The 72,089-nt window shown below is 38.6% G+C and overlaps 2 protein-coding genes and 1 pseudogene across 2 annotated transcripts; 2 read left to right on the top strand and 1 right to left on the bottom strand.

Moving 5' to 3' along the window:
- Nucleotides 1-23,022: 23,022 nt before the first annotated feature.
- LOC143620632 (RNA-binding protein P-like) lies at nucleotides 23,023-23,952 on the top strand (the record flags this gene model as incomplete). Its single annotated transcript, XM_077092279.1, has 1 exon — nucleotides 23,023-23,952. A coding segment is annotated over one exon (930 nt), but the record flags the coding sequence as incomplete, so codon positions are not given.
- Nucleotides 23,953-32,247: 8,295 nt separating this feature from the next.
- On the bottom strand, nucleotides 32,248-52,996 carry LOC143620757 (uncharacterized). The gene is made up of 5 exons (XM_077092383.1): nucleotides 52,823-52,996; nucleotides 52,579-52,708; nucleotides 52,390-52,475; nucleotides 32,820-32,904; nucleotides 32,248-32,679 (listed from the first exon to the last, which is right to left on the bottom strand). Exons 2-5 carry the CDS (start codon nucleotides 52,645-52,647, stop codon nucleotides 32,581-32,583), a joined length of 339 nt encoding a protein of 112 aa, XP_076948498.1. The 5' UTR covers nucleotides 52,648-52,708; nucleotides 52,823-52,996; the 3' UTR covers nucleotides 32,248-32,580.
- Nucleotides 52,997-63,625: 10,629 nt separating this feature from the next.
- Nucleotides 63,626-66,982, top strand: LOC143620703 (uncharacterized; annotated as a pseudogene).
- The last annotated feature ends 5,107 nt before the right edge of the window (nucleotides 66,983-72,089 follow it).

The raw sequence follows: 72,089 nt of genomic DNA, 5'->3' as shown, positions 1-72,089 counted from the left end.
CTGAACCATCCCCCGCCAAGAACATTTGTGAGGAGGCGCTGGTGGGGGTTGGTATGAGCAAGAGGTGGGCGGACAGCGCGCTTGAGCCCGTTATCCAAGTCGACGGGTTGTGTAAGTTTATCTCATTGCTTTTTTTTTTTTTTTTTTTCTGCGCGAATATAATTCTTTTTGCTGATATCACTTGACTTGTTTTGTGCAGTCACCAAGGAGTATATCCACGCCGCTTATGATGATCAAGTGGAGGGTGGCTCCGTCGCGCTTGGCGCTGGGGAGGTTGGTTTCCCAGATCGCTTTGATGACATGTTCATCCCTGTTGATCTGGGATTTTTGTTTGACAGCGATGCGCCTGGTAAGCCTTTGTACTTATGCATTTTTCTTTATAATACCAAATTTGGCTAACACTTCTGTTGCATGTATTGTAGATGCGCTTGAAAATTATGAGCTGGAGCTCGCGGAAGAGGAGGAGGAAGAGGAGCCGCCCCAACTAAAGCGTAAAGCTAAGGGGAAAACTGGCGCAGGGGCCAGTAAGAAGCAGAAGAAGGATGATGCCCCTGTTGTTCAGGATCCTCCTACCCAGGCGGGGGGATTTGGGAAAACCCAGGGGTTTACCACTAAGGTTTCCCTGTCTTCCCTGCCTCAAAAAGTGGGCAGACCTCCTGTCCACTTGAGGTATGGTGGAGCTACCTCCTCCCTTCGCGCTACGGAAAAGGGAAGTGGCATTGCGCCCTCGACAGGTATACTTTGCTTATCCTTTGCTTATCTTTTATGGTTCTATGAGCGCGATTCTTATAGAATTACTAATGAATCTTGTCTTGCTCAAATGTTTGTAGAGCCGGCGACAGCGCAACAAGATGCCGAGGCTGCGCCGGAGGTCGCTTCGGAGTCCCCTGTTTTACCCTCAAAGAAGGGTAGAATGGACTTCATGGCGATGTTTGCTTCGCGAACGGAGTTGCGCCAAGGTACGTATTGCGCTCTTATTTTCTGACTTTCTTTTAGATCAAGTCAGTAACCATTTGTTGTTGATTTTTTAATAGAAGCCGTAGCTGGTGTACAAGCTTCTGGCAGCACTCCTGGCGCCAGCGCCAGCGCCGTTGGCTCTGCTCCTGCTCCTGCAAGCGATGAATCTCCCTCACCTCCTCCTGCGCACAGCCCTCCTCGCGAGACCGATTTTGATTCTAGGTCGCAGGAGAAGAGGCCTATTTCAGAGGAGGATGAGGAGGTTCATGCTGAAGACTCCGAAGGCGCCCGCGCCAGCCCTGCAGCGCCACGAGGTTTCGCGGCGGAGCCTTCTCGTGGGGATGGCGCTGACTTTTCTGCTTCATCCCCGCAGGTATAGGTTTTTTTTTGCTCCGCTGCGCGGACTTCCATCTTAATGTTTTGATGACTTAGACAATTTCTTTGTTTTTGCAGGAAGCCGATCACACTTATCGCCCGAGATGGAATATAATTGAAGACAGCACCTTTCAATCCATGGGTGTGTGTGCGGAATTCTGGGCTCATGCTGTGCCTCCATCTGAAAGGAGGTTCCAGGAGGACCGCGTTCGCGACGACCTGCTCAATGATCATATGTTTGCTGGGTCGGCCTTCATTGCTGCCTCCCAAGAGCTTCGCTCTGATTACGTTAAAGTACGTGATGCTCTTGCGGAAGCCAAGCAAGAGGCTAAGGTGTCTGCTTGGCATCTTTCTGATGCTCGCGAGAGAGCTGAAAAGCTCCAAGCCGAGCTCAGTGAGAACAGAGCCAGTGCCAACAGCGCCTTCGTGAAGCGCGGGCATGAGCTTCAGGCGGCGCGGGAGAAGCTGCAGGCGGCGGAGGCGGACGCGGCCAAGTTCGCGCGCAGGGCGCGCGACTTGGAGTTAGAGGCGGAGGCGCGTGACCAAGCTCTTGTCCAGTCTATCACTGAAAAATCATCACTGGAGAGTGAGGTTGCGCGCCTGAAGAGGGAGCTGGCGGCCGCGCAGGCCGATAAAGATGAAGCCCAGGCGACGGCAGCGTCTAGCCAGGAAGCACTTGATGCTGCGCGGGCGGAGAAAGAAGAAATCTTGGCGGCAGCAGCGTCTGACAAAGAGGAGCTGAAAAAGACTAAGGAAACTGTTGAGTTATTAAACTCTCAGGTTCCTTCCCTCGAGACGTCTGTTGCTGGCCTCGCGCAGGATCGCCACTGGCTCATCTAACAGGGCATGACTCGTTGCGCTTTCGCGATGAAATATTCAGACGAGTTTCAGGCCCTTGTGATGGACTGCAACGCTGCCGCGCGCTTGGTGGGGCGAGCTGAAGGGTTTACGGATGGCTATGAATATGGCATGCTGAAGAAGAACCATCCGAGTACCCTTATCAGAGCTCCGTTGCCTGCGCGGACATGGCCGCGATGGGGGAGAAGTACATGAATACTCCCATTCCCATCCTTGCGCAGGTATTTTAACTTTAATGAGATTACCCTGACTTATTTTCTAAGTCTTTTTGTACTCATATTTTTGCTTATTATTTGCAGATATCCGCGCTTGCTGACCAGCCCGATCTCGTCGCGCTAAAGAAATTACTTGACGAGTGCGAGGGGGCTGGCGGCGGCGATGATGGCGCGGCGAATGCTGGCGCTGCTAGCGGCTCTGGCGTGGCCAAAGGATCCGCTCCTGACACTGTCGTGGTAGAAGACTCCATTCAAGATGAAGAACTTGACTATGGTCAGTTTGGAGACGACGAGGAGCAGGCTGCGCCAGATGCCGAGGGCGATGATGAGGATGATGAAGAGGCTGATGTCAACGTGGAGACTTGAGAAGCCCTTCATGTTTTTTTTTATTTGTAGTTCGTATCTCAGCTTGTAAACTTGTAAATTTCAATGGAATGAAATTTTGTTTTTCCCTTCTTCGCATCTTGCGCATTCCCATTCATCTCTTTATATCGCATGTTTGCTTGTTGAATATAAGATATGCTTGCGCGTTGGAATAAGAACAAGGTTGTAAGGAATTTATTATACTTATTCCTTGTCATATTGTAAGTGATTTTGCCATATCTTGATTATGTTGACACGTGTCTTGGCGCTTTCATTACTCCTCTTTTGCGCGACGTTATCGCGCGTTTATGGAATTATGATTTTTTTTAGCCTTACGCGTCAATGTGTTACTCAGATATCCATTACAATTTTATTCGCGACCTCGACCTGAGACCTTAACAACTATGTTTTGGCATTTGCTTTGCCTTAGTTGTGTTTAGATATTTTATGGTCAGGCTGCGCAGCATGTAGGATGGATGTTGTGAGTTGTTTGAGCTAAGGCTCACATTATTGGGCTAAGGCCCTGACGTTTTAGAGTTAAGACTCTTTAACGCGTTTGCGCATGTATGTTTTACTTCGTTTTATTTTGTTTTGATGTCAATATAGTGTTGTCATATTGCTCAAAATTAATAAAGGGAAGTGTGAAACATGTATGCAAAAGGTAGTAGAATTGGGCTAAGGCCCTGACGCTTTAGAGTTAAGACTCGTTAACGCGTTTGAGCTTGAAGCTCGCGCATGTATGTTTTACTTCGTTTTTATTTCGTTTTGATGTCAATACAATGTTGTCATATTGCTCAAAACTAATAAAGGGAAGTGTGAAACATGTATGCAAAAGGTAATAGAATCCACATTAAGAAAAGATAGCGCGTATCATTATTCATTCTGGCTTAAAAAGCCTTGATTACAAACTTGACATTTTTACATGAAACATTTTCTAAGCTGTGACGCGTTCCATGCGCGCGGGATCTTCTTTCCATTCAAATCTTTTAAAGCATATGCGCCTTTCCCCAATTCTTCTGAGATTTGATACGGTCCCTCCCAATTGGGTGACATTTTTCCCGGGGGTATCGCGCGGCTAGCTTCATTGTTTCGAAGGACAAAATCATTTTTCTTGAAGTGGCATTCTTTCACGCGCTGGTTGTAATATTTTTCCAGCTTTCTCTTGTACTTGGCTTCACTGATGATAGCCGCCTCTCTGCGCCCTTCAAGTAAGTTGAGATCCAACCTCCTTTCGCGCTCGTTATCAATTTTGTTCATCATGAGCACTCTATGGGATGGGCATCCAATTTCTGCTGGAATCATTGCCTCTGTTCCATAGGTTAGGCTGAACGGGGATTCGCCATTGCTGGTTTTGCTTAATGTCCTGTGTGCCCACAGGACATTAGGTAGCTCTTCGACCCAAGAATGGGATTCTCCCTCCAACCTTTTCTTCAGCCCGTTTAACAAACTTTGGTTCGCGCGTTCCACTTGTCCATTCCCCTGAGGGTGATAAACTGAAGTGAAAATTTGGTTGATGCGCAATTCCTTGAGCCAGCTGGATATCTTCTTGTCAGTGAATTGCTTGCCATTATCGCTCACAATTTCCATGGGCAAACCAAAACGGCATATGATGTGGCTCTAGATAAACTGCTTCATCACTTCGGCTGTGATTTTTGCTAGTGGCTTGGCTTCAACCCATTTTGTGAAATAGTCTATTGCCACTACAAAAAATTTTACTCGCCCAGGCGCTTGCGGTAGGGGACCCACAATGTCGATTGCCCATTTGTGGAAAGGCCATGCTGAGGTTACTGGAATCAAGTTGTTCTTTGGCCGCATGGTGTTTGGCGCATAGCTCTGACATGCTTTGCATTTTTGGATCTCCTTTAGAGCGTCCAAGTACATGCCTGGCCAATAATAGCCTGCGCTCATTGCCTTGGCAACCACCATGCGCGGGCCAGCATGAATTCCACAGATTCCTTCGTGTATCTCTCTGATCACATAGCTTGCTTCCTCAGCATCTAGGCATTTCATGAGCGGCCCAAGATAAGAGCGTCGATACAATGTACCGTCAAGCAGTTCATAGTTCTGCGCCTTGTGTCTTATCTTCCTTTCTTGTGCGCGATCATCTGGTACCTTTCCCTCCTTCAAGAATTCCATTATTGGAGTTATCCATGATGAAAGGGTTGTATGGGTTACCAGGACAGACTTCGCTACCACCGACGGGTTGCTCATTACTTCTACCCTGACATCTTTGCCAAAGTGATCAAAACTGGTTGATGCCATCTTACTCAGCACGTCTGCAGATTTGTTTTTACTGCGCGGAATATGAATGATTCTGAAGCTGTCGAATTGCTCGATGAGCTTTTTCGCCTGCTCTAGGTATAGAGGCATGGTGTTCTCCTTGGCATCATAAAGGCCATTGACCTGTGCTGCTACCAAGTAAGAATCAACATGGGCCTCTAGCTTTTTAACTCCGAATTTTTGCGCGATGCGCAGGCCAGCCAGCAGGGCTTCATACTCAGCCTCATTGTTGGTGCTCTTGAAGTCCAACCTGATGGCGTAAGTATATTCATGATTATCTGGATCCACCAGTTTGAGGCCTGCGCCGGACCCTTCATTGTTTGAAGCTCCGTCAGTGAACAATCTCCAAACATTTTCTTCATCATTGGCTCGTGGAGGGTCTACCTCGCGCTGAGCCTCTTCAATTCTTCCTTCGGGGACTTCTGCAATGAAATCAGCCAAGACTTGTCCCTTTATTGCTGGACGGGGCTTATAGGAGATCGTGTGCTCTCCTAATTCCAGCGCCCACTTCGTCAGCCTTCCTGAGAGCGCAGGGCGCCGCAAGACTTGCTGGATGTTGTAACCAGTCAGAACTTCAATGGGATGACCATTGAAATATCTATGAAGTTTGCGCGACGCGTGTGTTAGTGACAAAACTAACTTTTCCATGATGGAGTAGCGCGTCTCAGGATCTGTCAGCACCCGACTCATATAGTATATTGGCGTTTGGATTCCCTTGCGATCCACCAATAATACTGCGCCGATGGCGCGCTCTCCTGCTGATAGGTATAATGTCAAAGTTTCACCAGGAAGAGGAGCTGTGAGCGCGGGCAGATTTATCAAACATTCTTTAATCTCACTGAAAGCTTGCTCGGCCTCAGGAGTCCATTTGAACTGGCTTTTGTTTAAGCAGTTTCTCAATGTATTGACAAATGGGGTAGATTTGGTTGCATGGTTCGCTAGGAACCTGTTGATTGAAACCAATCTACCATTCAGCTTCTGAACTTCTTTCATGGTGGATGGCGAGGGCATGTCAAGGATGGCCTCCACCTTCTCAGGGTTCACCTTGAAACCATCCTTGGTGACCATTACACCTAGAAATTTTCCCTCTAGTACGCCGAAAGTACATTTGCTCGGATTGAGCTTCATGTTAACTTCCTTTAGGCGCCCAAGGGTTTCTTCGATGTCTTTGAGCATTTGCTTTTCCTCCCTGCTCTTGATCACCAAATCATCCACATAGACTTCTAGGTTTCTTCCGATTTGCTCGCTAAAAACGGCATCCATAAGTCTTTGATAGGTGGCGCCCGCATTCTTCAAACCAAAGGGCATTTTTGTGTAGCAAAAAACACCCTTGTCGGTTCTAAATGCGGTCTTGTCCTCATCTTGTGGTGCCATTTGAATCTGGTGATAGCCTTTGTAGGCATCCAGGAAACATTTGAGCTTGAATGGCGCCACGGAGTCCACCTTTGCGTCAATGTTTGGGAGAGGGTAACAATCTTTTGGGCACGCTTTGTTGAGGTCCTTGAAGTCAATGCACATCCTCCACGACCCGTTACTTTTCTTTACCATCACAGGATTGGCTACCCATGTCTGGTATCGTATCGGGCGGATGATGTTTGCGAGCAATAGATCCTCAACCTGCTCATTCATGGCCCTCGCTTTCTCATCCCCCATGACTCTCTTCTTTTGAGCAATTGGCTCTACAGACTTGAACGTGTTGAGGGCGTGTTGTGCCAGGTCTCGCGGAACCCCAGTCATATCAGAGTGTTGCCACGCGAAGACCGACATATTTGCTGTGAGCAATCTTTTCATTCTCACCCTTGTGTCGTCTGATATCGTAGCGCCAATTGTGATTTTTTGCTCCGGGAATTTCGGGTTGAGAATCCATTCCTCTGGCGCATTTTCTGCCATTGGAATTTTCATTCTCCCCTCCCTCGGAGTACTTGTCACTGCGCACAAATGATCTCGGTATACAAAGGTTACACCTGTTGGTGTTGGGAACCCCAACGGGCCGTGCTCTGGCGACGGTATGGCGTTAAATTGGGCAATCGTTCCCCTACCCAAGATCATATTGTGGCAAGAAGTGGTGGGCAAGACCAAGAAGTTGACAACTTCGGCTCGCTTGTGTTTCTCATCCCCCATGGTTAGTTCAAATTGTATTTGACCTAGGGGATGAATGATTTCATTGGAAACACCAGAGATTGGTGCATTCACAATTTCAAGCCTTGCTTGGTCTGCCGGATCCAGCTTCCTGAAACATTGCTCATACATTATGTCTGATTCACTGCCAGTGTCCACCAGGACTTTTGACACTTCGTAATGAGCAATGTGTGTAGTGATAACAAGAGGACTGCTGATGGAAGGGCCTCCCCTGATTTTTGGGAAGATGACTTGTTGCTCGCGCCAATCTCCTTGGATTTGCGCTCTTCTTTTTCTTGATGTTTGCCCTTGCCTTCCTCCCTCAGCTACACAGATTCTTCTGTACTTTTTGCTGGCAGAGGCTCCTTCTGGTTGTTCATTTTCTGGTCTTGAGTTTTTTACCAGGTGAGCCAGCTTGCCTGATTTCACATCCTTCTCAATTGCATCCTTCAAATGATGGCATGCATCGGTGTTGTGTCCAGTGGATTTGTGAAACTCACAGTACTTGCCACTATCTGATGGTCCCTTGTAGTGTAGTGGCTTGGGGCTTTTGAACTGGACATTCTCAGTGCTTAACACCTGTGAAGGCGTTTTAGTGAGGGGAGTCCATATTCTTGGCAGAGGTCTGCTAGGATCTCTGCCGCCCTCCCTCCTGTCACCCTCCCCGCGATTACGAACATCTTTTTGGGGCTGGGGTGAGCTTGGTTGCGCCTGTTTTTCTGCGGAAGAAAAACTGGTTGGTTGCAACCTGGACCATACAGAGTTCTGCTTGCCCCGCTTTTCTTTGCTGCGCGGTGGCTCAGCTTGATGCGCTCTTTCTCTTGCCCTATCTTGGGCAATTTGTTTTTCATTCCTCGCGAAAACTCGCGATGCTTCCATTAACTTGGCCCACGTGGTGGGCATGCCATCTCGACTTACGAGAGCTCGGCGGAGTTGATCACTGCGCGCGCCTTGTATAAAGGCCACGCGCAGGAGTTGCTCGGTTATACCTCCGATTGCCAGAGACTCCTGATTGAAACGAGTGATGTAGTCTTCAATCGTTTCATCATTCCTGCGCACGCAGTGCATGATGTCATCAGGATCGCGCGTGTGTCTGCGCTGCTGCACGAAGTGGGCTTGGAACTTTTCTAAAAGTTCCTCGAACCCATCAATTTGCCCAGTCGGCAAGCTCTCGAACCAGACCCGCGCCGCGCCCGTGAGGCAGCGAGCAAACATATGACACCATGTTGGCATCGTCCAGCTCTCTAGGTTTCCCGTGTTGTAAAAACCTTGCAAGAAATCGTCTGGATCTGTTGTGCCGTCATATTTGCCCAAACCACTTAGCATCTTGGTTTTGTGCTGGATGGGAGCCTGCGCGATGCGCGCAGTGAACTTTGAATGTTTCACCAAGATGGCTGGTCTATACGGTGTGGTTACGTCCACTTGCCCTCTAACTGGTGGGCTATACGGCATGTGCAGATCCAGATCGGCTCTGGCTCCAGGCGCCACGTTCACAGGCGCGCGGAGCTGTGAGCCTCCTGCATGAGTATCTCGCGTCTTCCTCATGCTGTGCACTTCTTCATCACTGAACTCAGTGTGTGCAGTGTGAACAGAATGTCCTTCTTCCGGCGCGCGCGGCCTTTTTTCCCATGAACAGTTTGCTTATCAAGCGCTTGCCTTTGTGTTAAGTCGGCTAGCTTTTTCTGTTTGACCATCTCATTATACTTGTCCATTAGACGCCGCTGCTCGTTTATGAGCCATTCCTTAGGATCATTTGTTTCATCTTCTGGACCCATTGGTCCTTTTTGTTTCGCGCCGGCAAGATTTTGTAACGTGAGATCGTCTGGAGGAGTTTCAGTCTGGCCGTGAGGAGTTGTGCTGAAGGGACGGTTACTGGTGGTGCGCGTAGAATCACGCGGCACCCTCAGAAACTGTTGTCCCTCATTAACATCCTCACGTTCAATATCCTCCAGAACTTGATCAACGTTATGAACGCTAGAAACCATGGTGATTTTTTGTTTTTATATATAGATCTGATGAGGTCTGATTGCCATTTGTAACAGTGGATGGCGCCAATGAAGAAGCGTGGATCGACTCACTGGCAGACGATCTACTTTCCTCGGGTGTGATTATACTATTTCACCGATGGTTTTCTTGGATCTGGATCTTTCCACCTACAAAACGAACAGCACCGTCAACTTACCCCTCAGAAAGGGACAGAGGGGTCCTTTTTGGGGTAACCCTCCGGTGTGAGAATAAGTATCTGTAGGAGAAGATAATAATGTGAGAGTAGAGAAATCTGGAGAGTATTGCTTAATAGCTGAATACTCTGTAAATTTCTGTGATTGAGAGTGTTACTGATTGTAACTGTCTGTGAGTGAATGTAATTGAACATGCTTGAATGTGAATGAATGTGTTATGATCCTGGCTGTAACTGTGTGTTGTTGGATGATCTTTCCTTGTGGAGTTGATGCTGTATTTATAGTGCTAGGGTTTCCACTGATTGGGCTCAGCCTTGTTGGCCTCCTCCAATTGCTCGGCTCCACGTGTCCTCTGGGACACCTGGTGCTTTCTCATTGGTTGCAATCACGTGGTAGCACATGTGTTATGCTGAGTTGTCCACCTTTCATTTGGCAGCTGTCAACATCAGCATATTCTTATTCCTTAAAAAAGATACCTTCTGGAAGGTTGTCTGACGTGCACAATCAAGGTTGCCCTAATCCTGATTTGGATAAGGATGAGGTTAATTATGTGCATGTGTGATGCGCGTCTATCCTGAGGATGCGCGAGGTCTTCTCTTTGTTCTCACGCGCAGATGTTTCATGCGCAGATGTGATATGCACGAGCATGTGATATGCGCCACGCGCGGATGCGCCACGCGCATATGTGATATGCGTGAGCATATGTGATGCCTGAGCATCTGTGGTGCCTGGGCATATGATGCCTGAGCATGTGTGGTGCCTGGGCATATGATGCCTGAGCATGTGCGGTGCCTGGGCATATGATGCCTGAGCATATGTGATATGCGCCATGCGCACAGGTTTTGGCTTTGTGCCTTCGTAATGTCTTTGATTTCAAGACTCTTGTCTATATCTTGTGGGTTGACCCGCCTCGCTCGCTGTTGAGGCGGGTACATACCTCTTCATAAGTTAAGCTCATAATATGGTCTGGCCGAACCCGCCGATGGCGTGTGCCTCGAGTCTGGATGGTGTCTTCAACAGCTCAGCGTCAGCCGTTTGGGTTGAGTAGTGGTTCCCAGTGGGTAAAAACACGATGGCCAGTCATGGTTTCCAACTTGTGTTGGGAGTTCAAACATAGTGGAACGGTGTTCAGCCGACATAACAACAGTACCTAACTCAACACTTTGGTACCGATTCGGAACCGACGGTACTAAATCGATACCGGTACCGGTACCGGTACCAGTACCGAATTTGCTCATCTCTAATATAACTAAGCTTTCCACTCTCGGTTTACCAATAGTTAGAAATAGATTTCAGTTATAAGGGTGAGACGATTCAATGTGTTCGGTGTAATGTGGAAGTATGTGTTTCTTTATGGTGATAAACACCTTTCTTCATACAATTATAAACATTAAATTTAACCAAAGTGGAAATCCAAAACGGAAAATATTTCTATTACACGTTTATACAATGATACTTTGACGGAATCATAGCAAATTACACGTTGATATAAAACATGTTTGTTAGAATCATTCCAAATTACATGTCAATATAAGACTTTTGGTTTGAACGGACGGACAAAATAATGTGGATAGTTGTTGCTTCACTTTCTAGCATTTACATTGTACATAACTGAGGATAAAAAGGCTAACTTGTATGCTAACTGTGATCATAAGTGTAGTTCCAAAAATGAACTCTAAAACACCCGATAATTTGCTTACCATCTTCCTTTCATATTACTTTCCTCTATTCTTGGCTTATCATACTTTTTACTATTGTCACCATATCGGCTTCCTTTGGTGGAAACGAGACCGATCACATGGCTTTACTGTCATTTAAGAAGATGATTACACAAGATCCATATGGAGCTCTAAGCTCGTGGAACGCCTCTTCCCATTTTTGTGATTGGACTGGTGCTTCATGCGGGAAGTGACACAGAAGAGTGAGTCATGTACTGCTGTTCCCACGAGGCCTGAAAGGCTCATTGTCTCCTCATGTAGGGAACCTCAGCTTCCTTCGTGAGTTTTGGCTCTTTAACAACAGCATTGAAGGAAGCATCCCTCATGAACTCGGACGTTTTTCCAGGTTACGTATCCTCAATCTTAGCTACGACAAATTCCTTGGATTTCTTCCAACTAACTTTTCAGGTTGTTCTAACCTTGAAAAACTTGAGACTCATCACAACATGTTAGTCAGAAGCATACTAATAGAGATCAGTTTCCTCTTAAAACTAACTCTACTTAGATTACATAATAAAAACTTAACAGGTGGAGGGTAAAGTTAAAATACAAAAGACAATAAAAATGAGAAGGGTGAGAAGAAATCCAGTCCATTGATCTTAGATTTGAATGACTGAGATTAATTAATAAATAAAAATTGATGAAAAGTGCATGAATGTAATAACACGCATTTGTTGACTTTCTCTCTACACATGCAAGACACATGTCAATTTCCCCATCATTTTAAAATGTCTATAACTTTTTCATACGACATTATTTTTTTTAAAAAATTCACCATAATAATAAGCGTTTTCTTATATTTAATATGAGTATCATATTGTTGTATAAAAATAAAAATAAAAATTAATGGGTTTTCTAATTGTGTTTTTTTTTTTGTTGTTCATTGTGTCTTTTAATTGAGTTTTCATATGAATTGTATTATAGATTTTGATCATTATATTTTCAATTGGTACTCATATTAAAGACAAAAATTAAAACAAAGATTACGTTATTGTGTCGTTTTGTTCGTCATTAACTTTTAGTCATTGTGTAATACGTTCATTGTCTTTTATTCGGATTGACATATGACAAATTCATTTAATTTGAGAAAAATAGTATTGTGCTCATTGTATATTACGTTCAAGTCATTGTGTAATATGTTGTTTCCATTGTGTTTTACTTTTCAAGTCATTGTGTTATATATATTTACCATTGTGTCTTACGTTTTAGGTCATTGTGTTATACGTATTCACCATTGTGATTTAGTTTTAGGTCATTGTGTTATACGTATTCAGCATTTTGTTTTACGTTTCAAGTTATTGTTTAACATGTATAAATCATTGTGTTTGATGTATTAGATAATTTGTTGTTATTTTATCATTATTTTTACATATTATTATTATACAACGGTGCTATTAGTATTTAAAAAAACATAATGATGAGTTGAAAGACACAATGACGAAAAAACACAATGACGAAAAAAGACACAATGGTGTGCGAAAAGACACAATGACGAAAAAAGACACAATGATAAGCGAAAATACACAATTGTGTGCGAAAATACACAATGATGTGCGAAAAAACACAATGACAAAAAAAGACACAATGATAAGCGAAAAGACACAATGGTGTGCGAAAAGACACAATGACGAAAAAAGACAGAATTGCGTGCGAAAAGACACAATGGTGTGCGAAAAGACACAATGACGTGATTTTTGTTTTAAATTTTATATAACAAAAATCATACTCATATTAAAGATAAAAATACGCTTGTTATTATGATGATTGTTTTTTAAAATATCATACGAAAAAGTTATAAACGTTCTAAAATGATGGGGGTATTAACATGTGTCTTGCATGTGGAGAGAGAAAATGTGTACAGTTACATCTATATCCTTTTTCTTTTGGTCCCACTTGACACATGTCAATTATTTATGGCTTCTCACACTTCTTATTTTTATTACCCTTTGTAGAATAACTTGACCCAACAGGTAGAATCCCCCTTTCCTGGGAATATTACATCAATGGAAATCTTCTCTACGAACGAAAATCCGTTGGGTGGGAGCATTCCACACGCCTTAGGAAATTGAAAAACTTTAGAAGATTTTACTCTGGTGGGTGTAACTACATGGATCCATCCCTCGTTCCATTTATAACCTCACTCCTAGCTCACTTTGGTTTAGCTGGCAATCAGCTTACCGGTAGTCTTCCGCAAGCCATTGGTGCAATGCTCCCTCATCTTCTCATCATTCAGTTAAGGAATAACCAACTGACTGGACCTCTTCCGTCCTCCATATCTAACTGTTAGGAATTACAATTTCTTGAAATGAATGATAACAAATTTAGTGGGAAGTTGACAATCAACTTTTCCAAACTAAGAGATCTTAAGATATTAACCCTCAGAAATAACAACCTTTATGGACATGGAGAAGTTGATGAAATGAAGTTTATAGATTCCCTGAATAGCTGCAGCCAATTAATGAGGTTAACTCTTTTTAATTGCAACTTTCAAGCAATGCTTCCAAAATCAATAGGTAATCTTTCTTATAACCTCAATTATTTGATATTATCAGGAAACAGTTATATGGAAATATCCCTTAAGTATAGGTAATCTAGTTGGCTTAACCGTGTTAGATCCAGGATACAACCGATTCACTGGACAAATCCCCTCAACCATTGGTATGCTTCAAAAGCTAAATATTGTGTCTTTATATGATAACCAATTTACTGGGCCATCATTGTTGAGTTATCTTGATTTCAGTTCCAACAAATTGAAAGGGCATATACCATTAAGCATGGGGAATTGTCATTACCTATCAGAGTTGTACCATAGTGACAATAAACTTAGCGGAAAACTACCTAAACAACTCCTTCAACTTCCATCTCTGTCGGTAGCATTAGACCTTTTTCGGAACATGTTGTCTGGTTCACTTCCAACATAAGTTGGAGAACTCAAGATCTTGAGTAATCTGTATTTATCATATAACAAATTATCAGGTAGCATTCCTACCAACCTTGGTGGTTGCATTAGCCTTTCAAACTTATACCTAAATGGAATCTTGTTTCAAGGCATGATACCACCATCTTAAGTTCTCTTAGAGGAGTGGCGGAAGTCGATCTTTCTTGTAATAACTTATCAGGACAAATACCACGATTCTTTGAACGTTTTTCCTTAGAATATTTGAGCCTATCTTTTAATGATTTTGATGGTGAAGTGCCAATTTTAGGAGTGGTTGCCAATGCAAGTGCGTTCTCGGTTTCAGGGAATATTAAGCTTTGTGACTTGGTTGAACTTGGGTTACCCAAATGCAAGGAGGCAAGAAAACATAAAAAGAGGTTTCATGTGTTTTCGATTTGCATCTTGCTTGCATCAACACTTTTCAACATATTATGTTTAGTGCATGTTTGGCGTAAGAAGAAAACAAGAGCCAACCGTCTCAACCATTGATGAGCGAAAATATCTTGAAAGTTTCATACAATCAACTAGCCGGGGCTACTAATGGATTCTCTTAGGCCAATTTAATTGGTCGTGGTGGCTTTAGCTCTGTTTATAAAGGAATCATTGATAATGATTTAGTATTTGTTGCAATCAAAGTTTTACATCTTCAAATTCAAGGAGCGTATAGAAGCTTTGATGCGGAGTGTGATGCATGGCGGAGTATTCGACACCAAAATTTGATGAAGATAAAAACTTCATGTTCAAGTGTTGATTTAAAGGGAATGATTTCAAAGCTTTGGTGTATGAGTACATTCCCAATGGGAGTTTAAATGATTGGTTGCATTCAATTACAGGTACACAAAGACTAGACCTTATTAAAAGAGTAAATATTCTTATCAATGTTGCATGTGCACTTGATTATCTTCATAATCTTTGTCAAACGACTATTGTTGTCACACCCTCAAAATCCACTAACGGAGTTTTACCGTCAGAGGGTGTGAACTAACAGAACGGAATAATTATTTATATCAAACACCACAATTAAATTTTTAAAAGTAACCAAGACATCAAGTCTTAAGTAAAGTTGCGGAAGCGTAACTTGTAAAGTAAATAGTCGCGCCACACAGGACGATTAAAACAACAATTATCATGAAAAAATTTAAAAGTTTTAAAAACATAAGAGTTCAGTGAATGCATTTCCTATACTGCTCGCCCGCCTCGGCTACATGAGATAAACATACTAAAAAGTGTCAACACAGGGTTGGTGAGTTCACATGTTTAAGTAAATTTAAGCGTTGCGTTTTAGCGCTACCAGATAATGTTATGCCAATATATATCAATAGGTAGCTAACCTATCACGCATGTATTACTAAGTGTTCGACACCAAAGCTGACTGTTTATACGATTGCCTTGCCACTATGTCACCCACGACCATGGTAATGTGTTAGCCAAAATTACACCCACTCGGCCTACAGTCGAGCTTAGAGTTGGGTGGGGTTTGTCAAACCCAGTAGTACTATTCAACACTGACTCGCTATTATCCAATATTAACCAGTTCGATTGTTCACAAGGACTTAGTTGGTTTGTTGCCACTTAGCCTTACAAGTGATATATAAAGAATAAACAAAATCTAAAGCGTTAGAGTATGTTATCTCACCATAATAAAAGCGTTAAAGAGTAAAAGAGGCCGTGAAACTCACTGTTTGCGAAGTTATCAAAATCCGAGAAAAGAGTGCGTTAAAGAAATCCTCACTAGTGCTCTAAAACAAAAACGATATTTCTAAGTGTTTTGAACCACGAGTGAGTCTCTAGACTCGACACATAAAAATTATGCATGAGATGTGTACGTTTTACGTTTGTGAAACAAGTGCGACTCGATAACACGTTGGTGATAAATTACGGGTGTGATTAAGTATGGTATTTAAATGTTACTACAAATACATTATCAGTAAAACATCTACACAAGGGAAATTAGGTCAAACATAATTCAAACATCGAGCAAACAATCACATTTTCACATTTCAATCAAGCATTCAACAGCTAAGTTACCGAGACAGAATTTAACACATCAAGATTACTCTATTTCACTATCCATAACATGTAGATAAAATCACCAAAATTTATCACAGAAGAACACGTGAGTTAGGTTTCTAAAATATTTTTATTATATTTTTAGCATACGCGGTTTTATCACAAGAGTCAAAACAACACAGTAGGTACACAACAATCGTTATCATGCGCAACAAAAAGTTCTTGACTAGTCCTGTTACAAGGTTAATCAAATTAATGCAAGGCCAGTTGGTTTAGATTCCACACTCAATTTATTAACATCCAATAGTGGAATAAACTCAATTGGTCTTGTCGTTTGTGAGATATGCTATTAACAAAACAGCCTATAAGAAGGCTTCCCGAATCAGACTTGCGCAACAGATTTGTAAATTAATAAAAGCTGATTTCCGCACGTCCAAAAATTACAATCTCAGATTCCTTAGAAACTAGACTAGACCTACTACATCATAGAATCAATAATCACTACAAAACATATCAATAACATCAAGTTACAGCCGTTTTAACATGCAATTATGATTCTGTCCAGCATCAGTTTTCACCAACAATTCAACAAACTACTAATCTATGCACAAATAACCATGCATATAATCCTAACTCATCAATAATCAATATATTTAACATTTATGGTTTATGATCATCATGTGTAATCATGAAAACTAATCAATGGAATAGGTTAAGAGAGTGTTTAGTTACCTAGTTAATACCTTAAACCTTCAAACAAGCTTGTAGGAGTATTGCATGTGTGTGTGTGTGTGAGTTTCGGCCGATCAGGGGGGCTGCCGTTCGCAAGAGGGAGGGAGAGGAGAGGGAGGGTTAGGGTTTATTGATTAAGTTGTTTATATATTAATCAATTATATTACAAGTTACACATCACACCCTAAACTTCTAGTTTAGTTTAATTCTAGCATAAATTAGTTAATTACATCCATAATATGATGTTATACATACAAGCGCAAATTTACACATATAAACATAACACGTAATTATACCAAGTACTATTTTATAATATTTATTGTTTTTTCACCAACTGTTTGAGTCAACTTGTGTGTGATTCGGTGAAACTCTGAAAGACTACTTGTGTAATGATTTTCTTGTGTCATTTTAACTCTAATTAAATGCAATGAGAAATGCGTAAACTTGAATGACATAGTTCGTGTGATCTTGATTTTGAATTAACGGAGAACCTTAAATTGAAGAGTGTCACATCATTCCCATGTTGAAAGAATTTTCATCCCGAAAATTTATGTCACGTCACGATGGCTGCCTGAGAAAGGTAAAAATTTTTCAGTTTGTCACATCATCCCTCTGTTGAAAGAAATTTCGTCCTGAAATTTAATTCATACCTCCGGTGTTTTCTGATGATTTGTCGGCTTTCGCGGTTTTCGGTGCTTGATCAACCCTTTGAAAAGGTGCGGATACTTCTTCATCATTTGATCCTCGCGTTCTCATGTGAACTCTGGTCCACGTCTCGAGTTCCAACGAACTTTAACGATGGGAATCTTGCTGTGTTTGAGTGTTTTGGTCTTCCAATCCATGACTTCGACTGGTTCTTCGATGAAGCGTAATTGTTCGTCAACTTGCAATTCGCCCAAAAGAACTGCGAGTGTTTCGTCAGAAAGGCATTTCTTCAAGTTCGATATATGAAAAACATTGTGTATGCCACTGAGTTCTGCTGGTAAATCTAATCAGTACGCTACTGGGCCGATATGTTCGGTTATTCGAAATGGGCCAACGTATCATGGATTGAGTTTGCTTCGCTTCCCAAAACGAACTACACCTTTCCAAGGTGAGACCTTCGGTAAAACCTTGTCATCCACTTGGAATTCCAGAGGTTTTCGACGCTTGTCGGCGTAGCTCTTTTGGCGATCCCGTGCTGCTGCCATGCGATTCCGGATTTGTACAATCTTTTCTGAGGTTTCAAGTACTAATTCGGGACCAGTGATTTGGCTATCACCCACTTCTGCCCTGCAAAGAGGCGATCGAAACCTTCGTCCGTACAACGCTTCAAACAGCGCTGCTTTAATACTGGCGTGGTAATTGTTATTATACGAAAACTCTACCAGGGGCAAATGGGGTTCTCAACTCTTTCTGAAATCCAATACGCATGCACACAACATGTCCTCCAAAGTTTGAATGGTGCGTTCACTTTGCCCATATGTTTGGGGATGGTATGCTGTGCTCATATTGAGGCGGGTGCCTAGCGCGCTCTATAGTGACTTCCAAAAGTGCGAAGTGAAACGAGGATCTCGATCGGATATGATTGAGACAGGCACTCTGTGTTTAGCCACTACTTCTTTCATGTAGATGCGAGTCAGTCTTTCCATTTTATCTGATTCGTTGATCGCTAGGAAATGCGCAGACTTAGTGAACCGGTCAACGATCACCCAGATGGTATCGATCCCGTCGGTGTTTTGGGTAAGCCTGTGATGAAGTCCATGGAAATGTGTTCCCATTTCCACGTTGGGATTTCCGGTTGCTGTAACAGACCAGATGGTTTCTGATATTCCACCTTGAATCTTGCACAGGTTAAACATTTGCTCACGTAGGTGGCAATGTCGGCTTTCATGTTCGGCCACCAGTAAAGTATCTTCAGGTCATGGTAATTTTGTCTGAGCCAGGGTGAATGGAATATCGGGATTTGTGTGCCTCATCCATCACCGGATTCTCAAGTCTCCGTAACGAGGGACCCAAATCCGGTTTTTGAAATATCGGACCCCGTCCGACTTGGTTTCAAGTTGCTTATCCATGCCCCGCATGAGTTCTGATAGGATGTTTTCGTCTTTCAAAGCTTCGAGTTGAGCATCACGAATCTGATCAGGTAAGTTGGCATGAATCGTGAGTTGTAATGCTCGCACCCGTCTAGGCTTAAGAGTTTCCTTTCTGCTAAGAGTATCAGCCACCACATTGGCCTTGCTCGGGTGGTATTTGATGGCACAATCATAATCCTTAAGTAGTTCGACCCAACAACGCTGTCGCATGTTCAACTCCTTCTGATCGTAGATATGTTGGAGACTCTTGTGGTCGGTGTAAATGGTAAACTTGGTACCGTACAAGTAATGCTTTCATATCTTAAGGGCAAACACAACAGCTCTGAGTTCCAAGTCATGGGTCGTATAGTTCTTCTCGTGTACCCGTAGTTGTCGAGAGGCATAGGCTATAACCTTATCAAGTTGCATTAACACGCAGTCGAGACCCTGTATCGAAGCATCACGATGTGCTGCAAAATTTTCTGTCCCCTCGGGTATGGCTAGGATACACGCGCTACAGAGTTTTGTTTTCAAAAGTTGGAAGGAAGACTCCTGCGCTTCACCCCAATTGTATTCAGTACCCTTGTGTGTCAGTGCGGTGAGGGGTTGATTAATCTTTGAAAATCCCTCAATGAAACGTCGGTAGTAGCCAGCCATTCCTAGGAATTGTCGCACCTCAATTGGAGTCTTAGGTGCTTCCCAGTTTTTGATGGCCTCTACCTTGCCTAGATCAACATGAATACCACTCTCATTGATCACATGTCCTAAGAAGTGAACCTCGCGAAGCCAAAATTCACATTTAGAGAGCTTGGCGTACAATTGTTCCTTCTTTAATAATTCCAGGATTAACCTTAGGTGTTCTTCATGGTCGCTTTTTTTCTTGGAGTAGACGAGGATATCGTCAATAAAAACAATAACAAATTTGTCGAGATACGCCTTGCATACTCTATTCATGAGGTCCATGAACATGGCTGGTGCATTGGTTAGCCAAAAGGCATAAACGAAAACTCATAGTGCTCGTACCAAGTTCTGAATGCGGTCTTCGAAATGTTTTCTTCGCGCACTCTTAATTGATGGTAACCAGATCTCAGATCGATATTCGAGTAGTAACTCGATCCTTGAAGCTGGTCAAAAAGATCATCAATTCGGGGTAGGGGATAACAGTTCTTGACTGTCACCTTGTTCAGCTCCCGGTAGTTGATGTACATGCGGAAAGTCCCGTCTTTATTTCGAACAAATAGGACAGGGGCCCCCCATGGTGATGAGCTGGGTCGGATGAAACCTTTATCCAACAAGTCTTGTAACTGAGTGGACAGCACCTGGGGCAAAGTCGATTTGGAACTCGACTTGTCGAATGGGTGGGAGTCCTGGCAAATCTTCTGGGAAGACTTCGGGAAAATCTCGCACAATCGGTATGTCATCGATTTGCTTCTCCTCCGCGGGTTTCTCAATAACATGAATTAAAATCGCCGGATAACCCTTTCGTAAATATTTCTGCGCCTTCATGAGGGTGATGATGCTAGTAGTCATGCCGCTCTTCTCGCCCTGTATTGAGATGATTTCGCCGGAAGGAGTAGTGATATGAACTATCTTGTCGTGGCATATAATCTCAGCTCTATTCTCGGATAGCCAGTCCATGCCGACAACAACTTCGAAACTACCAAGTGTAAAGGGTATGAGGTCGATATCGAAGGTATGACCCGACAGTTTCAACTTACATCCCGCTAGTAAATGTGTTGTCTCTATAGACTTACCGTCAGCTAATTCAACATGAAACTTAGCATCTAACGGTGTCGGGGTTAAGTCTAACAGTTTACTAAAGGATTTCAACACAAAACTCCTATCAGCTCCAGTGTCAAACAAAATAGAAGCAAAACAGTCGTTTACAGGAAACTTACCGGTAACCACGTTCGGATCGCTGCGGGCCTGGCCCGATCCAATGACAAAGGCTCTACCCTTACTACCGTTCCCGTTGCTGCTATTGCCTCCATTGCCCTCATTTTGTTTCAGTTTAGGACAGTCTTTCCTGAAATAACCCTCCTGACCACACTCAAAGCACCATTTCGTTGTTGCAGGCTGTTTAGGAGCGCCCTTTCCCGCGAGTTCTCCTCTACAGTCCTTAGCCTGATGACCCAATTTACCGCATTGCAGACATTTGATACGGTCGCATGGGCAGTATGGTGATAGTTACACTTGTTACACTTTGGGTACTTTCCAGCATAGTTACTCGAACCCTATCCGCCACCATTGTTGTTGTCGGAACTCTGATTATTGAAGTTCCGAGTGGGTTCGGGTTTACAGTGGTGTTGTTGCTGTGGATGGTTCGATGATGAGGATCTCACGTTGTCAAACTTCCTCTTTCCATTCCCAGAGTTGTTGTTGTTGTTGACGTTACCCGAGTTGTTAAGGGTTTTAGAGGTGGAACCTCTAGGGGGTAACACACCTTGGTCCACTGCTTGATCTGTCAGCTTGTGGCTAATCGAATCGCTTGCTGTATAGTGGCCGGTTTGGAAGACGTCACCATACCTTGAATCTGGGGCACCCAACCATCGATTTACATCTCAATTCTTTTACTCGGCGGATCTACCATCCGCGGGCACATCACTGCCAGTTCGTGAGAACGGGTGGTGTAGACTTCGATTTCAGACCCCACCATCTTCAAGGCCCAAAATTATGACTCTAGCATCGAGATCTCCTCTCTAGGACAATACTCTTCCTTCATCATGTTTTTGAATTCTTCCCAGTTCATGGCATTCGCCAATTCCAGTCTGAGTATCTGCACATTAGTATTCCACCAGGTGGGGATGAATCTTGCAGCGTTCCAACAGCAAACTTGACCCTGCTGGCTGGTGGACAGTATTTAAAATCAATCCTTAAAATCATAGAAAATATAAGTTGGATGGAGACAACCCCTCCATCTAGGTGTTATCATCCTGAGATGTCGTGGTCTGAGGACACATCCGATTGTGCCTCCTCCCCATTCGGCTCTTCCTCTGGGTCTTCTTCAGGTTCCTCCTCAGGATCTTCTTCAGGATCCTCCTCCGGTTCTGCTGCGTTCGGAGCAATTTGTGCCTCTAGTGTCGCGCAACAAGCTAGAGCTACCGCTGCATGACCTCTTGCATCTCTAACTTCTTCCTGCAAGTCTAAGATTTCTGATTGCATCTTGAGCACTAGCTTCATTAGATGAACATGAGCATCTTGAGTTTCCTTCATAGCTTTAGTCAGGTATGAAAGTCTCTTCCTTACCTCCGCTCCATCCCCTAGTAACCCAGTAACCTTCACTCTCATTGAGTGAATGATGTCAACCTCACAATCTAAACATGAGGCGAAAGCTGCGAAAACATGCTCTATTGGTTGGGTTAGGGTTGGTAGTGTGTTGAAGGACATAGGACAGCCCGGGAGGGGTAGTAGGGAACTTGCGCACGGTAAACAAACCGCTTGATCAAACTTGAGTACCAACTCCAGTTACCGTTGTTCTCGTACGCGAGTCCAGATGGGTAGTGCCTCTTCGATGCAGGGGCTACTAGTGCTGGGCCTGCTCGAGGTGGTGATGGGTTGGGAGGCTGCGGTTCCTTTCCTGGGGCTTGGGATACCGGGTCGGATGATGATGATGGTGTTGGCATCCCTACAGAATAGGTCGTGTATGGTTTACGCGCGCATGAGTGAATGAGGAAAAGTGATAAAGAAAACAAATAGTTAAATATTATATATATATATATGCAGTGCGTAAAATCATAGCTAATGGGTCGTTGCGGTTATAGTCTAATATGAATGCAATTCTAGTTCGCTATAACCAATAGCTCTGATTCCAATCTGTCACACCCTCAAAATTCACTAACGGAGTTTTACCGACAGAGGGTGTGAACTAACAGGATCAGAATCATTAGTTATATCAAACACCACAATTAAAGTTTTAAAAATAACCAAGACATCAAGTCTTAAGTAAAGTTGCGGAAGCGTAAACTGTAAAAGTAAATAGTCGTGCCACACATGACGATTAAAGTAACAGTTATCATGACAAAATCTAAAAGAGTTTTAAAAACATAAGAGTTCAGTGAATGCATGTACTATACCGCTCGCCCGCCTCGGCTACCTGAGATAAACATACTAAAAAGTGTCAACACAGGGTTGGTGAGTTCACAGGTTTAAGTAAATTTAAGCGTTGCGTTTTAGCATTACCAGATAATGTTATGTTAATATATATCAATAGGTAGCTAATCTATCAAAGAAGAAGAAGAAGAAGACGAACAAGAAGAGGAAGACGACGAGGAAGATGAAGACGAAGATGATGAGAGTTCTAAAAAAGAAAGTCTTAGGAAGCTTCTTGAACCCTTACCAAAAGAAAAGATCATCGAAATTCTCAAAGAAGCAGCCCTGAACGACCGTTCAATAATTGCCAGTCTCACTCAAACCGCTGAGGTGGACCCCGCTCACCGTAAGATATTCGTCTTTGGCCTCGGATGGGACGCCACATCAGACCAAGTACCTTCCGTCTTCAAACAATACGGTGAAATCGAAGACTGCAAAGTCGTTACCGATAAGGTCACTGGGAAGGCCAAAGGCTACGGATTTGTCCTCTTCAAGACCCGAAAAAGCGCACAAAAATCTCTTAAACAGACACAGAAGAAAATAGGAAGCCGCATGGCGTCATATCAGTTAGCTGCAGTAGGCAAGCTAGGTGCACCCGGTAACAACCAGACAACAGCCACACCAGATCCAGCCGGACGAAAGATCTTCGTTGCAAACGTTTTGTCTCACGTGGACCCAAACGCGCCTCGGTCTTTTTTCGCTAAGTTTGGGCAAATCGAGGAAGGCCTGTTGGGGTTAGACAATGTAACAGGAAAGTTTAAAGGGTTTGCTATTTTTATATACAAAACGGTTGACGGGTGCAAGAAGGCTTTGGAGGAACCGAATAAACCCTTTGACGGTTGTAAGTTGCAGTGCAGGCAAGCGGTAGATAATCAACGTGGAAACAACAAAGATGGTAAAAGCACGCCACTGGTCACTAATAATAACGAGACTGGGAATGCGGGTTATGGTAATTATGGCGGATTGTATGCTCCTCAGCAGGCCGGGTTCTTGGAACCGGGCCTGTGCAGCCCGTGCAAAGGCACGAGGCCAAAAAGCTCAAATGGGCCCAAAGTTTTTTTCTAACTTTTATATATACATGAGCACATGAGTGACTATATGAGGCCCAAACCCAATCATCTTAGACCTATATGTAATGAATAAACTGACAGTGAGCAGACCACGTCTTTTGCCGCCTGTTGTAGTTTGGTTAGTTTGCATTTTGAACACATAGTTTTGTTGGGTTTTTCACTTTCTTTCAAAAATAGATAAAAAGTTATATATCATAAAAGATCTTATAACTGGATTTACAATAAAACAACAAAAAATCTTATATATCATAAAAGATATTTTGTTTTATTAAAATTAAGTTCAACTAATTCTTTTAATAATTTCTGAAATGTTTTTAACGGATCAAACACGCGTCCATATCTTTATGGATATATTTTTTTGTATACTTTTTTTGTTTTCCTTTTCGTTTGCTATAGTGAGTGCACAAAAACGATCATTTTGATACACCATATTTTTTTCGTTTATTTTAGAAGGTATGGACTATAAAGACTTGATTGAGAGCTTTGCTTTACAAAAAGCCAGAAGTGCCTCAAATTCGCTTAAGTTCAATCATTTTGATACACTATATTATTTCGTTTATTATTGTGGTTTTTTGATATATAATTGACTAGTTTATACTATTATGAGGAGGCCCAAATTTTATTTCGCACGAGGCCTAAATTTTTTTTATCATTCTCGAGGACGGGCCTGCTCCTCAGATTGTCAACCCGGCAGCTGGACTTATGGTCGGGGCGAACCCGATGTTGATGTCTGCTTTGAATCAAAACAACGTGTCTTCAACAGCTCAGCCGTTTGGGTGGATACCAGACTCCACAAGTGGGACGGTCTTCAACTGACACATCAGCAGCGGCAGGTAGACAGCAATCCGGAGTTGGTTCTTTGGCACCTAATTTTCCTTCGTACCTTGGCCGCTAGTTACATATCATCGTCTTTCTAGTAATCATTCTCTCTTTAATCTATAGACATTTTGTTTTCAAGAACAATGTTTATTTTACTATGTTGTTTTCTATTTTCAATCAAAGTTGGTGACTTTTTTCTTTAAATTGCAGAAAATCACAATTATGATTAGTTATTGTTCATACTTATTTTTATTATTTGAAGTGTTCCTAATCTTTAAAACAAAAGGCTGGAAAAACATGATGGCCAGGCCAACCGAATATGGTTTGCAACTCGGGTTGCCTCGTATTGGGGTTCAAACACATTGGGACGGTCTTCAGCTGACACAACATCAGCAGTGGCGGGTAGAGAGCAATCCGGAGTTGGATTTTTGATTGTTATTGACCTTTTGTTCCCAAACAAATGTTTATATTTTCATATAAAGTCTGGCAGTTTTCTTTAAACCAAGAAAACTGTTATTTTACTTGTTTCATTAATTAGGGTAGTGCAAAGTCAGTTAACCATAATTGTAACTTATGGTTCAGTTAAACCGGCGGTTATGGTTCACTTATGGTCATTTTATTTTACTTGTTTCTGTTGTGTTTTGAGCTTATGATGCATATAACCTAAGTTTTCCACTCTCATTTATCAATAGTTATATGGGTGATTTGATTCAATGTAGTTTGGAAGTATGTGTTTCTTTATGGTGATAACACCTTTCATCAAACAGTTATAAACATGAAAATTAAATTTGACCAAAGTGGAAATCTTAAATGGAAAATATTTCTTTTATTGACCTACTTATGATCAAAGTAGAAATTTAATATGGAAAACTTCTATCAAAAATAAATATTTCTCGGTTTGGTTCGGTTAAAGTGAGTTAGTGAAGATACCTTAACCATAGCCATAATCGATCGGTTTGGTCGGTTTCGGTTAATGGTTCGGTGAGTTTTGATTAATTTTTTGGTCATTTTATTCGACTTTTGCTCACCCCTACCATTAATATAACCCGTATTGCGTTTCAACTCACCGGAAAGTAATTTTGTGATTAAACATAGAAAGCAGTTGTTGCATATTTGCTTCTTTCCGCTTAACCCAGTCTTCCCTGTTAATTTCAACAAGTAAATATAACGAAATATCATAGTTTAATTAGTTATTTTATATACTTAATAATAATGTATATTTTTATGTATTCTTTGATCTACTATTGATAATCTTTAAAACAAATTACATGTAAATATAAGACTTTTTGTTTGATCGGACGGACTAAATAAAGCATAATTAGATACAAGTGGAGCCAGGAGCTAGTGATCAATAAAGCCGAGAAGATAGCAAATCAAACTCAATAATGTGGATAGTTGTTGCTTCACTTTTTTAGCATTTACATTGTAAAGAACTGAGGATAAAAGGGCAACGTACATATTACTAACTCATGTGATCATAAGTTTAATTCCAAACATGAACTCAAGGCAACCGATAAGTTGCTTACCATCTTCCTTTCATATTACTTTCCTCGCTTCGGGGTTTATTTTACTTATTACTATCGTCACAATGATCTCGGCTTCGTTAGGTGGAAATGAGACCGATCACATGGCTTTATTGTCATTTAAGATGATGATTACCCAAGATCCATATGGAGCTCTAAGCTCATGGAACTCTTCTTTCCATTTTTGTGATTGGAGGGGTGTTTCATGTGGGAAGCGACATAGAAGGATGACTCATGTTCGGCTGATCTCACGAGGCTTGAAAGGCTCATTGTCCCCTTATGTAGGGAACCTCAGCTTCCTTCGTGAGTTTACACTCCATAACAACAGCTTTGAAGGAAGCATCCCTCATGAACTCGGACGTTTGTCCAGGCTGCGCCTCCTCCAGCTTGGTTTTAACAAACTCGTTGGATTCATTCCAACAAACCTGTCTAGTTGTTCTAACCTTAAAGTGCTTCATCTTGCTCACAACATGCTAGTTGGAAGCATACCGAAAGAGATAAGTTTCCTCTCGAAACTAACTCTACTTACACCAAGTAAGAATAACTTAACAGGTGGAATCCCACCTTCCTTCGGTAATATTACATCACTTGAAATCTTTTCTATTTCTGAAAATCCATAGGGTGGGAGCATTCCAGACACCTTTGGCAACTGGAAAAACTTAAGAAAATTTTACTCTGGTGTGTGTAACTTACATGGATTCATCCCTCATTCCATTTATAACCTCTCGCTCCTAACTAGTATTTCCATAGTTGAGAACCAGCTTAAGGGTAGTCTTCCTCAAGCCATAGGTGCAATGCTTCCTCATCTTATTAGCCTTCAGTTGAGAACTAACAATCTGACTGGACTTATTCCACCCTCAATATCTAACTGTTCGAAATTACAACTTGTTGAAATCAATGAAAACAAATTTAGTGGGAAGTTGACAATCAACTTTTCAAAACTAAGAGATCTCAATTATGTATACCTTGGTGAAAACAACCTCTATGGACAGGGAGAAGCTGATGACATGGGGTTTATTGATTCTCTTAGTAACTGCAGCCAATTAAAGACGTTGGATCTTTATAATTGCAACTTCCAAGGACTGCTCCCAAAATTAATCGGTAATCTTTCTGATAAGCTTGATTATTTAGATTTAGGTGGAAATAAGTTATTTGGAAACCTCCCTTCAAGTATAGGTAATCTAGTTGGCTTGACCACCTTAAATCTAGGAGACAACTAGTTCAACGGAAATATCCCCTCAACCATTGGTATGCTTCAAAAGCTACAGCTAGTGGGTCTAAATACAAACCAATTTACAGGGCCAATCCCAGACACCATCGGAAACTTATCCTTGGTGATTGAACTTTTTTTAGATCACAACATGTTAGAAGGGCATATACCATTAAGTCTAGGGAATTGTCATCACCTATCTCTGTTGAACCTTAAAGATAATAAACTTAGTGGAAAAATACCTAAACAACTTCTTCACCTTCCATCTCTTTCAATAGGATTAGATCTTTCCCATAACATGTTGTCTGGTTCACTTCCAACAAAGGTTGGAGAACTCAAGATGTTGAGTGCTATGGATTTATCATATAATAAATTATCAGGTAGCATTCCCACCGGTCTTAGTGGTTGCACTAGCCTTTCGTTGTTATACCTAAATGACAACTTATTTCAAGGCATGATACCACAATCTCTAAGTTTCTTGAGAGGAGAAGTCGAGCATGATACCACAATCTCTAAGTTCCTTGTGATGTGCATCTTGCTTCCATTTATACTTTTCACCATATTATGTTCAGTGTATATTTGGCGTAAGAAGAAAAACAAGAACCGAACGTCTCAATCATTGATGAACGAAAAAATCTTGAAAGTTTCATACAATCAACTAGCCAGGGCTACTAATGGATTCTCCGAAGCCAATTTAATTGGTCAAGGCGGATTTAGCTCTGTTTATAAAGGAATCCTTGATATTGGTCATGGATTTGTTGCAATCAAAGTTTTACATCTTCAAATTCAAGGAGCTTACAGAAGCTTTGATAAGGAGTGTGAAGCATGGCGGAGCATTCGACACCGAAAACTGTTGAAGATAAAAACTTCATGTTCAAGTATTGATTTTCAAGGCAATGATTTCAAAGCCTTGGTTTATGAATACATGCCCAACGGGAGTTTAACTAATTGGTTGCATTCAAGTACACGTACACATCGGTTAGACCTTATCCAAAGAATAAATATTCTTATCGATGTCGCATGTGCACTTGATTATCTTCATAATCACTGCCACACATCTATCGTCCTCCATGGAGATTTGAAGCCTAGCAATATTCTTCTTGATGAAGACATGGTGGCCCATGTTGGAGACTTTGGTTTATCCAAATTTCTAGGAACAGACACAACTCAGAGCAACTCTTTAGGATTTAGAGGAACCATCGGTTATGCACCTCCAGGTAAAACTCAAGTATTCTAGAACGCCCGCGTTTATTTACACTCACTATTACCTATCTCATATTAAAATGCTTATATTTTGCAGAGTATGGCCTCGGGAGTGAGATGACATGTAGCGGGGATGTCTACAGCTTTGGAGTTTTATTGTTGGAGGTTATGACAGGGAAAAGACCGACAGATGACATGTTTAACAACGGCCTTAGCCTTCATAAATTTGCATACATGGCCTTTCCGAACCATGTGGCGAATATTATTGACTATGACCTTATAAATTACCCTCAAGATGACGCAATACTCACGCAAACTAACACAATAAATGCACAGAAGGCAGAGGAATGTATGGCTTCAATTTTGAATATTGGAGTGTCATGCTCAGTGGATTCTGGACCACAACGGATGAATATCAAAGATGTTGCCAGCCAGTTGCAGAAAGTTATGGCTACTCTTCAAAATGCTTGAGATGTGATCGCCTTTTACTTAATTGCAAATAAAGATAGACAGGTATATATATTTTTCGGATGATTCACGATCTCTCTTGCTTGCACATCTAATTCGTTTCCCCTTCTTATTCTTTTGTAGGCACCAAGCATTGTTTTCTTCTGTTTGAGGTGTTGATCATGCATGTCATGGGTAGACCCATTTATAAACGGGTGGGATTCTACCCACCAACTTTGAATTTGAATGATTTGGTATTTATGTACTTTTATTTGTTCGGGTGGTTGGTTGTTATGTATTTGTGAAGTTAAACCTGTATTTAGCAACTTTTTGATCAACAAATAATGAGTGGCTATGTGTTGGAAACTCATTTTAAAAGAAGTTTCAGATATATAATATCGAGAGGTGGTTTACATCCTCTTGTTTTTAAATGGTCAAAATTGGCGTCTAGTTGTAATAGTGGAATGGAATGTTGTCTTTTGAGATATAAAAACGACTAAGGGTATTTAGTTGTTAAAAGAAACCAAAACTTTTAGTTGTGGGTCAATATATGAGTTTGTAAAATGACATAATGTGTTAGTTTGGGCAATTAATTTTTTATTGGGTTTAACTGGGCTGAACCATGAGGAAAATAGAGGTGTACAAAACCAACTTTTTTTACACATCGAACGGGATTTAAAACTGAACCGGTTTGGATTTTGCATGTTTAAAATTGGTTTGACCCTAACCAGTTTAAGCATAGAACTAGTCGAACTGATCCAAACCGGTTCGGTTTGGTTTGGTTCAGGTAAAACCGGTTTGATTGTAAAATACACAAACCGATATACGAACTGGCGGTTTGGGAACCGGTTTGGCATAAAGCGGTTTTAGAAATGAACCGGTCGGTTTCCGGTTAACTAGTTCCGGTATTTTTTACACCTCTAGAGGAAAAGATAACATACTAGGTCGCATACCAAAATTCTAGCGGGCGGGGTTTTGAATAGCGGACATACGGTTTGCTGTTTGCAATGTCGTCTTTGAGGATGCGGGGCACCCCAGTGCAAGGAAAAAATATTGACCCCTATATATTAAAATTATATTTGAAGAGAAACCAAAAAATGCTCGGATTAGTCTATTAGACAAAAAGACTAATACTTTTTGTTCTTTGAATTACACGAAATTGGAATTTTATAACTTTAGTTATGAACTTTTGCTTTAAAAAACTATATATTAGATATACATATAAGATAAAAGATCTTAATACAAACAAAGAAATTGGCCCAAGCAATAAAAAGAAAAGAAAATAATGTTGTAGCACATAAAATATGCAATACAAGTTCTGGAAAAATTGGCAAAAAGAGTGCAATTACCGGGATGTAAACAATGGAACATGCCATTTGAGCTACATGACATTTTTAGTTAATTTTTGTTTGTATCTAATTTATCTATTACATATCCTGGATTTTTTAATTTTAGGCCCTAAAATATTTGGGCCTTGTGTGGTTGCACGGCCCTTGGGCCAGCCATGGCTGTTTGTTCACAAATGTCTCATTAATTGTCTTTTTCTACAGTAGAACATAACACAAGTTTAGTCTTTTTTTCTTTTTTTTTTCTCTTAAGTTATTATGGATTATGGTTCTTTAATAAATCAAACATTTAGAAGTTGCAAAACACTACAATTCTATTTAATCGCAGGTTGAGGTCATGGAAAAATTAAGTTAATGTTAGACACAAGAGATTGTAGAGAGAAACTAAGGTGTGTATTGATCATAATATTCTTTACATTATACTAGCATAGAGCCCGCACGTTGTGGCGGGAACGCAACGGGAGTTTGGTCGGTAGCATGACAGTTTGTTATGGTAACGGGAATAAGCGACTGCAATTTATATTCGACATAGTTTATGGTACAAAAGATAATTTGTGAAACTTGACATGCAATTTGACTTTACTTGGTCAAAATGTATGCAAATATGCAATCTGTCGCATTAATAATTTGATGATTTGATTTGCTATACATTTATATATAATATGCAAATTCATACCAGAGACAAAGTGAACTCCGTTAACTTACAGTATTACAAGCATTACAATGTTAATTGATTTTGTAATTAACACATTAATTACATGTTACATCCTCTAAACTTCATAAAATGCCATTTAGTATCCAATGGCAGGGAAAAAAAACACAAACTTAAATCATCATTTTGCCTTCTTCACTTGAGGTGCTTCCATAAATAGATACTGCATAAGAGCATTCCCAACCCATTCCCTATATTATTGTGAGAAGAGTTTGTAAATTATAGGGTGAGGTATTGAGTGGTTGTGAGTGTAAAGTATAGGGTGGAGAAAGAAACGGTAGTGTTTTTTTGTAAATTTGGGGAAACTTTGTTTGTCCCTATTTATTTTTTAATATTTATTGAATTGGTTGTGAGTAGAGGAGATAGAAAACTGTAATGATAAAGGTATAAAGTAATATTATTTAATTGAACAGGAAAAATATGTAGTGTTTTGTAGTGTAATTATAAAGATAGAGATGAAGATCCGGATGAGAATGCTCTAAAACAACATTGATCACTCCTAAAACGATACAACTTTTGCATAAAATGAACAAAATTTAATCGCCAACATCTGAAATGATTTCTTGAAACATTTCAGAATACTCAGTTTCTTTGTCGTTTTAATTTAGGCCCATAAACTTTCAAAAGGTCATTGGGTACGAAATTTCCACGGTGTTAAAAAAACCAATCTAGTGTTTCTCACTCGAGTTGATAGTAAATATAGCGAAGTTGGAATTTGAGTGCAAGTCAATTTGATAATTTTGCACTTCTTTTTTCCAACTTAAGTACAAAATAACAAATTGGACCGACTTTGACCCACAAAAAGTCGAACCTTGACTACAAAACGGCTTCTGGTCAAAATGTGATCCAATCGGACTGGGTTCCGTCAAACGAATTTGAGAGAAAAGGAGTTCATGTGAAAATGGTCAACCTTATAAAAAAACCTGGTTCGGGTCAAAACGAGCCAGTTGAAAAATAAGTAATTCTAATTATGCAGTTTATTGTTTATTTCCAATTTAAACACGAAATAGCAATCAAGCTTTAACCAAATTTGACCACAAAAGCCCAACCTTGACGAAAAAGTCACCAGGAACCAGCTTTTTTCTTTGCTTCCAAAATTCTTATTCATCTATATTAAACGAGATGCACTTCACGATAGGGTCTGACGCAAAAAAAAATCAATGAAGAGTTTTATTTCTAACCAAAGTTGGGTGAATATTTAACATGGATGAGCACATTTTGCTAGCTTGGTCAGAATAGATAAGGTACAAACTAAATAAACAACAAATATGAAACTAAAACAATGACAGTAAAGGTTTATTAAATCTAAATGTGTTTTTGCTACTGGTGCATAAATAAGCATTTAGGAAATTATACATTCGACTCATAGACTCAAGAAAGAAACGAAGGGAGGGTGGGAGAAAGAAATGGGCAGAGGACATACAATAATGATATAATTTTCTTCCAAATCAGTCACAATAGGCTGCAAAAGAGATTGAATCACATGATTAGCTTGAATGAAAAGTTAAAAAAAAAAAAGCACAAACCTCCACTACTTCACTATTGTTATAAAAAAAGAAGCACAGACACACACATGAACAAACATATAGAGCAATAAATTACTATTGTTATAATGTTATTAACCAAATTCGCTTGATTTATTCCAGCAAAAATATCAAGAAAACTAATCGAACAAATTTGAATGGCTCTTAAACAAGCAGGAAAACATAACCGCATAATTAAGGAAGAAAATGATAAAGTTTTATTTAGAAATTTAAGGAGGCGGTAAAACACTAAGGTCATGATCGTGTCGTGTTTGTGGGTGAACACGACCCATATATTTATTCGCGTCAAAACCATCAACTCTTTTAACCCGAACGCGACCCATGTAACTTATCAAAACACCGCAAACAAGTCGATGGGTCATAATCAAGTTGTAAACAAGCTAAATGTAACTTTAAATAGCTTGACCTTAACATGACGAATGTACATACAAATGCAACCTACCCATCATCATCGTTGGATTTTTTATTTTAAGTTTTCGAGCCTTAACACTTGTTTTCTTTTTCAAATCCTCAATATGAAAAACTTAAATTATAATCAACCCTGTATATGATGAAGCAAGAAATATAGATTTGATGTTTTTAAATTGAATTCAATGGCTTTGAAACAAAAATCCAACCAAGAAATAGTTTTATAAAATGAATGTCTGTTAACAGTTTTGTTAATTTATTTAAAATGACAACTTTACCCTATTCTTAGGTAATCGGGCCCACGAAAAACAGCTCGATTGGAACACTAATGAATGTCTGCTAACAGTTCCGCACATATGAAACAACCAAACATTGTAGTAGTAGGTGCAACGCGCAGGTTCTCTGCGCGCGAACCAAGCCGATACCCTTTCAAAAGGGCCCGTTGTGACCCTAAGTAAACCGAAACCTTTTAAAAGCAGCATGTTTTGACATGAACCAAACCAAGAAAAACCGAATATTGAACTGAACCGGAATGCAAAACTGAATAACTGAAACTGACTTAAACGAAAACAAGGGGTCATGGTTGTTAGGTTAACCGAAAGTCGATTATAGTTATGATTTTGGGTAAAGACCCCTAATTTGAACCAAACAGCGCAACACTAAATAAATGAACCAAACCAACATGCATATGCGTGATATAAAATTTCAATCAATCAATCAATCAATCATACCTAGTGGAGTCCCACCAATAGCAAAACTATAAGTAGGGTCTGGGGAGGGTGGGATGTAGGCACACCGTACCTCTATCCAACGGGATAGAGAGGTGGCTTTCGGAGAGACCCTCAGCTCTTGACTACATATGTATGCGGCAATATAAAAGGAAATCAAAGTTCAACTATAGTATAATTGATAGTAGCACGTAGTAAAAATTATAATACTATATATATATACTATATATAGTAGCACGTAGTAAAAAAATATTATAATGGTGTGTGACCAAAAATAAGGTAAATAGAGGCCCCTATGGTATTCATTCACCCTAAAAATCCTTAACTTTAATTCTACTTCTCCAAGAATTCCTATCCCTAACCATGTCCTCTGAGAGATTTAGGTCTATCAAATCATGCCTAATCCTCTCATCCCACGTCATCTTAGGTCGTCCTCTACCCCTCCTCCCCTCTATAGTAATGTTTTCTACGGATCTAACCGGGTCCGTCGCCTGTCTTCTCTTCACATGTCCAAACCATCTCAATCTCCACTCTCTTATCTTGTCTGATATGTTAGCTACCCCTAATCTCTCTCGAAACACAAAGTTTCTTATTTGGTCTAACCTTGTGTGCCCACACATCCAGCGTAGCATTCTCATCTCTGCTACCTCCATCTTCCGCACGTGTGCCTTCTTGATGGCCCAACAAACTGTTCCATATAGCATTGCAGGTCTAACTGCTACCCTATAAAATTTTCCCTTTAGTTTAGTTGGGAAACTCTTGTCGCATAATATGCCTGTGGCTGCTTTCCATCTACTCCATCCTACTTGAACTCGATGGGTCACATCACTGTCTAATCCCTCATCGCTCTGAACAAATGATCCCAGATACTTAAACTTCGTTACCCGCGGAACCGGTTGCCTTTCAATGGTGATCTGGGTGTCCTCATTGTCATTTACTCCACCAAAATCACAGTGTAGGTACTCCGTCTTAGAGCGGCTAATCCGTAAACCTTTTGTCTCTAGGGTTGTTTGCCACTCTAGCCTCCTGTTTAGGTCTTGTTTTCTCTCAGCAAGTAACACAATATCGTCTGCGAACATCATGCACCACGGGAGCGTCCCCTGAATCGACTTTGACAACTCGTCAAAGACTACTGCAAACAGAAAAGGACTCAACGCAAAGCCCTAGTGAAGGCCTACCTCTACGGGGAAGAAGTCCATATCCCCCACGGGCGCCCGGACACTTGTTGCACTCCTAGTATACATATCCATAATTATCTCTATATATTTTCTCGGGACTCCTCTACCCTCCAAGCAATCCCAGAGCACTTTTCGTGGCACGCTGTCATAGGCCTTTTCTAGGTCAATAAACACCATATGCAGGTCACGCTTCTTCTCCTTATACTTTTCCATCAACCTTCTTAAAATGTGTATTGCCTCTATGGTGGAACGCCCCGGCATGAATCCAAATTGGTTTACCCTAACCTGAGTTTCTCGTCTAAGTCTAACCTCAATCACTCTGTCAGGTCCCGAATTTTGGATGGTCGATTCGTCTCGGATCTTAATCAATCATGTCATAACTCACACAAAATTAATCGTGTCGACAAGAGAGTTAATGACGGGTTGCTGTATTTAGAAAGATGACCGTTTGTTAAAGGCGGAATCAATAACAAACATACGGTTGCAATGAATATTCAAAGATCGAAGACACACACAGGATTCACTCAAAAGATTTCCATTTATATAATGTTAGTCATACAAAAGGAGTAATCGATTTAGGGTTTATAAGGAATCCTCGGACAGCCGTTACACACACAAAATATTTTCAATTAATGTGTCGTGTGTATTCTGTCTCTTCGTCTGTGTGTTGTTTTTTGGTGTCGTCCCCTTGGCGGCGTGCCCTAAATACTCTATTTATAGGCCTGCCAACCTAGGACAGCTGTCATTCCTTCTAGAAACCCTATCCGATAGTACATATTCAAATTACATATTCAAAAATAAAACTAAGTGTAAAACAAGTCTTCCGGGTAGGCTTTTCATTAAACTTCAGTCTCCGAGTACGCAGTGTACTCGGCCTTCCTTCAGACTTGGTAAACATAGAAGTGTACTCGGGATCAGTTTCCTGGTAGACTTTACTTAAAGAATATTTTACCAAGTAAAATATTCACCGAGTAGACTTCAATCTTCTTGGACTTATCAAACTTTGCTCGACAAATCCTTACGAGCAACCTTGTTCTTCTATGATCCTGTTCGGCTCATTGTCAGTTGAACAACTTATTGATAAGGCGTACTCGGGAGTACATACCTTACTTGAGCAGAACCTTACTCGAAATAACTTAGAGATATTCTATTAACTCATCAAGTATACTCGGACCATAATTATTAAAGAATACCTTGTCCGGTCTTCCAATCACTTGGCTTCATGGACTTGGTTGACCAAACCTTACTCGGAAGAGTAAAACACTTGGTCTTGAAGAACAACCCTGCTTGAAAAATTGAACCTTACTCGGATATGCTAAATCAATGATCCTTACTCGAAAATCACTAAAAAGCATACATTGCTCGGATATCCACTTAAGAAGACTATTTGAAGTAAACCTTGATCGGGAGGCAAAATCTCGTACTCGGCTAAGTAAAAGCTTACTCGAAGGTCCGAGGTGTGCTCGGATTCAATACTTAGCAGTTTCTGAGGAGGTTGAGAAGATTCCAATCTTCCATATTCTTCGTTTAGGTCAAATCTCCTCATTTGGGTCAAATTATTAACCCAACAATCTCCCTCTAGATTGGAACACCTCAGCTGACCCAAAACACTCTGTGGTTACATCCACTTAGCAAAATACACATCAAACTAAAAGTCAAATTTCATAATCAAATTACATAAGCAAAAGCTGTCCGAAGACATTACAAAGCAAAGCCTATTCTATCTCTTTTGTCTTTTCCTTTCATTGTAGGCTGCTTGTCTTCTCAGCTGGATTACAGATGCTGCTCTTTCTCTGAAGATATTGAGCACTTGGTAGTGAGTGTGTCCTTCTGGTATCACCAAGTCTCTTATATCTGTAAGATCATCATTGTGTAAGCATGTCAGATCTGCATCCTTTTTGATTGTTGCCAAGGCCTTTCCATCAGAGTTCCTCAGCACATAGTAACCAGTGTCTTCTTTGTATTCAACTTCAGTGATGACACCGTTCTTCTGCACTGTATAGTTTGGCCTTCTTATTCTTCTTCCCACTCTTATACACGTATCCATGTTGGACAGTGGATTCTGGTCATCTCGGATACTTATTTGGTAGTTCAATTCAGCTCTGTCCATTTTCTTCAGCTTTTCTGACCTTTTTGATCTGTGAAGTTGAATCATTCTCCAACTTCTTTTTTCTTTTAAAAACTTGAATCCCTTATCAGCTTCTTCATGTAGATACTTTGACAAGGCATTCATCTGTCTTCCTGCTGATCTGTCCCTGTTTCTGTAGTCATACAAGTGAAGAGACTCCATTCTTCTTAGCTGTTCTTCATTATAATCCCTGAAGTCACTTCTGACCACAATCTCTTTCAATAGCCTGCTCTCCATGATCACTTTAAGATAATTAGTGACTGAATCATAATACAGCTCTCTGGGTAGATCCACATTAGATTGTGGTCTTGTTCTTTGTTGTACTGAGCTGCTTGATTCTCCTCTTCCTCCTTGGCCTCTTTCTCTTGGGAATCTTTGATGGAATGGAGGTCTGATTGGGTGGATTTCCTTGGCTTTTCAGGACCCAAATTGAATACTTTCCTGTATGCACCTTCTACCATTTCAACTGGCCAATTCTCCATGTCTTTGATATTCTCCCCAGCTTTGTGAAGGTCATTCAGCATTTTGGCCATTTCTACAGTGTTTGCAAACCTAGCTGGCACAAATCTGCCTTCTGAAAAATATATTGGGTTTTCACCCTCCCTTAATACTTTCATCCATTTCTCCTTCTGGTACTCAAGTCAATATTTTCCAGTGCATTAAAATCAGCCTCAGTCATCCCCCTTTCATTTATCATTATGTTCCTCAATGTCCCAATCATCTCTTCATTTTCCCATGGAACAATCTCTTCATCATCAGGTTTAACCTCATGCTGTTCTGGCAGAGGGATTGGAGGTTGATCAGTTGTCTTTTCTTGTTCCATCTCCTTTTCCCTCACAGTCCTGAGTCTTCTTGTTCTTTTAGCAGGTGGCTCATCAGATGTTTCTTTTAAGATTGAGCTCTCAGTATAGACCTTTTTTAATTCTTTCTCTTTCCTTTTGAAATACTGGTCAAATACTGCCTCTTTACTTAGATTTCTTACAATCTCAGGCTTCATGCCTTTCTCAAGCAGGTATCCACACATACCATCATATTTCTTCTTTAACTCTTCCAATTCAACCTTATCATCCTGTTTTACAAACTTTTCTGAAACTATCTCTTTCTCACTGTTGTAAAGATCTTGAATTTGGTCAATAGTGTATTTTTCCAAGGTAGCTTCAGGATAGCCTCTAACTTTCAAATAAGTTTTATAATGCTCAGCATTTTTCTTTCTCTTCTCAACCTTCTTTAAGATTTCCTCTGCATTGATTTCAATGTTGCCTCTTTGAATATAAGTCTTTTCAGCTTGAGGGGTCTCAGCAGTGGAGCTTGTACCAACTTTCTCTCCTCCTTGATCAGGGTTGTCATCACCCTCTTCATCAGACTCCTCAGAGTCATCCTCCTCCTCATCTGATAAATCAATCATGGCATCTATTTTGGGTTCATCAGAGGCAGGATGATCTGGTTCATCATTATTTTCATTTTCATCAGAAACATTAACATCAGGGACCCCTGGTAATTTTTCTCCTGGTTTCAGTGTTTGTAAGGGGATTGCCCTGATTGGTTCATCATCCTCTGGGGTTTCCACATAACATTTATTCTTTTCATCCCATATACCCCTCCTATCAGCTCTTTCAGCTTCAGCCTGCTCAGCAGATCTCTTCATTCTTTGATAAGTCTTTTCAAAACTTCTTTCTGGCCAGTTACTAGTAGGGTTCTTTCTCAAGTCCTCTTTTACCTGTTCAGCCAATTTCTTGGCAGCCATAGATGCAATTGACTCACCAATTTCCTCAGGTATAATCATGTCAGTGTTTAGATTGGTTGATGGTTCAGCAGTCTCAGATTGTTGCTCCTGAAACTTGCTGACCACCCTTCCCAAAGAGTCATCAAACTCTTGATTTTTGTTCATATTTACCAAAATTTCAATCACCTCTTGATCTGCCACATCTTGAAATATCTCTTTTGCTACATTGGCTTCTTTGATCAATAGGTCCTGCTGTGCTAACTCTTCTTCTGTCAAGGAATGGGCAATTGCTTCCCTTTCCATTGACTCTTTAATAAGTCTTTCTTTCTCAGCAAGAGCAGCAGCAGCAGCAGTATCTACAAAGGATACATCCTTCTCAACATACACAATAGGTTCATCATCAGTTGCTACACCTTTTCCCTTTTCCTTCCTTTTCAGCACCTCTTCTTCATCCTCTTGCTCATCACTTCCAAACTCATCAATCTCTCTAAATAAGTTTTCCAACTCAGAGTCATGCTCTACCCTCTTGGAACTAGCTTCTTGATCATCATTTGGCTCGGTGTGTTCTAGTTCCTCAGTAGCAGCATTCACATTTACATTATCCACACTCATCTCCTCATCCACAATCTCAGTCAATTCTTCTGTAAGTACAACCTCTTCATCATCATTGGTTACTTCTTCTCTCACATCCATTACAGATTCATCACTGTCATCATACTCATTCATGATCATCTTCAAACCATCAACATTTTCAACACTTACAGCATCAGCCATAACCACATCATTATCATCTATATTCTCCCCCTGTTTTGGGGCAGCTAAGGTCTTCTCAACCTCCTACACTAGGGTTCGAATCATCAATCCAGCATCAGCTTACCTTTTCAATAACATTTCATTTTCACTAGTTAGCTCTTCATTCTTTCTTCTCAAATCAACATTCTCATCCCTAACCTCCTCAACTTGTCTTTTCAATTCATCATTTTCAAACATCAATTCAGCATTTCTTTGGAACATATCATCATGTGGACTTGTAGGGTTTTGATGTAGTAAATGATTCAAAGTCAGGTTGGTTGGTGGTAGGTGTTTGTGGTGTTGGTGATTGATGTGTGTATTGATGTGTAGATGTTTCTGGTTGGTCTAGGGTAAGGGTTTGAGGTGGTGTTTGATGTGGTGAGATTGGTGGTGGTGAGAGTGGTAGTGTTGGAATTGGTTGTTCAAGTTCTTCTCTTTGCTCCCCCTGTACAGGTGCCATAATCTCCATCTCCAAATCATCTCCATCGTCATTGCCATCAACATCATCATCAGAGTCTCCTTCAGCACTCTCATCATCACCCCCTTCTTCCTCCTCTGAGCTCAGCTCAAACACAGGCATTATAGCCAAATCATGGTTTAACAACCAGGGTAAAATTTCAAATGGAACATTTGCATTGAAGTTATTTGAGACACCTGGATTTTTTATTCTCTTGTATGCATCAGGATCTTGCAGTTTATGAGTGACTCCAATTGTTGGTAAATCTTGTAATGTGTTGTTGAAAATGATCTGCAGGAATCTTGGGTACTGTAAAAATCTTTTTCTTTCTGGTTTCTTCAGATTCCCCACTAACCCCTCAAAAATCATCTTTGAAAAATTAAATGGCAGATCAAAGATTGTTCCAATTGTGGCATTTGCTAGATCAAGACTCATCAGAGTCCATGATCCCTTCCTCGGAGCAAATCCATGAATAATGTGGTGAATCAGAAATCTGTACAGCATTGGAAATAAACCTTTCTGAAACTGTCCTTCATGGACATTTCCTTGATACCCCATCGTTTCTTTAAAAATCTTCAATAAGTGCTTTGTATTAAAGTTTATGTGATTGTGATCATCGTCATTCAGTCTTAAACACCTTCTTATCATCCTTTCAGTGATCTGAATCTCCTGTCTGGCCACGGTTGCTTCTATTCGTTTTCCATTCACATCGTCAACGAGCTTTGCTGATCTCCAGAAATCTAAGGAGTGATTTCTGTAAATAATTGGGCTTTCAGTGAGTGCAAAGCTGATGTTTGACCGCGCCATCCATAATATCATTCGAGCCATCGGTTCATTCTCTGGTGTCACATGTAGTAACGCGCACATATTGTGCTTTGGCTCAAAAACATACTTTGGCTCGTTGTCTGCCATATCTGTAATACATAAACAAACACATTCAAAGTGAAATTAGACATAAAGTTTAATACTTTAGACAATTTCAGTGTATAAAAATGAAGAAGATAGGGAGAAATCTTCAAGAACCTGCTCTTCGACAAATTTATAACCTAAACACATAAACAGAGTGTTAGTACTCGAATACATAATCAAGTCACATTACAATCTAATCGTGATCGGAAAACATAATATTTAATGCATACCGAGTCGGAATTAGAAGGCTGACAACAATTAGGGTTTGGATTAATGTTGAATTCGATAAGTCGGTTATGTTTCTTAGTGAGGAAGGATTTGCAGTGGAAGGAGAGAGAGATAGGGAAATAATGTTGAAAAATTTTCCTAAGTCCCTCTTTTATACTTATTTTGAAAGTGGGTTTTAAATGCCTTTTGTCCTCTTGTGAATTATTAGCTATTACCAGTAACATTATCCACTTGATATATCAAAAACATTTAATTTCATTTAAGATCATAAGACCTTACTCGAAGGCTTAATATATCCAAAGTCTACTCGGTCAACTTCCACTTACAAACCTTACTCGGTCAAACTTTACTCGAAATAATTTTCAATTTGGAATATACAAAGTTTGCCCGAATTCTTTTATTTTCAAACCATGCTCGATCAAGTAAATTAATTTAAAATTCAGACATAATGAAGAAAGCTTACCCGAAATACTTGATTTCTTGAGAAATTAATCACAAGGCAAATAATCAAATATAGTTATCAAATAAACATTCTCACTAAGAATCAATTAAGATCCTCACAAAGATTTCTCAAATTCAAATTAAAACTTATATAGCATGAACCCTAAGAAGAATCATAATCAATTTTATCATACTAACTAACATATTCAGGTAACACATTCATTCAAGTATGAATCTCTAAACAATTGTATCATACTGACTTACATATTCAGGTAACATATTCATTCAAGTATGCTCGTATACATAGTGTGTTCGAGCACTCTTTCAAATGTAAAGTGTGTTCGGACAACAATCTTATGTAAAGTATACCCGAATAACTTTCATATAGTACAAAGTGTGCTCGAAAAGAAATTCTAGCAGACAGTGTACTCGGAAAGTTAAAGTTTGAAATTACCAAGTATATTGAAGGAACACAAGTGTACCCGAAATATAAAGTGTGCTCGGAAAACAAAGTTTGCCCGAAAACACTTGTAATTTCAAAGAAATCATAACCACAAATATCACAGAGCATGCTCAAAATGAAATTAAACACATAAACATATAAGTGTGCTATAGTCTAAAATTTCATAGAGCTTGCTCGAAAATCCTAAGTTAGCACTAAGCTTGCTAGGATAAACACATTCAACCATCAGGTATTCCCTTGCTCGAGGAAACTCAACATATCAAACCATACTCGAAAAAAATGACAAACTTAAACAGTAACATCTAAGCGTGCCCGGAAAGATTAACAAGCCTTTCCTAACAAAATATTGACACAAAGCTTACTCTGTGTACTCACTTAAGTTCACAAAGTTTGTTTGGACACACAATCAGCATATAACATGCATAGCTTACTCGAAACTAGCATATAACATGCATAGCTTACTCGAAACTATACATATAACATGCATAGCTTGCTCGAAACAAGAATTTTCTTGTTAAAAGATAGCTATTTCAACACATAATCATCTCAAGACTTCAAGCTTACTCGGGAAAGTGAGTGCAACAGTGTACTCTACCCAAAAAGTGTAAACACTTCAAAGTATGCTCGAAAATCATAAAGTTAGTCAGAAATGACTAAGCTTACTCGGAAAGGTTGAGATTTTTCAAACCTTACCCGAAACAACATATTCACACATAAACAAGTCAAAAATGACTAAGCTTACTTGGAAAGTTTGAAAACTATCAAACCTTACCCGAAACAACATATTCACACATAAACAACTGTTTTGTACTCGAAAAAGGTTATAATTCATTAACCTTACCCGAAAATACATATTCAAACAGTTTGTGCTCGAGAAGGTTATAAAGCATCAAACCCTACTCGAACTTACATATTCACACATAATCAACTGTTGTGTACTCGGAAAAGTTATAATACATTAACCTTACCCGAAAATACATATTCAAACAGTTTGTGCTCTAGAAGGTTATAAAGCATCAAACCTTACTCGAACTTACATATTCAACCTATTTTAGGCAAAATGCAACACTTTTTGACTTAAACCACTTGTCAAAGACATTTCTAAGTTATGTATCATTTCAGAACATAGTTTAAGAGCAAATGGTGCAATTAGAGATCAAATTTCAGTTATAATTCATTTCAAAATAATTTCTTTATTAAACTGAAAAGATCTCAGGAATGGGATCATATTGACTAAGTAGCTATCTCATTACTTCACTCTCAACATTATTATGACAACTTAGATAGGTTAACAGCAGGTATAAACTTAGCATGATTTTCATCTCTTTGGTGATATGATTAAAGTTCAATTTGAGCATAATGCAATAATGGTCAACACTGTGCTATGATGCCTCATATCTCTTCTCAAAGCTTATTTGGCTTTCCCCAGATCACCCCAATTTGACTCCAACCTCCTGTATTTGGTCAAATGTAGTTTTTGTATGACAGAACTTATTATATTTTTGTATTTTTTTTGGATTCAAACAAATATAGAGGTTGAACGTTGGACTTACAGTTAGCAACATGCCTTTCATTCAAGATGAGACAGATTATGCCAACATCTTTGTAGTTCTTGTTGTAACCCTCTTGTTTGATAAAATATTTAAAACACTTATCAACTTTTGGTTGATTTATTCATTCTTCCCCTTGTTTTTGATATTTTCTCAAATTTTCTTAAAGCATGTTCTTTGTCATATTAAAAAAATGTTTCATTTTGGTTGACCAAATAACAACAGGCTCGTGTATGACTGGGTAATCACTTTTCTGCCGTATCATTCGGAGAGATCTATCTTGAGACATGCAAAACAACTATGCATCTCCACATAAAGATTAGCATATTCATTATGTTTATATCACCTTAGATTTTACATCATCATGGGAAAGTAACCATACATGTTAATGACTATACTAAGGCTTTTTTTTTGCCTAATAATTCCATATGAGCAGCTAAGTAGTCAATGTACTATCATTTCCCAAAAACACAGTTTAATATTCAATCACCCCAATATCTCTTTCTTATCAGGTTATGGCTATCCTGTTTTGACCAAAAGTGGTCAACAGGACCAAACATACATGTGAATATATGTCCTGTCAAAGTCAGAGTTATTGACATAGTTTTAAGTGAAGAAATAAGAAACAAGTCATAATTGCCCCAAATGCATTCAGTTCTCAGGTCAATGACTATCCTTTGAATCTGTAGAGATTAAAGGACCAAACATACACAAGTGCATGTCCTTCTAACTGGGCAAATGACATAATTTTCAGCAAAAATAACTACTTGAGACTTTCCCTTTAAAAAAATCCTTCTTTTAAGCTTCTTAAAAGCTTGAACTGAATAATCTTATCATATCTCCACACCATTAATCAACTTGCTCATGTTCTGACCAAAATATAGTATTTATGCAAAATTCATTATAAATTTCATTGAATCACTTAATTTTGACATAAAACACATTTTGACACAAACAGTTGCATCACACACTCAAATCTTAATCACTCTTAACAGCATCAAGAAAAACAGACTGTACTCTCATTCAATGTCTATCCTATCTTAACAACTTCAGAAGATCATATTAAGAACATATTCAAGTAACCATAAACATTGATTACTCATGACATCATATAAGCATTCAGTTTCACCTAAACAGATCAAACTACCTATCATAACATCAGATCAGTTAACATGATAGTCAAGAATTACCATCAATTTCAAGCAAATTGCACAGATAGTTACTTAAGCACCTATCAGTTAACATCAAACTTGTGACATACTCAAAACATATTCAATCAACATTCAGTTGAAACATATTCAATATGTGTAATCTCTAATAAAATAATCAGTTATCACAGAGAGACACACATACAAACAGTTAAGTTACATAACATTTAACATGCTCAGTAACATTTTCAGTAACTTACTCAGTAACATATTCAGCAACATATTCAGCAAGTGTAACCTCTAATAAAATTTTCAAGTAGCACATAGAGGTACCCAACCAAGTACACATCCTTAATCAGATTTCATCAGAGTTGATCATCCCCAGGGCTTTCAAAAGAAAGTTGAATCTGGTTCTATCAAGTGGTTTGGTGAATATGTCAGCCAAATTATCACTTGTATCAACTCTTTGCATTTCAATCAAACCTTTTTCACTGCAATCTCTGATGAAGTGATGTATGATTTCAATGTGCTTAGTCTTAGAATGTTGCACAGGATTCTTAACAGTAAAATATGCAGCAGTATTATCAATCAGAATAGGGGTGTTTAGAAAATTCAAACCATAGTCCAGCATCTGATTTTGAATCCAGAGAACTTGTGCACAGCAGGCAGATGCAGCAATATATTCAGCTTCTGCAGTGGAGATTGATACTGTAGTCTGTTTCTTGCATTGCCATGACACTAGCCTTTCTCCCAAAAACTGGCATCCCCCTGATGTTGACTTTCTACTCATATTGCATCCATCATAATCACTGTCTGTATATGCAATCAGATCAAAGTATTGGTTCTTTGGATACCAAATCCCTAAGTCTGATCTTCCCTTCAAGTATCTGAATATTCTTTTCACAGCATTCATGTGGGAGACTTTTGGATTTGACTGGAACCTAGCACACACACACACAGCAAACATGATATCTGGTATTGTTGCAGTCAGATACATCAGAGATCCAATCTTGGCTCTGTATTCATGCTCATCAACTGACTCCCCCTTTTCATCAGCTATCATCTTTTCTTTGGTGTCCATTGGAGTTGAAGCAGTCTTGTAATCATGACAGTTGAACTTATTCAAAATGTCCTGCACATACTTAGTTTGGTGAATGAAGATCCCTTCAGCCTTTTGTTGAACCTGCAGTCCCAAAAAGAAGTTCATTTCACCCATGGAACTCATGTTGTACTTGGAGTTCATCACCTCTTCAAACTCCAAACACATATTTTCATTTGTTGATCCAAAGATGATATCATCAACATAGACTTGTAAAAGCAGCAAATCTGACCCTTTTCTTTTGTAGAAGAGTGTCTTGTCAATGGCTCCCCTTGTGAAACCATTTTCAAGTAAATGAGTTGATAGCTCATCATACCATGCTCTAGGAGCCTGATGCAATCCATAAAGGGCTTTGTTTAACTTATACACCCTGTTTGGATACATGGGATCCTCAAAACCTGGTGGTTGAGCCACATACACTTTTTCATCAATCTTTCCATTTAAGAATGCAGATTTAACATCAAGCTGGAATACTCGTATGTTCTTTGAGTCAGCATATGCAAGGAAAATTCTTATGGCTTCCAGTCTTGCAACTGGTGCAAACACTTCCTCAAAATCTATCCAGTCTTGCTTTGTTCTTAATCACCAAACCCCGTTCATCCCTTTTGTTTCTGAATACCCATTTGGTTCCAATTTCATATCTATCATGTGGCTTGTCTACAAGATCCCATACATGTAAATCTCTAAACTGGGCCAATTCCTCTTGCATAGCCTCTACCCAACTATTGTCTTTTAAAGCTTGAGCAATATTCTTTGGTTCTAATTGGGATAGAAAGCAAGAGTAAAGACAGATGTTTGCTATCTCAGAATGACTCCTTGTTACTCTTTCATGCAAGTCACCAATGATATTTTCAGCAGGATGATTCTTTTCAACAGTAGGAGTTTGTATTATCATATTTGTAGACAGATTTGTGTCAAGATTTGATTCATTAAGTTCAGTTTCTTCAATGACCAAATCAGCTTCTGCATCATGAAACTCTGGTGCTTCATCATTGGTTTGTCCTGAAGTAGATGCACCATTGTTTCCCAGATTCAAGCTTTGAAACAAGTCTTGAAATCTTGCTGTTGTTGCAGCTTCATCTTCATTTGATTGGTTGCCTGTGTCACTCCCATTCTGAACATGATCATTTTGTACATTAGGACTATCTTGACTTGTTATCTCCTGATCTTGTTCAATTGCATTTCTTGAGGAGCTCTTCACAAAAGTGTATTCCTTTTCTTTTCTAGCAACCTTCTTCCACAATTCTTCCAAGTCCAGTTCTTTCTTCTTATTCTCTTCAATCACACTGGTCTTGTAGAATGAATCATCAAAGTCTTCAGAATAAATCTTGAATGACTTTATTAGTTTCTCATGATCAAACAGCCATGTTGCACCACTGACTGTGTTGAATTGATTCTCATTAAAAATAATGTCAGATGACTCTATCACACTCATGTGATCTTTCACATATACTCTGTATGTCTTTGAGTGAGTAGAATATCCAACAAAGAAACAATCTAGTGACTTAGTTTGAAACTTGTTCAAATAATCTCTAGTGTTCAATAGAAAACATTTGCAACCAAAGGGCTTGAAAAACTTGATGTAAGGCTTTCTGTTATTGAAAATTTCATATGAAGTCTTGTTATGCCTTTTGTTTACAAGTACCCTGTTCTGAACATAACATGCTGTATTGATTGCTTCAGCCCAAAAAGTGATAGGCAAATTTGCATCAGCCATCATGGTTCTGGCAGCTTCTATCAAAGTTCTTTTTATTTCTTTCTGCTACACCATTTTGTTCAGGAGTTCTAGGAGCTGAGAATTGTTGAAATATTCCTTTCTTTATGCAGAATTCTTCCATAACTCCATTTTTGAACTCTGTACCATTGTCACTTCTCATCATTTTGACTTTCTTATTCAGCTTGTTCTCAATCATTGTAACACAACCCATAATCAACTCAGCAGACTCATCCTTGGTACTTAGGAAATAGACCCAAGTATATCTTGCATACTCATCAATGATTACCAGACAATATCTTTTCTTTCCAATACTTGGCACACTCACAGGACCAAAAAGATCCATGTGAAGTAACTCAAGTGGTTGATCAATTGAATTGATGAGCTTTGTCTTATGAGTAGACTTGTGTTGCTTGCCCTTTTGACATGAATCACAGTGATCATCAAACTTAAATTCTCTTGTAGGTAAACCAATCACATGTTCACCCTTGACCAGTCTATTCATGTTCTTTAAGTTTACATGACACAATTTCCTATGCCACAATTTTGATTCATTTTCAGTGGCTTTGGAAACAAAACATGCACCACCTCTTGAAATGGCTTCTTTCATATTCAACTCATATAAGTTGCCATTTCTGGGTGCCATCATCATAATCATCTCAGGTGGAATCACAAATTCAGGTTTTAAGATGAAGCAATGAGAATCATCAAAACTAACTTTGTAACCTTTATCACACATCTGTGATATGCTCAGAAGATTGTATTGAAGTCCCTCAACATGAAACACATTATCAAATGACACCTTTCCATTTGTCAAGATTCCTTTACCCACAATATTTCCACCATTTTCATCACTCCCAAAGGCAACAGGACCTTCATATTTCTCTTCATAGTTCACAAGTGACCTCTTGTCACAAGTCATGTGCCTAGAACAACCACTATCCATATACCATATGTCATTCAATGGAGTGGCCTGTTCCTGAGAGGAGGTTCCCTTTTCTTTCTCAATTATGGCCATGAATGCCACATTTTCCTTCCTGATTTCATCAGCAATATCCTCTTCATGACTGCTCCAATCAAAGCTTCCTTCATGTTGTGTAGTCACTGCCACATTTCCTTGATTTCTGATCTGATTTTGATTTGCTGGAACAGTGTTGTTTTGACTATTTTGAGTTCCTTGAAGGTTTTGATTGTGATTCATTTGAGGCTGAAATCCTTGACTCTGTTGCATGTTCTGTTGTTGATTGTTCATTTGAGACTGAAAGTTATTGAAGTTTGGATTGAAGTTTGGATTGTAACTGCTGTTGTTGTTGAAATTGTTCATCTGATTGTTGTTGTTGTTGTTGAATCTTGGTTGATTTAGCTGGTAATGCTGGTGACCTCTAGATTGATTGTTTTGATATTGAGGTTGACCTCCTGGTTGTTGATTCTGAAATTGATTCATCTGAAAATTTCTTGGTTGATTGCATTCTCTTGCAAAATGACCAGGTTGCTGACAATTGTAGCATATAGCTTTTGACTTGTCAAACCCAATCCTGTCATTTGGACCAGAAACCAGAGATCTACCAGTTCTGTTGTACAGTCTTCTACTTCTCAATCCCAACATGGCAGCTTGCCATTTCAAATCCATATCTTCTAAGTCATCTGCATCAATCTGTTCTAAATCATCTTGAACCACACTTGTGTGAATCATGTTCTTTGCAACAAATGCATTATATGACTCAGTGAACATAGAAAACAAAGCTTGTGTCTCATTGCTTTGAACATGTCCTGTTCCAGGGTTAGGAACATTTCCATTAGACACAGAGGCAGAGTCAGAATCATCAATCAATTGCACATTGAACCTTTGCTGATTTCCTTGAGTGCTTGTGCTACCCCCAATGAAAGATTTTGGAGTCACAACATTATGTTCAGCTGGTTCTTCTATTATGGGAATCTGCTGTTGGTTCTTGATAGACAGATTTCCCATTGGTGCAGTTAAAGCATTTGAAACATGAAAACTTGGTCTATCTTCCTTGATCATCTCATTCTCAATCATTTCAAGTTCAGCAGCTTGAAGAAAACATACCACATCATCCAATTTCAATTCATTGAAATTCTGCTTTTGAATGATGAATTTGCAAGCAGTATACTATTCTTTTGGCATTGAGTTGAGCAACTTTGTATTCAAATCAAAGTCAGTCATTACATAATCAGTTGTTCTCAACTCATTCACAATACTCAGAAAACGTTCTAGTATTGACTTCAACCTTTCTTCATCTCTATACTTGAACCTTTCCAAATGTTGTTTCAGTCTTTGCTTCTTAATGTTCTTCAATTCAGTGTTCCCTTCATACATCTCAAGGATGGCATCATACATTTGTTTGGCAGTTGTGTGATGAGCCACCTTGGTCAGAATCTCCCAAGACAAACCTAGCTTAATCATAGCCAAGGCTTTGTCATCCACTTTTCTCATCTTTTCTCTTATAGCAGCAGTTGCAGTAGCATTTGCACCTTCTTCAACAGTAGTTTGTGGATCATTCTTGATGGAGTTCCACATATCAATGTCATTGTAGCATACGGCTGCTTCAAAGAGTACCTTCCATTTGATAAAGTTTTCATGTCCATACAACCTAGGTATCTTGTTAGTAGACACCTATTGTTCCTCATATCCAGACATTTTGAGAAAACAAAAATCAGTTTCTTATAAAAAAGTTTCAAAATAATCAGATCTGAAACCAGAATGCTCAGATCTGATGTGTCTGATGTGATTAGAACAAGATTTAGATATAAAGACTAAAACTTTAAATGAAACAAGGAAGAGAAAACACCGAAAAAATTGTAGATCTGGAAGAAAAATGAAAAACAGGGCTGCTGACGTCACAAATCAATCGAACAGTGCTCTGCTTACGTTATTCTTCTTCAAATCTTCAATCAGCAACAATCTTTATAAAAAATAGCAGTAACAAGCTCTGATACCACTTGTCATGTCCCGAATTTTGGATGGTCGATTCGTCTCGGATCTTAATCAATCATGTCATAACTCACACAAAATTAATCGTGTCGACAAAAGAGTTAATGACGGGTTGTTGTATTTAGAAAGATGACCGTTTGTTAAAGGCGGAATCAATAACAAACATACGGTTGCAATGAATATTCAAAGATCGAAGACACACACAGGATTCACTCAAAAGATTTCCATTTATATAATGTTAGTCATACAAAAGGAGTAATCGATTTAGGGTTTATAAGGAATCCTCGGACAGCCGTTACACACACAAAATATTCTCAATTAATGTGTCGTGTGTATTCTGTCTCTTCGTCTGTGTGTTGTTTTTTGGTGTCGTCCCCTTGGCGGCGTGCCCTAAATACTCTATTTATAGGCCTGCCAACCTAGGACAGCTGTCATTCCTTCTAGAAACCCTATCCGATAGTACATATTCAAATTACATATTCAAAAATAAAACTAAGTGTAAAACAAGTCTTCCGGGTAGGCTTTTCATTAAACTTCAGTCTCCGAGTACGCAGTGTACTTGGCCTTCCTTCAGACTTGGTAAACATAGAAGTGTACTCGGGATCAGTTTCCGGGTAGACTTTACTTAAAGAATATTTTACCAAGTAAAATATTCACCGAGTAGACTTCAATCTTCTTGAACTTATCAAACTTTGCTCGACAAATCCTTACGAGCAACCTTGTTCTTCTATGATCCTGTTCGGCTCATTGTCAGTTGAACAACTTATTGATAAGGCGTACTCGGGAGTACATACCTTACTTGAGCAGAACCTTACTCGAAATAACTTAGAGATATTCTATTAACTCATCAAGTATACTCGGACCATAATTATTAAAGAATACCTTGCCCGGTCTTCCAATCACTTGGCTTCATGGACTTGGTTGACCAAACCTTACTCGGAAGAGTAAAACACTTGGTCTTGAAGAACAACCCTGCTTGAAAAAGTGAACCTTACTCGAATATGCTAAATCAATGATCCTTACTCGGAAATCACTAAAAAGCATACCTTGCTCGGATATCCACTTAAGAAGACTATTTGAAGTAAACCTTGATCGGGAGGCAAAATCTCGTACTCGGCTAAGTAAAAGCTTACTCGAAGGTCCAAGGTGTGCTCGGATCCAATACTTTGCAGTTTCTGAGGAAATTGAGAAGATTCCAATCTTCCATATTCTTCGTTTAGGTCAAATCTCCTCATTTGGGTCAAATTCTTGACCCAACACATTCTTTCCCATAGCTTCATAGTATGGCTTAGTAGTTTGATTCCTCGGTAGTTACCACAGCATTGGGCGTCGCCTTTGTTCTTATAGATAGGAACTACAACGCTGCTCCTCCACTGGTCTGGCATCTTACCAGATTTGAGGATAATATTGAACAAAGTAGTTAACCAAATGACTCCTTCCTCTCCCAGACACTTCCACACCTCGATGGGTATGTTTTCTGGGCCAACCGCCTTAGCCCTTCCCATCCTCCTAAGTGCAGTCTGCACCTCTTCCCGTGTGATTCGTCGACAGTAGCAGTTATTCGGTTGTTGTCGTTGGGAGGTTGTGTCGTCATATTCTTCTTGGAAATCTCTCCCATTGTTAAAAATATTGTGGAAGTAGGTTTGCCATCATAGCTTGATGTCATGCTCTTTGACCAATAATAATAATACTTATAATAATAATAAAACCTCACTGGATGCAAGTGGCCTCTAACAAAGTTACACCAGCAAAGCCCAGCGATCCTCACACTACAAAAGTTGATTCTTGTTATAACCTGTGCAAGCATAATATGTTAAAATTAGGAAGCTTATACCAATCATTTCAATTATTTGTCAAAATTCTTTTACATAATCTCAATTACTATATTATCCACATACCCGGTGCAACTTTACATTAACCATCTTCTGTTCATCAAGCTGCAACAATTGTGATTTTACATTAGCCATCTTCTGCTCAAACTCATACTCTTTAACCGGTACTTTTGTAGTCTAAACCAAAACACCAGACCTACATATTAGAAACAAATTGGTTGGTTCGTATACACACCAAAATAAAAAATTATAAGTTATAAAGCATTGATGAAATTATTATTATTATTATTATTATTTTTCAACCCAAAACCTTGAAGTAACAAAGAATGTAACTCTTCTAAAACCATCCTCTATAGCATCATCATAATCCTCGAATCTTGATTCCAATATGAACATCTATACTCAAGAAAAAAGTCGCATTAGTTGATAGTCATATGAAATAATGTTTGTAAATTTCTAGTACAATATCTCGTTGGCTTCAATTGATTTAACTATATATTAAAAAAAGTGTAAAAAGAAAGGTTCAGTTCATGATACCCTCTCTAAAACTGGACAATTCATTTTTGGACTCAAAAGAAGATCAACGTGGTAGCAGGTTGGGGTTCAATTTTACCTATTGTGCTCCATATCTTGTGTCGTAAGAATAAGCTTGATCAGAAAGAAACCCTAAATTGTTAATCTGGATAACTTGACATTTACCTGAAAAGTATGTTAAAATAATTTTGTCAACACGAATGTTGGTGAGTTTCTCAATTAAAAACCACGATGTAACAGTTCTCGACTTTATACCCATTTATTCATCATTCTTATCAATGATAATTTTCATTATTCACCATTCTTATCAATGAGAATTTAGTTTTCCACATTTCCAAACATAGCTATATATTTCTTAAACAAAACGTGTTAGTTGTAAACGAGCAAAGAGTACAACACATGTATATCAATATGATAAACCTGATACATACCAAAATCAAAATATTCTCACCTTTTCAACCAGAGCGACTGGAAGAGTGGGGTGGGGGGCGTCGCCCCGATAGATCTACCAATATTTTTAGGCCCTTTCTCTCTAGGTTAATGGTTTTTCTTTTCATAATGACTCATCCCATTTAACACAATTTGTAAAATATATAGTCCTTCCTTTACATACTTTTCCCCCAAAACATTTATAAATCAATAAAACGAGGGGATTTATGAGAAAACTCACCTTTGCCTAAGCTCAAATAACATTTATGTGTGATAATATGCCAATCAACGTCAAGATCTTATTAATAGTCATCCAAATGATAACCAGATTTCTATTTTAATACCAAGTATATTAACACATAAACATATACACAAATGGAATCCTATCATAACTTAATTTATTTATCCTCACGTGTCTTATTTATTGTAATTTTAATAACTAAATTACAAACTTTTATTGTTTAGGAAAAATCTCAGCTGAATCGAATGTCTTAAAATATCTTATAAATATATTGGAACACCATAGTTTCAAATAATCGTTGTAAACTAATATATGATTTTGAAACTACACTTGGACGTTGTTTAATAAAAGTATATATAGTTATTTTAAAATATAATATTCTTTTATTAATAGACGAGTGTTTGAATTCTGACAAATATATTATATACCACTTTCTTAACAAAACATAATATAATCGTTATTATTATTTATACCGAAACGTGTTATATTAATATTCTTAATATAAAAACTTTGTTTTCATATTTATATAAAAAAATTACATTTTCTAAAAGTATATATTTATTTTTAATATTAATTGTGGTCACTATCCGGATAAACTATTTCAGTCCAAATATCGTGTTTATAAATATATACAAACGCACGGAATCGTCCAAGTCTCAGTTGTACCATTTTTATCACTCGATATTATCTAGCGGTTTTCAAAATAATTATTAACATTTTGTCCAAGTTATTTTCGATAACAATATTTATATTAATTTCTTGTTATCTATCTTTTTCAACACTTAAAGATATACCTCCTCGCGTACGGTGCGAGTCTATAAATCTGCTCAAAACCCGCATGCAATGTGATCCGGGTATACCAACGCGTTCATTTTTGTGGCATGAACATTTCTCCGGTCTCGGATCGTCCATACGATACCTCAAAACCTACATGCAACTCATTTTAAGAAACTATTTTCGTTCTAAAATTTGACCAGTAACTTACGAAGCTTATAACTCACCATCTAAACTTCTGATCATTGATCCCATTGGTGGAATCAAATATCTATATGTTAGGAAGGTTCACCGAAAATTTCAACTCGATCAAATGGTCAGATCTCCGGAAATCTGCATTTCTTTAGAGCTGTGTTTTCAAAATCCGCCCAGCGAGCTGAACACTCAAACGGGTTTAGAAACCTAACTTAGGCAACTCCGATCCTCATCTCCACTGTTCAAAATGATTATCTATGGGTTATGAACCCTCTGTAAAAATATCAAGATGATCGGACCGTTAGATATTTGGTTATAGACCGATCTTTGCGGACATGCAAGACTAATACAATCTGTCCAGAATTTAAAACGAGTTTTTAACGAACTTAAGTTCAGATTTAGGACAAACGGAGCTTACCATCGCGTTCGGGACGTCGAAAAATAGTTCCGGGTAGAAGACGGGCTTCGGCCACCACCGGACCACCACGCCGGACCACCACCGGCCACCGCGGACCACCACCGGACCACTGCCGTCCGCCAGCCACTTGCCGGATTCCTCTAGCCTCTCTCTACTCACTCTCTCTCTAAAGTACAGATTGTGATGTTAATAACGAGGAAAATTTTTCAAAAATGATTTCTTTTGTAATAGTAGTTTCAAAAATTGTATGACTTTAATAGATAGTTACAAAAATGGTGTAACCGTGGTTTGAAATCACGGTTTGTGTAATTTTATATGAATGTGTCAGATGAGAATTAAAAAAAGTAATAATTTTGATTAAAATAAGGCAAGTTGTGTTTTCAAACCACAGATTGAAGAAAAAAAATAAAGCCTAATACCACTTTCATTTTTGTGGTGGTTTTGCTATCAAGTCATGGTTTGAAACCACGGTTTGATCTTTTACTTTTTTTTTACATCTGATATGTATATATAGTTTTGTTTTTTTTAATAAACCAGTGATTTCAACCTAGGTTTTGCTTTCTTTTCTTATTTTTTCTTCTTTAATTTATTTTGAATGTTCAAGAGAACGTCATGCACCACGTACTATAAAAAAAGTTTGAATGTTGCTTATATTACTCGGCATTTAAAAAAATAATAATTTAAAAGATCAAAACGTGGTTTCAAACCACGGCTTGACTTACAAAACCACCACACTAACACGAAAAGCGGTATTAGATTACCACTCCTGTACAATCCGTGGTTTGAAACCACGGCTTGCCTTATTTTAATCAAAATTATGATTTTATGAAATTCCTATCTGACACATTCATTAGAAAATACCCAAACCGTGGTCTCAAACCACAGTTACACCATTTTTGTAATATATCTCTAAAACATACCATTTTTTAAACAACTTTTGCAAAAGCACTATTTATGAAAAATTTTCTAATAATGAGTGAATGGTGGGGTAACCCACCTTATATAGGTGACGGTTTTAAACGAGTTTTTCGATCGCGTTTCGATTTCTTGCTCCAACAAAACTGCTACTTCGTCAAAATACATTATTCTTATTCTGTTGTCGACTTAAATTTGTCTCGTTAACTTATTGTTTCCTCTATTAAATTATTGACGATCGTTACCCGGTGTCGGTTCCGTGTTACTCCGAACTTAATAAAACTAGTGTGGTTGTTTTTCCCAAAAACAACTCATTCAAACTTATGGTGTTTATTTGATTTATTTTATCTAAATTACAAATCTCAAATATAACAATATTATTAAATTTTACAAGATCATCAGTACATGGGCTTTAACGATCGTGTTCAAAAATACTAATTTGTATTTTACCGCTTCGTTATAACTCAGAATTGAGCCACGTTTTCGCCTACGTTCTCGGTTTTTGATCCTATAAAATATTCAAATGGATTCACCCCTGGAAACTTTCTCGAATGTCAGGTTGAATTTTCACATGTTTAACCGAATACGTTCGTTTCTCCGTCATTTATCACCAGAATTTCTTTATTCTGTCTCACTTCTCACATGTTTTACAATGTATATATTCCCTTCATTCTTAGCTTAAAATAATATATTTAACTTATGGGTCTTAGTCTTCACTTAATCCAGCCTAAACATGTAAGGCCCCGAACCCGGTGACCCTACTTTAGCGTCGGATTTACTCATAAACACAGTTCTTCAAATCAGAGTTTATTAAAACTTTTCGCGGAATATAAAACATCAATCATTTGTTGCAAAACATTAAATCTTTTCTTTGATACCATAACACAAAACTTTATATTTAAAACATCTTTACTTCTTTCTTCAGATGCCAGCCGTTCAATCCATGCCGTGTGTCATCCTCATGCTAACTCTATAATCAGCTCACCTGCGTGCATACTAAAAGTCAGCTACGCTGAGTGAGTTCTAGGTAATCGAACGCCATACATTACATACACATACATACATATCTGTAGATACATATCCATACTTCACTAGTTACCCTTCTGTTCTACATACATACTTGCTACCATACATACATACATATCTACAATCACTAACCTCAGTCTACCGAGAGTACGTTCATAGTTCACCGTCTATACCTGTACTCAAGGTCGGGAACACGTACAAGGTTCGCAGTCCTTACCTATGTTCACCATTTATGGTACGTACAAGGATCGCGGTCCTTCCCTATACCATAGTACATCCACAACACGTACAAGGTTCGCAGTCCTTCCCTATGTTGCAACCTAATTCATAGCACGTACGAGGTTCGCAGTCCTCCCCTATGCTACAAAATCAGCACGTATAAGGTTCACAGTCCTTTCCTATGCTGAAATACATCCACAACAAGTACAAGGTTCGCAGTCCTTCCCTATGTTGCAACCTAATTCATAGCACGTACGAGGTTCGCAGTCCTCCCCTATGCTACAAATACAGCACGTATAAGGTTCACAGTCCTTTCCTATGCTGACGCCTATCTACATTACGTATAAGGTTCGCAGTCCTTATCTACGTTTACATATATCATCTACTTCACGTATAAGGCTCGCAGTCCTTAACTACGCCATTACCAGCCGAGTCTATGTCCGACAGAAGTTAGAGGGATTTGCCATCCTAACTTACTGTGTCGAACGTAGAACCCACATGCCATTCGGGTACCTATATACACATACTTACATTATAACATAAGAACACTCTAGGCATTCTTTACCTCATTCATTTAACAACCATACCCCTTGTCGTTACGTGCAATATCCGAAGATCGTTCACGCCCCGACAAGTATTCATTTGAAATATTCATACATCTTCGATATATAATATTCGTACCTTTATTTTTAACCTGACAGTACGCGCAATATCCGAAGATCGTTCGCGTACCGACAAACAATCATTCATATCTATCACACATATCACATATGACATACACTTATCACTTAGGATAAATGTATTAACAACACATTGAGTATGCACACAGCCCCGAAAACATAACAAGGAATGGGGCTAGAAACTCACCTGAACACGGTTACGTTCACCGTTAATCGTAATCCCTTTCTTCAGCTGTGCACGGCTGACTGTATAACAAGTACACGTATCAAACAACTATCACTACTCATATCATCTTTCCAGTCTTAACTACTACCCACAACGAACGGGGGTCCGGGGGCAGCGCCCCTGGCAGCGGGGTCTAGGGGCGGCAGCCCCTAGCAGGGTCCAAGGGGCAGAGCCCCTGGCTGGGGTCGAGCTGCCAGGTCAGCTTGGAAAAATTTTATTTACATTAACTGTCTTAACACATTTTCCATTAGGTTTTTAATTATTTTCTAAGCGAACTTAACTTTAGGCGAAGTTAAACCTTAAGCGAACTTAGCTTTAGGCGAAGTTAAACCTTAGGCGAACTTAGCTTTAGGCGAAGTTAAACCTTAGGCGAACTTAGCTTTAGGCGAAGTTAAACCTTAGGCGAACTTAGCTTTAGGCGAAGTTAAACTTTAGGCGAACTTAGCTTTAGGCGAAGTTCATCAGGCGAACTTAGCTTGCAGGCGAAGTTGTCGTCTGCAGGTTCTGTTCGCTCTTAAATCCTTCGTTCCTTAACCAAATAACTCGATTTAGGTACCCTTGGAATCGTCTGACCAGCGCCTACAAACCCCAACTATCAAATCGACCTAATATCGATGTTTAGAGGGTGCGATTTAGGCATATAGGTTACGGGTCCTTTTTATCAATCGATTAACCCATCAAATCATAACCATTTTCAGTAAGTTTAGCTTTGTTGGATTCGTTTTTACCATACAAACTCAGATCTACCATTTCTCAAATAAACCGAACCTATACGAACGATTTCTAACCATAAACGTACCTTGAACGAGTCGAACTTACGAACACGAGCTGGTCTTGTTGCTTTGGTTCGTCACGACGATCTAGCACCAACTAACGTTTACTCTCTCTCGGATCCTGCTCGTTTATGGTGTGTGTGTTTTGAATGTGTAGAGATTAGAATGGAAAGAGATGAGGTTTAGGGTTTTATGGTGGTTTAGGGGATATTTATATCCCTTAAAGCCCATGGACCTAAGGCCCATTCTCATTTAACCCATCTCAATTAATCTAACACTAGCCCGACTCATACCAACTCCTACTCTATTATTAAGTAATATAATTAATATCATTTTGGAAATTTCGGGATGTTACAAAACATGTCTTAATCTCGTTTATGGAATATAATAATACTTTTATTTTGCCGGGTATCACAATGGTGGAATTCCATTCGATTTCGTCTTCAATGATAATAGGGCAACCGTCTGCAAGATTTGATTAGATACTATAATGGTGGTTTATTTTAATTGATGGAATATTAATTGCAATTGAAGGTAGCAAGCAGAGATAAACTGAGGGTGGATTGCAATAATTGGAGGCCGGAGTGAATGGATGGTCGCCTGAAATTGAAGTTTGAAGTCATCGGTGGTGATCCTTAATAAATTCTACGGCGTCTTAGAGAGAGAAAATGTAGGAGATGAAGAGACACCCATATGTATTATAATGTAATATAGATATAGATATAGATAGTTACAATAATATGAAACTTCAAACTTATCATCAATGATAGTTAACACATAGTAAAAGCAATTGATTAGGGAGGGGGTTTGATGAGGTAATATGAGTTGTTTCATAACACACCCCTTAGGGATGACAGTGAAACCCGAACCCGATGAGAATACCCGAAACCTGACATAATTGGGACGGGTCTGGGATTAGCTTTGAAATTTTTCATGGGTTTGGGACGGGTCTGGGATTTTAATATACCCGATTACCCAATAATATGGACCCATTTACCCGATTATGTACCCGGCATAACTAATATATATATATATATATATATATATAAACATAAAAAATAGTATTTGTAGTTTGTGTTAACTATTTTATTAAGTTTTTTACGTTCTAGTAACGTTCAAAATTATTAGAAGGATATTGTGTGTGTATAAATATATATGTGTGTGTATTGTATATAAGAAATCAATTAAAAAACATATTGACTAGTTATATGTTGTCAAGACCCGACATGTATACCCGAGACCCGATGGATAATTACCCGATAAATACCCAACGTGTCTAGGACGGGGTCTTATAATCGGGTCCGGATCTGGAAATACAAAGACTCGTCCCAAACCCGACCCATTGTCATCCCTACACCCCCTCAATCACATTAGCACTCATCATACACTTTAACAACATACTTCAGGACTTAGAGAATAAATTGATCCTTTTGGATCAGTTTTGCTAACTCATTAAAAACCTTGCTAAGACAACCAGTATAACAAAACTGGAAGGCCTTGCATCGGCCTTCATGAAGTCAGTTTAACTTGGCCCAAGTCTGAGGACTGGTAAATTTCTTAAAAGATGGAATCCAAGCATAACCGACTAACATGCATGTAGGACGGGTTCTGGCTTTATTGGGCCGGTAATTCGGTCCATAAAATTCTGCTACCAAAAATTAGTAACAAAAGTTAAAAACCAATAACTATCAGAAGCCACTCGGTTAAACTGATTACGTATGTTTTTGCAAACTATGTTCATTAGCGCACTCACACTTCATATTTGGTGTTGTTGTATGTTATGCCTTCGTCAACAATGGTCAAAGTGTTTGTTGATACCATTTACAACCAGTCAGGGGTGGCTCGTGGCACAGCGAAAACAAGTTAGGGCTTTAGGCCCCCACTCAGTTAAGGCCGCCAAATCCAAAAAAAACATTATATATAGATATGTTATAATGGGTAGAGTAAACTCGAAGTAATGTATTGGTGTGGTGGTAAGTTTGGTTGTTACTAAAATATAGTTTATAAGTTTAAAACTTGTAATAAGCAATTTTTTTTCCTAACAATTGTTATGAAAAGGCCCCAAAATCTTGTTTTGATTTAGGCCTCCACATTCGTTGAGCCGGCCTGCAACCAGTTCACCAGTTCGAGGGTGTATTAGTCATTTGTCTAAAGTGTTTAGTTAATCAAAGTGTGGTTTAAGTTCTCGCAACTAGTGAAACTACAGGGACTCGAAGTGTTAACATTGAAACTTGTTAGTTTTACTTTTTTTTTTCTTTCGGTTCATTCTTTATAAATGGCTCTGGTTTCTAATGAATGTCTTGTTTCAATAGTATATATCACTTGTAATGTTAGGGCTGCAATGAGTTGGGCTATACTGTACCCTTTGCAATATGCACACCAAATGTTTGCTTAGATGCGGTTGGTTCTCGGTGATATTCACTCATTTAAATGAATACATCCCACTTTTCATATGGTTTTTTAAAGAAAATTTCATCAATAATAAATGATCTTTTTATCTTTAATATAAATATGATTTTGTTATGTAAAAATAAAAAAATTAAGTCATTGTGTCTTTTTGCTTACCATTGTGTATTTTCTCGTCATTGTATTTTTTTGCCGTTGTGTATTTCATTGTGTTTTTTTTTAAATACTAATAACACCTTTGTGTAATAAGAATATGTAAATATATTGAAAAATACCAACAAATTATCTAATACGTATAACACAGTGATGAATATATGTTACACAATAACTTGAAACGTAAAACACAATAATGAATACGTATAACACAATGGCCTGAAACGTAAGTAACAATGATAAATACATATAACTTAATGACATGAAACATAAAACATAATAGAAACTACATAATACGCATTACTTGAACGTAATACACAATGAACATAATACTATTTTCTCAAATTAAGTGAATGTTGAACACAATGACTAAAACACAATGATAAGCAGAAAGACAAATGTTGAGCACAAAGACACAATGACGAACAAAAAGACACAATGACGTAATCTTTGTTTTAATTTTATCTTTAATATGAGTACCAATTGAAAACACAACGACCAAAAATCTATAACACAATGATAGAAAAACCCAATTAAAAACACAATAGACAACCAAATAACACAATATAAGAGAACCTACTATTTTTTTATATTTATATAGCAATATGATATTCATATTAAAGATAAAAAAACGCTTGTTATTATAGTAAAAGAAATTTCTAAAAAAGTTGTCGTATGAAAAAGTTATAGACATTTTAAAATGATAAAAAAATTGACACGTGTTTTGATTGTGAAGAGAGAAAATCATCATAGACCTTCATGCCCTTTTTATCAATTTTTATTTTTAAATTAATCTCCATCATCCAAATTTAACATCAATGAATCATATTTCTTTTCACCGTTCTCATTTTTGTTGTACCTTTTATTTTAACTACCCTTAATTAGTAACCTAATATAGCAGCTGATTCTACGTGTTAAGTTTCTTTTTAACTCACCCACTGTTGTGCTCTTAGGGCTTGCGTAGTGGTAAGGAGAATGGGGCGACAACTCAAATTTTGGGGCGAAAGGTGGCTACAACACCGCCCCGGCGAATTGTGTGTGTGTGTGTTGGGGGGGGGGGGTGGGGGTGTGCTTATCGCCTTGCTTCCCTTTGGCTATATTATTATTATATTAGTATGTGTGTGGTGATATATATGTATACATATATATATATATATATATATATATATATATATATATATATATATATTTGGCTACAACGGGAAGGTTAACGTACAAATGAAATTAACTTGTTAAACGTGAGAATCAAGTAGAGTAATTATATATACAAGTAGAGTAATTATGTAATTACATCTTAGAGTAATTATCATAGAGTAATTACATAATTACTCTACTTGATTCTCACATTTAACACGTTAATTTCATTTGTATTTGATCCAAACCCTTATTACACCCTAAAAACAAAAACCCACCATTTGCTAACTGGGCGCCACATGACGTAAAACGCCTAATTTTGTAGCCCCACCACTGTAAATAGCGCAAATTGAAATTTAAAATCACAATAGACGTTTGATTTATTCCTTCTACTCGCATACTTACAACTTTGATTATTATTAAGCTTAATATAAATCACAAAAAATGCAAGTGTAAGAAATAAATCAAAAGTTATAATTATTACTATTATTGATATAAAAGCCTTTGGCTTTAATGAACAAAATAAAACATAATTAAATACAAGTGGAGCCGGTGGCTAGCAATGAAACAAACTGAGAATGCATTTGTTTTGTTAGGATACTTTTGGTCATTGTTTATACCAACTATATCTTATTTATTTTTTTTGTATGCATTTGATTTGTTAGGCTATTCCGTATCTTTTAAATAAAAGGCTAGAAAAACTTCTACAATTGTTCTTTGTTCTTCTGATGACGTATCTTTATTCCAAGTTAGATATATATTATTGATATAAAAAGATATTATTGATATAAAATGCCTTTGGCTCAAACGAAGAAAATAAAACATAATGAAATACAAGTGGAGCTGGAGGATAAAAGGGCAACATGTATAGTTAACTGTGATCATATAAGTTTAGTTCCAAAAACGAACTCAAGGCAACCGATAATTTGCTTACCATCTTCCTTTCATATTACTTTCCTCTTTTATGGGCTTATCATACCTTTTACTATCGTCACCATTTCGGCTTCCTTAGGGGGAAACGAGACCGACCACATGGCTTTATTATCATTTAAGAAGATGATCACCCAAGATCCATATGGAGCTCTAAGCTCTTGGAACACATCTTTCCATTTTTGTGATTGGAGTGGTGTTTCATGCGGGAAGCGACATAGAAGAGTGATGCGTGTACAGCTGAGCTCAAAAGGCCTGAAAGGCTCACTGTCTCCTCACATAGGGAACCTCAGCTTCCTTCGTGAATTTGACCTCTTTAATAACAGCTTTGAATTAAGAATCCCTGATGACCTTGGACGTTTGTCAAGGCTACGTCTCCTCGATCTTGGGTATAACAAATTCATTGGATTCATTCCAACTAACTTGTCTGGCTGTTCTAACCTTGAAAGGCTTGGTCTTTGCAACAATATGTTAGTTGGAAGCATACCGAAAGAAGTCAGTTTTCTCTCGAAACTAACTGTTCTTTCACCATGTGCGAATAACTTAACAGGCGGAATCCCACCTTCCCTTGGAAATATTACATCAATGGAAATCTTCTCTATTACTAGCAATCCGTTGGGCGGGGGCATTCCACATGCCTTAGGCAATTGGAAAAACTTAAGACGATTTTACTCGGGAAACTGTAACTTACATGGATCCTTCCCTCATTCCATCTATAATCTCTCCATGCTAACTTACTTTTCCTCACCTGCGAACCAGCTTACTGGTTGTCTTCCTCAAGCCATAGGTGCAATGCTTCCTCATCTTATTGAACTTCAGTTGAGGAATAACAATCTAACTGGACTTCTTCCACCCTCTATATCTAACTGCTCGAAATTACAGGTTATTGAATTGAGTAGAAATTTAGTGGGAAGTTGACATTAAGTCTGCACAGTAACAACCTCTATGGACACGAAGATGCTGATGAAATGAAGTTTATTGATTCTCTGGGTAACTGCAGCCATTTATCGAAGTTGGTTCTTAGTGGTTGCAACTTTCAAGGAATGCTCCCAAAATCAATCGGTAATCTTTCTGAACAGCTCAGTACTTTATATTTATCAGAAAATCAGTTACATGGAAACCTACCTTCAAGTATAGGTAATCTAGTTGGTTTGACATTTTTAGAACTAGGAGATAATCGTTTAACTGGAAAAATCCCCACAACCATCGGTATGCTTCAAAAGTTACATCTTGCGGGTCTATACAAAAACCAATTTACTGGTTTCATCCCAGACACCATCGGGAACTTATCCTTGTTGATTAGACTTCATTTATATTCAAACATATTGGAAGGGCATATACCACTAAGTCTGGAAAATTGTCTTCACCTATCTGAGTTGTACCTCAATGACAATAAACTTAGTGGAGAAATACCTAAGCAGCTTTTCCAACTTCCATCTCTGTCAATAACATTAGATCTTTCCACAAACATGTTGTCTGGTTCACTTCCAATAGAGGTTGGAGAACTCAAGATGTTGAGTATTCTGGATTTATCATATAATAACTTATCAGGTAGCATTCCTTCCAGCCTTGGTGGTTGCACTAGCCTATTTATTTTATATCTAAATGACAACTTATTTCAAGGCATGATACCACCATCACTAAGTTCCTTAGGTGGTGTGTCCTTACTTGAACTTTCTCGTAATAACTTATCTGGTCCAATACCAAGATTCTTGGAACATTTTTCATTAGAATATTTGGGCCTATCCTCTAATGATTTTGTTGGAGAAGTACCCATTTTAGGAGTGTTTGCCAATGCAAGCGCGTTCTCGATTTCAGGAAATGGTAGGCTATGTGGTGGCTTGGTTGAACTTGGGTTACCCAAATGCAAGGAGACAAAGAAACATAGAAAACGGCTTACTCTATTGGTGATAGTCATTATGATAGCATCTGCACTTTTCGCAATATTATTTATAGTGTATTTTTGGTGTAAGAAGAAAAGCAAGAGACAACCATCTCAATCATTGATGAATGAAAGAATCTTGAAAGTATCATACAATCAACTAGCTAGGGCTACTAATGGATTCTCTGAGACCAATTTAATTGGTCATGGCAGCTTTAGCTATGTTTATAAAGGAATCCTTGATAGTGATGATGAATTTGTTGCAATCAAAGTGTTACATCTTCAAATTCAAGGAGCTTACAGAAGCTTTGATAAGGAGTGTGAAGCATGGCGGAGTATTCGACACCGAAATCTGTTGAAGATAATAACTTCATGTTCAAGTATTGATTTTCAAGGCAATGATTTCAAAGCCTTGGTTTATGAGTACATGCCCAACGGGAGTTTAAATGATTGGTTGCATTCAAGTACACGTACACATCGGTTAGACCTTATCCAAAGAATAAATATTCTTATCGATGTCGCATGTGCACTTGATTATCTTCATAATCACTGCCACACATCTATCGTCCATGGAGATTTGAAGCCTAGCAATATTCTTCTTGATGAAGACATGGGGGCCCATGTTGGAGACTTTGGTTTATCCAAATTTCTTGGAACAGACACAACTCAGAGCAACTCTTTAGGATTTAGAGGAACCATCGGTTATGCACCTCCAGGTAAAACTCAAGTATTCTAGAACGCCCGTGTTTATTTACACTCTCTATTACCTATCTCATATTAAAATGCTTATATGTTGCAGAGTATGGCCTCGGGAGTGAGATGACATGTAGCGGGGACGTCTACAGCTTTGGAGTTTTATTGTTGGAGGTTATGACAGGGAAAAGACCGACAGATGACATGTTTAACAACGGCCTTAGCCTTCATAAATTTGCATACATGGCCTTTCCGAACCACGTGGCGAATATTATTGACGATGACCTTATAAATTACCCTCAAGATGACGCAATACTCACGCAAACTAACACAAGAAATGCACAGAAGGCAGAGGAATGTATGGCTTCAATTTTGAATATTGGAGTGTCATGCTCAGTGGATTCTGGACCACAACGGATGAATATCAAAGATGCTGCCAGCCAGTTGCAGAAAGTTATGGTTACACTTCAAAATGTTTGAGGTGTGATCGCCTTTTACTTAAGTGGAAATAAAGATAGACAGGTATACGCTAGATTCAAGATCTATCTTGGTTGTGCATCTGATTCGTTTCTCCTTCTATTTCTTTTGTAGGCACCGAGCAATGTTCTCTTCTATTTGTGGTGTTGATCGTGTGTCGGGGCTAAATCATTAATAAAGGGGTGGGATTCTGCCTGCCAATTTGAATCACTTAGTTATTATGTCTTGTGTTTGTTTGTTGTTGTATATTGATAGATTGGTTATGTATATGGATTGTACTTGAATTTATATCCTATATGATTATCGCTTTTGGTTATGTATTTGTATTCTTAAATTGCATCTTAGAATCTTTTGGTTCTTGATTTCTAGTTATTCTACTGTATATCTATTTCTCATTTGAACAAGTATCTGATCGTGTTCGTATTCATATAAAATATTGGGATCATTACAATTTTAGGGTCAGGAATCAATTGAATATCATTTCCAACTTTTTGTAATGGTAGGAACGTAATGAATTGAACCTTGTGCAACAACAGTATATCAGTTAATATAATGCAAGGGCTGCAAGCTTGTTTCCATTTCATGAACCATGTATTGAACTCATTCAAGTTATGGTTCTATGATTATGTTATTTTTAATCATTTTCCTGAATCATGTATATGATGAACATGAAAAATAAACCAAGTTAATAAATTAATTCCATGATTATTTAATCTGTTCATTTATTTGCTGCCATCCTTTTCACTGTTTTAATGGCCGCTAATTTTAATCGGTCCTGCTTTTAACTGGAAGGCCGTGAGTCGGCCTTCATGATCATGAAGTCGGTTTAACTTGGCTCAAGTCCGAGGACTGGTCCGAGGCTGAATATTCTAGAAATATGGAATCGAAGCATAATCGATTAGAATGCATGCAGGACGGGTTCTGGCTATATCGGGCCGGTAATTTGTTATTGCTGCCATTCTTTCAATAGTATATATCGCTTGCACACCAACTGTTTGCTTAAATGCCTTATTCTGGTTCTTGGTGAGATTCACTCATGCAAGATCTATTTTGGCTTTCTTTTTTTTAGTTAACCATATTATTTATTATTCAGTTTTAAAATGGGTGCCTATGTCAATATGCATTTTGACTTTCATGCTGTTACCTTGAATATGTGTTTTTGTGTATCAAATTCTATCACAATACATGCACCGATTGAAGCTTGACCGCAAAAGTGTAGTAAAACTAAAGATTCAGGTTTGTTGGGCTCGGGTTAGTCATGTTTCGGGTTAATAGGATCAGGCTAGGCGGACTTCAAATTTCATCATCAAAAATTTAAAATTCATTCATCAAACATTCAAACTTTAAAGTCTAAATTTCGTGATCAACAAAATTCAAATTCATCATCAAACATTCAAAAGTCAAGATCTGAAATTTACATTTATTCTTTAATTTTCAAAGATTCAATATAAATTGGTGCAATTATCTCTTGAAATAGGGACATATTATAGAAAAAATTAAAAAAAAAGTGGGGAATTACTAAATAAACCCTGTTATGACTTTTTGACCTTGTTTAACCCGTCTTTAATTAGCTTATTCGGTTTGGGTTGAGACATTTTGTGGGGTTAATCGGTTCCAGTAATTTAGACACCCGAAGTGTCGAAATATAATAATATATTATTATGATTATTATTGTACAAACAGTAATATGGCTGCCAGGGAGGATAAATCAAATTTGGGGTGGCAACTTGTTAAGCTTAATTGGGTTGCTTTTTTTTACCGGTACCAAATATTACCAACAAACAAAGTGGTGGGCCCCGTTAATATCGATCGGCTCCGCCATTCGCCCCACATTTCACCCTTACAAGCAAAATTAAATAAAGATTTAAAATCTCAATTGACTTTTGATTTTAGTCCTTTCACTTGCATACTTTCCCAAAAATGCCAAACGGTGAATAAGACAACTGTAGTGACTCAACAAGAAATAATCAATTTAGAATAGAACTAGATATATTTCTATTGATAGTGATCGAACGATTACACTGAAAACCAAAGAACAGATACAAGAAGGGGGATGGGAAACTCAGAGAATTTAGAATAGGAGATGGAAAGAAAAAGCCAATAACACTCTATAATATTCATTACCTCCATAAGCTTTTCATATAGCACCTTATATCACATTCATTCTCGGTTGGGCCTATTTCCTTCTCTTGACTTGGGCTGCCAATTGGGCTTTGATAAATGTTCATAACAACATATGACTTTACAAAGGGAATTTCATACTTTTGATGTATTCTTTCCACAGTTCCACTTGCATACGTTCTCTCGTTTTTGTCTATTTCTGGTCATCACGACTTTGATTATTATTAGGGAAAATCCCTAAAATGACCTATTTATATAATGTGTTTTCAAGTTTGTCATTTCTAATTCAAGTTTTCAATTTTGTCCTTTTGGTATCTCATCACCGGCGACATGTTAGCGAACACCGACGATGTGTTGACATAACATACGGTTGACGATGCGTTATATTGCTAACATAGGGTAGCAGCGATGCGTTAATGTTTAAAGCAGGGGTTCCACGATACGTTAGTGGATAACGCATCGTTGCTACAGTATGTTAACAACATAAACACATCATCAATCATATGTTATGTCAACAAGTCGCCGGCCATGAGATCCGGCAAGTCATCGCCGGCGATGTGAACACAAGTGTTAAGTATGGCAGCCCGTGGTTGACGTCGCTAACAAGAACTTATCGACTGCGATTAAATGGGTCGGAGAACACATCGTCGATGACCTATTCCGACCAAATTCCGGCCACGTGTCGTAATCCGATTTGTTCAGTAACATATCGCCGGCGACGTGATATCAAAGGGATAAAGTTGGAAATTTGAATTTGGAAGGACAAACTTGGAACCACATTCTATAAATGGACTATTTTAGGAATTTTACCTTACTATTAGGCTAAGGGTAATGAGGCTTGGTTGAGCCCCAAGTGATCCAATCAAAACCTGACACGTAAGCGATGACATGGTCTTGGATCAAGCCCCATAGGGTGTAGTGGGGCTTGATTGATCACCCCCAAGTATTTAATTCACCTCATGTTCAAAGGCTTGTTCAAGCCCCGTGGTCCAGACCACTTGGGCCGTCCGCACCCCTGATCACTTGAGGGGTGTAGTGGTGTGCGCGAGCCACCTCACCCGCCACCTGGATCGCGTCTCTCCCTTTAACCCCATTACCCACAGCCTTAAGCTTAATGGAAATTACACACACAAAAAATAATAAAAAATAAATATAAATTAAAATAAAACCACAACACAATTGTCAACTCCTAGAATGTAAGAAACAATTTAAAAGTTATTAAGATTCTAAATTTCTATTTTCTTATAATAAACAAATTATTAGTCATAAATGATATTTTAAAATTATTATCGTTGTTGTTGTTTAAGTTTACAAGATTAGGATAAGTTATTATACACACTATCTTAAATTTAGGAATTAAGGGTATAAATACATAATAAATTACTAAATATAACATAATACTGATAAAAAAGACACAATAAAAAAACTGATAAAAAAAGACACAATAAAAAAACAGTGATAAATTAAATACACAATTACCTAAACAAAAATTCAAAAATCTATTAGCTAGAAATAGAAAAACGAAACTCTAAAATCTAATATTCAACAAGACGGTTCTAATGTTGCTAGTTTGAATTCAATCGGAATTCATTTGATACCCTTCCTACAACTTCCTCCTTTTAAACCTAACCCATTAAGTATGACTTAATATTAACTCATCCAAAAGTCGTCAAGGTGTGAGAACGTTCGCAATGGGTTCAAACACAATGGCTACTTATGGTTATCAACTTGGTTTACCGGGTCTTGGGGGTTTCCTGAATTCCCAAGTGGGACATAAGTACTGGCCGGGCCGGTGGACAGTGATATCGAATTAGTTCTTTGGCGCCTAATGTTCCTTCACACGTTGGTCCTAGTTACTTGTAATTAATAAACCTTTTTTTTAGTTATCTGTGTTAATCTTGGGTTATGATTGACCTTTTGTTCCTAAACAAATGTTTTTATTTCATAAAAGTTGACGTATTAATATAATTAAATTTTTGTGATTAAAACGAGAAAGTTTTTCATGAAAAAAATTATGACGAAATATCATAATAAAAAGTAGTTAATGTCTATACTTGATAATATATTTTTCATCTATTCCTTTGATTTGTTAGACTATTCGTAATCTTTAAAACAAAAGTCCAGAAAAACTTATAGAGGCGATCTAAATTTCAGCCTTTAAAACAAAAGGCTATAAAAGACTTTTGGCTTGAACGGACAAAAGTAAACAGTTGGATATACAAGTGGTGGCCAAGGACTAGTGAAAATAGCAGAGAAGATGGCAAGCAGCAACCAAGTCGTCTAATAAATCCAACTTGACTGCCTTAATGTCAAACCCGGCCTCGTGGGGCCCAGACGTGACAGGTTATGTACCTCAGCTAATGATCCCGGCAGCTAGGATTATGGTTGGGCTGAATATGTGTTGTCATCTGCTAGAGCAGTGTGTCTTCAACAACTCAGTCTTTTGGCTTGAGTGGTACGGGGGTGGTTACGGAATCAACTCGGTGGGTTTAGATATGATGACCAGTTATGGTTCTCAACTCGGATTGCTGGGTCTGGGGTGTTGGGTTAATCGGTATGTTCGCGGGTCACACATGTCACAGGTGAACGGGTCATGGGTTGGAGTTGTGGATCAGTTCTCGTATTTAGCATATTGTAAATTCACTAAGTTATTTGTTTTGTTTGAAAGACGCAATGTTTAGAATGTTTCTAATAGACATTCCTATTTACACGGAGGGCTGCCATTATCAATCAATCAATCAATAAATCATACCCAGTTAAGTCCCACCAACAGCAAAACTATAAGTAGGGTCTGGGGAGGGTGTGATGTAGGCACACCGTACCTTTATCCAACGGGATAAAGAGGTGGCTTGCTGTGAAGGAAATTGACTCTCTCTACCACAATGGGTGAGATTTCTGTTACTATATATTGAGATATTGTACAAAAGAATAGGAAACATATTAATCACATGGGATTTACAATATTTGACCAAGAGAATTAATAGGGATTGATTGTTGATTGATATGCCATATATTAATGCATATTTATCGTATTGATAGTTAGCTATTATCCCTCTGCAAGCGAAACGGCGGTGCACGAACCCGAAGTAACTCGCGAAAGTGCTCGAACTGAGGCCGTGGTAAACTTTTGGTGAAGATGTCAGCCAGTTGAAGCTTGGTAGGAACAAACCGAGTGTGCAGTTTTCCGGACATAACAAGTTCACGGACAAAATGATATTCTAAATCGATGTGCTTTGCTCGTTTGTGAGAAACCGGATTTTGACTCATAAATAAAGCACTGCGGTTGTCACAAAGAAGAGTAGGTCTTGTCGATGGAAGTGCATGAAGTTCTTTTAACAAATGAGTAATCCA

Source organism: Bidens hawaiensis, unplaced genomic scaffold (genome assembly GCF_021521415.1).
Source record: "Bidens hawaiensis isolate Kalapana, Puna unplaced genomic scaffold, B.hawaiensis_p1.1 tig00002631_1, whole genome shotgun sequence".
Taxonomy (NCBI): Eukaryota; Viridiplantae; Streptophyta; class Magnoliopsida; order Asterales; family Asteraceae; genus Bidens; species Bidens hawaiensis.
Note: the sequence above shows the minus strand (reverse complement) of the source record. Positions and strands in the feature narration are given on the sequence as shown.

What these genes read in the sequence shown, in the direction of transcription:
- LOC143620757 (XM_077092383.1), bottom strand. Translation starts at nt 52,647, where the DNA reads ATGGCTAATGTAAAATCACAATTGTTGCAGCTTGATGAACAGAAGATG. An exon ending in TTAATGTAAAGTTGCACCGG is followed by an intron (nt 52,476 to 52,578) that starts GTATGTGGATAA and finishes ATGCTTGCACAG; the next exon opens with GTTATAACAAGAATCAACTT. An exon ending in TTAATAACATTATAACAATA is followed by an intron (nt 32,680 to 32,819) that starts GTAATTTATTGC and finishes TCTCTTTTGCAG; the next exon opens with CCTATTGTGACTGATTTGGA.